Source organism: Telopea speciosissima, chromosome 2, assembly GCF_018873765.1.
Source record: "Telopea speciosissima isolate NSW1024214 ecotype Mountain lineage chromosome 2, Tspe_v1, whole genome shotgun sequence".
Classification (NCBI taxonomy): Eukaryota; Viridiplantae; Streptophyta; class Magnoliopsida; order Proteales; family Proteaceae; genus Telopea; species Telopea speciosissima.
The window spans coordinates 52,191,595-52,257,191 of NC_057917.1; the positions used below are offsets into that span (position 1 = coordinate 52,191,595).

At 39.3% G+C, this 65,597-nt stretch overlaps 3 protein-coding genes across 4 annotated transcripts; all 3 read left to right on the top strand.

Moving 5' to 3' along the window:
* Window positions 1-757: 757 nt before the first annotated feature.
* On the top strand, window positions 758-1,397 carry LOC122652323 (E3 ubiquitin-protein ligase RHA2A-like). Its single transcript, XM_043846034.1, has 2 exons — window positions 758-1,091; window positions 1,132-1,397. The coding sequence occupies exons 1-2, from the start codon at window positions 829-831 to the stop codon at window positions 1,370-1,372; spliced, it is 504 nt and encodes a 167-aa protein (XP_043701969.1). The 5' UTR covers window positions 758-828; the 3' UTR covers window positions 1,373-1,397.
* A 27,412-nt stretch (window positions 1,398-28,809) lies between these two features.
* LOC122649962 lies at window positions 28,810-29,940 on the top strand. Of its 2 annotated transcripts, none has more exons than XM_043843229.1 (2): window positions 28,810-29,019; window positions 29,317-29,940. In XM_043843229.1, the coding sequence occupies exons 1-2, from the start codon at window positions 28,858-28,860 to the stop codon at window positions 29,899-29,901; spliced, it is 747 nt and encodes a 248-aa protein (XP_043699164.1). In that variant the 5' UTR covers window positions 28,810-28,857; the 3' UTR covers window positions 29,902-29,940. The 2 variants fall into 2 exon arrangements, with proteins under 2 accessions (XP_043699164.1, XP_043699165.1); XM_043843230.1 differs by having other exon boundaries at window positions 28,851-29,019; window positions 29,324-29,940.
* A 7,649-nt stretch (window positions 29,941-37,589) lies between these two features.
* On the top strand, window positions 37,590-40,964 carry LOC122649963. The gene is given in 3 exon segments (XM_043843231.1): window positions 37,590-37,821; window positions 40,319-40,702; window positions 40,704-40,964. Coding segments are annotated over 3 exon segments (744 nt in total). The 5' UTR covers window positions 37,590-37,653; the 3' UTR covers window positions 40,896-40,964.
* The last annotated feature ends 24,633 nt before the right edge of the window (window positions 40,965-65,597 follow it).

Here is a 65,597-nt window from a genome sequence, read left to right on the forward strand (position 1 = left end):
AGCCCCTCCACAGTATCATCCTTGGCTTGCCAACGTTTTGGTATTCAATATTAGTGGGCATATCGGTCTCAGTTGACATTGATACTGAAACCAATATAGATCGGTTGTACCAGAAAGATCGTACCATTTTACTTTCTGCAATATTCGTTATCACTGATTCGTATCGATATCGTATCAATCTGATATCCATCGATATCGATATATACCCATACCTAAATCCATGATTGGAGGATCTCTCTCTCTCTCTCTCTTCCCTGAGAAGAAGAAAGAAAGCCCAAGAATCAGTAGTGATAACAGGGTGTCATTCATTTTTCACCAAAAAACCACAGGGTCTCATTCAGAATTTATGATACATCATATTCACATTATCTCACATATACACATACGCACACAAAAGTGTGACCCGGTATTGTCCCCTTCTCCCTCTCCCCCACGTCACGTAATAAAGTTGTGATAGCGATGCATCAGTGACTGTAAGTCTGTAACCCCCTCTTCTTTCCTCACCGCCCTTTCTCCTTTTCCTTCTTCACCGCCTTTTCCTTTTCAGTTTTTGGGCCCCAATCATGGCTGATGCCTGATGGTCCCACCCCACCCTACCTTCCTCTACCTCTTTCAATTTTATTATTTATAATAGTATAACGTCACTCCCCTCTTTCTAGTTTCTTCTATCTATCAATCCCATCTCAAATTTTACCAAAAAATAAATCCCATCTCAAATTCCTTAACAGCGAATCCAATTTCTTCTTCCTCTTTTCCTTCAATCCTTTTTCTTTCAATAGAATTTAAAAGTTAAAAAAAAAAAAGAAAAGGAAAAAGGGTGGAGAGGAAATGGGATTATGTAGCCATTTGAACGATGTCTCCACGGATTCGATTCCGATACTTGTGTTGGTACTCGTTGCAAACTTCTTATCCTATCTGCGATCCTTGGTTATTGGGTTTCTCCAATCGATGGGTTTCTCGAGATTAAACATGGTGGATGAGGTCGTCGACGATGGCCTTTTCGCTCCTGTGGGCTCCGGTTTGGCTGGTCTAATCGTATTGGCCGAGCAGCTTAATGTAAATCGGGTCTTCTCTTACTCTGGAGAGCAAGAAGCCGCCACTGCCGCCTTCCCAGCCGCCGGCCGGCGGCGGCGGCGGCGGATTTGATTTTGTGGATTGCGTGGTGTGCTTATGTAGGTTCACGAATGGGGAGCAGGTGAGGAGGTTGGGTTGCTGTCATCTGTTCCATAAGGAGTGTTTGGATGGTTGGTTCGATCAATTCAACTGGAACTGCCCTCTCTGTCGTTTACCCTTTGTCTCCGAAGACCATGTCGCCGCCACCGAGAGGCGTGTCGCCGGTGACATCGTTAACTGGTTTTCCATGCAACGATGATGATGATCTTATCAGACCAGATACGATTCTGATGATGATGCTCTTGTCGTCAATGATGGCTGATGATGGTCAATTAGTCATGGTGGGTGCGCTTTATCTTTTGATCCCCTTTTTTCTTTTTCTTTTTTTCAGAATCTTTATCTTTTAATCCCTTTTTTTGTTTTTAAGAGAGCTGACGGCGGTTGGTTGCTGGGATTTTCTCCTCGTCCCCTCTCCCAGTTTTTCTTCTTCTCTCTTTCAATTGGTCGTGAGGTTTCACTTGTTTTAGTTATCTACGGCTCTGCAACAGTTTTTTGTTTTTTTTGATGAAAAAGATTAAACTACTTGATTAAACATTATGTCTACAAGAGCTCTGCAACAGTTTTAAATTTCAATAACCGTTGTTAAATTTGTTCATTGTTGAATGCATCAAATGTATGTATGTACATGTCTCTCTAGAGACACATATACATACATATATACTTTGGCGACACGACACTAGTTTCACCTTTCACTTTTGGTTAAAAAGAGCTTATATTAGTATGTATATATAACGAACTTACAACCTATAATAAGTCATACCCGAAGCATCATTCTAAATATGAGTGGAGAGTGCTTAAGGAAGACGAGAAATACTAAAATCAACCTCTTCTACATGGTGTACAATACCTGCTAAGAAATATGCACAACCATTAATTTCTCTAACATGGTGATTAAAGCTACAACTGCAAAAACTATCACGTAAACAAAAACATGAGATGTCGAACTGACGAGCCACAACCCATTGATCTACTGACTTTCTTCTACATACTGGGCTGTTGACTTGATTAAATTTCAGCCATCCACGAAGAGTAGGCTGTCAATCGTGGCCATTGATCCTACAATTGATGTTAGCCACGTAAGATGACCACTATAAGGTAGGAGCATTGAATGCCAAGGTACATGTGGAGCCTAAAAGCCCACCCTACCAGGAGGTCCTGGGTTCAAGCCTCCTCCTATATTAGAAAATAAAATAAAAAAGGGAGAATTAACGTTGCTTGCCCCTGTGTCTGTACGTTCTAAGGGCAGCACACCATACGCACCCACGTAATGTTCTCTTTCCCTAAAAAAACTGAATTGCAAGGGTCATTTTCAGTTTTTTCTTGTTTTTTGGGTGGGGGGCTGTGGCCCTGTGGCTGTGGGGCGAGAATGGATCATCTCCATGAATGTGCAAGGTGAATGTACATTTGAGAAACAACCACATTTCCTTTTTGTTTCAATAAATACTCCTGCTCCCCTTGTAAATGGTAAAAATAGGACAATGTGATTGCCTCACATGTAAGTAAAGAGGAACCGAAATCGCTGTAGAGGCAAGGTTTATAAACTCAAAACAAGATCCTGATTGGTCCCCCAAAATTACTAAATCGGAATATTCCAGGCTTCTAGCATTTTTCGTTCAGGATCTAGGAGAATTGGGATCAATCTTGCCCATTCCAATTTGGATTGACTTGAGCCGGATTGAGGAAAATTGGAATCCACCTCAGTTAATTCTAATTTGGATCAACCCATTTGGATCGGGGAGAATTGGGATTGGCTGGATCAGATCCGATTCTGAAACCTTGGCTGTGGGGGACCTGCTGTAAAAAAAATCTACAATTCTACTGAATTCAACCAAATAAGCCTGTTGGTGGTGGTGGGTTTGAGAAGAGAAGGGGTTGGAGGAAGGGAAGAAAGGCAAAAGCAAATAAGAAAAAAGGATCCAACCGTGGATTTAAAAATTGGAAAGATTGGGTGAATTAGTCTTAATCGAAATGAGCCTGATCCTGATTCTTGCCAGTTCAGAGTGGGTAATCCATATAGGGTTTCTGCGGTTCAAACAGAATTTGGCTGATTCTGACCAATTTTTAGTCGATCTAAAATGAAATCAGACCGGAATCTATTGGAGCCATTTAGGGTATGTATGGCAATCATTCTGTTTCAAAAAATTGATTCTGAGTCAGAATCGATTTTTTTTATATTTGGATTTTTGGAGTATTTCTGTATCAACAAATGTTGTATGGTGAAAAATTGATTCTTCTACTACAAATACACAGAAACATGTATGGTTCATAAACCCTAAATCACATAGCTTTCCCAAAGCCCCTGTGTGGTAATCCATCGTTAATGTCTCGGCTGTTCTTTTCTCTTCATCGTAACAGCTCCGAACCCCTGTCATTGTTCCACACTGTTTTTAGTCACTACTCACTAACACCATTCAAATATAGAAGGATTACCCAATAACCCAATTCCAATTATCTAAACTCCGCAAGTTTGAAGTTTCCCAAGTTTCAATTCAGGTTCGTTCGTTCCCGAAAATCACGAGAATAAACTATGCGTTAACCCCAAAATTTCTGAAACTATTACGACCAGATCCAAGCAAGAAGCTTGGGATCGGAATCAGATGGAAAGAAGGGTTAACCAAAAAAAAAAAAACAGAGCAGTGAGAGTGGTACCAATGGGATAACACCCAACCCTCCTTCAAAATCGAAAGAGTTTCCAGCAAAACCCAAATTAAAAATAAATGGATTTCAATGCAGAGGAAGCAGAGAACGGAAAACCAACAAAACAGAGAACCCCAATGCAATTTGTCAAAGTTCAAAGCTTTATGGGATAGAAAATGTGTGCCCAAGATTAGAACTTGAAGAAAACAACGATTATCAAAAGATAGTTCTTCTTGAGCAGAAGTTGAGAAAGTGAAAGTTCATTCAACACATGATCACTTGAACAAAATATAGAGAAAATCAAACGAAACGAAAAGAACAGAACCCAGATCCCATAGGGAAATACACCTCAGGGATCGATTCATACTTGTTGCCGTATATCGATGGGATGGAAGACGAAGAGGAGGAAGATGGAATCAGTATGAAGATGAGGGTTGCGATGGCGATGGCGATGCCAATGAGAACGAAGACGAGTCTCTGCTCCCGAAGCCGAGGTTCCTTGTGAGATTTTAGGGTGTGGTTTTAAGTTTTGTTATGTTTTGATGGTAAATGCCATCACTGTCCTTGATTCACTTAAGTCCAAGTTTTTTCACCAAAAAATTGGTAGAATCAATTCTAAAATGTGAGAAACAACATTTTGGTGTTTCACAAAAGCTTGCCAGAATCAATTATATCAACCGGCTGTTTCAAAAAATCACAGAAACGGACCGGACAACCCATACATAATTTGTTACAATTCTATCCCCAAGAATTAGAAAAAACACTAGAATCCATTTTTTGGAAGATTACCATACATACTCTTAGATTCCTTGTTTTAAAACATTGGGTCTGTTGCGTCAAAAAATCGTCGAGCGGTCTTGCGAGTGCCGTCACCTGCAAGTGGACCAAGGGGTCAACAGAGAGAACCGGTGTGGTTCTGGCCTAGGACTCTCCGATGCCAAAGTTAGATCTCCTGAACAAACAGATGAATAGTGATTATTCAATATGAGTTTAGTTGTCCCGCAATGGGGTTGTGTACCTTGCCTTTTATAGTAGTGTATGGCGGTGTGGAGAGTCCTAGTTTGATGGCGAGTGTGCCGTTGAGTGGATAGAGGCCCTGGGTAACGGGGCTCTATCCTGATTGGCCATCTACCCGCGGGAGGAAGTATCCTGGTGGTATCAAGATCCTTGGCGGATAGATACCCGTGTGTGGTGATAACGTCATTGGTGCTTGAATCCGTCTGGGTGACGTGACTTCTAAGTGGTGGCCTAGAGTCCTAGTGGTGACATAAGTCTGTAGTGACACGATTGGGTCATAGACGAGTGACTCCGGTGTCCGTGAACATCACGTCTGGGTCCACGAGGCCGCGCCTGGGTGCAGGCCGCACCTGAGTGAGAGGCCACGCTTGGGTGCACGCCGCGCCTGGGTGAGAGGCCGCGCCTGGGTGCAGGCCGTGCCTGGGTGTAGGCCGCGCCTGGGTGAGGCCACGCCTGGGTGCAGGCCGCGCCTGGGTGAGGCCACGCCTGGGTGCCGCGCCTGGGTGAGGCAGCGCCTGGGTGCTGGCCGCGCCCAGGTGGGACCCCCGGTTGGTTCTCCTTGGTTCTGGAGCGGGTCGCTCTGTGACACGTGGCAATCGCTGATTGGTACGATGAATCTTGGATGTATCAGGGTCCAATCTCAACATTGCTTTTACCAAAAAAAAAAACCTCAACATTGCAGTGTCTAAGATATTGTTAATGATTTTTTATTTTGGGCAAGGGTTTTCTAACACCCATATACTAATTCGGGCAAAGTAGGTTTTCCCAACCCGAATCTTCAAGGGGGGATTTTACGCCCCGTATGAAGGTGGTGTGGGATTGTTGGAAAGATGGGACGGATGAGGTTTTGTTGGGTGGAAATGTTGAGGTAAAATTACTTTTCTCATGCACAGTAACTAAAGTTCCACCAGATGGGACTTTGGATGGCAAAAGAGTTGGAATTTGAAGTGACACATCAGCAAACAAAGCAATTAATGCTGTCCCCTATGCTTTTGTAAGTTCACCATTCCAAATTAATCAAACAACGTTTGGGTGGGATTTTAAAGTGTCACATCAATATTTTTCCACCCTAAATCTCCCACCCTACCTAAGTCCCCTCTAAACAAGGATTCAGATCTTCTACGGCCCAGTTGCCCGTAGCAACCTGTGCGACGTGACAGGGCCGCACACGTAATGACCGCCTTACCCCCACTCGGGCAAGGCGCTGGGCAGGGGGTAAGGCGATCATTGCACGCATGGCCCAGTCTGCACCGCATAGGCTGCTACGGGCAGTTGGGCCATAGACGATCTGCATTGCTCTAAACAAACGGGATAAGAGTGTGAGTGGGATTGTTATGGGGCTTTGGGTGTGAATGTGCAAAATATACTTCGTGTGTGGAAGATTTTCCCTTTCTTTTATTTATTTTTTTCTTTCCCCTTGGTCAAGGGATTTGTGTTCAGATAATGTGCAGTGGATATCGGGGAGTAGTCTAAGGGGCATATAATAGACCAGGATCCTCTACAATACCGACGGGGCGGCAGTGCGCATCCGATGGCATAGCAGAGGCCAGGTGGCACACATGGCACATATGGCCTCTGCTGTTCCGTCGGATGTGCACTGCCGCCTCACCGGTATTGCAGAGGATTTTAATCACTAATTCACTTTTTCTCCCAACCATCCAAGGGGCACTGGATGCAATGATGCGATGGAGAGGATCCAGTTCCACATTTATGACCTTAAAATGGGTGTCCTCTTCATAACGAAAATTTTTTCTGTTCTTTTAAGGGGAAAATGATGTTACTTGCCTTGGTCGCATGGCTCCTATACCTTGACACTGGAGCATGTAAAATTACTATTTCACCCTTTGAATTAAAAAACTCTTATATCTTGATGCCCTTGTGCATGTTTTTATTGGCCTCGATATTGGTGGAGGCATTATACGATCAAACAGCCATATCTTGCTGCTTCATTTTTAAAAAATTTTTAACTTATTCATTTGTGGTGGCGATCTTTTGCCTTTGTTTTTTGTATAAACTTTACCATTTTGAAAATGGTTAGTGGGGAACTGGGAACATCACTCCATCGTTGTCTGCTTCAGCTTTCAAATCAAGTCCTCAAAAGTTAAAACAAAGGCTCGATGGGATATACTTTTGGTGCTTTTGCAGGGATTGGGTTGCTTCGGCTAATACGAGGAAGGAAATGATTCCATTTTTAGAGAGTAGTTCTTGATCATCTATTGGAATACGAATATTCTGATGCTTAAAATGAATCCTTTTTAGTCAGCAACCGACACAGTTCCAATAATTTTTTTTTCCCCCACTTCCTACATGATTTTACCCTTATAACCATTGTTGGTCATATAATTTTTTGGGCTGATGTTTTCCGTGTCACGATGCAACCTATGTCCAGACACATCGGCCTGCCATTCAGGGAGCGGGGTAAATATTTTGCCCAACTCCATGTGTGTGGGCACAGTCTGTGTCTCTGGCACGGAGAACATTTGGCCTAATTTTTTTTGTTTTTATTGTAAAATAATTTATCTATCACACAACACTCTAAATGAATGGAACCCTCTATTTCATTGACCATATCTTTTTACTATATCATTATCTAATTTTTTTTTGTCAATATTTGAACCTAGGTACTTAAAATGTTTACTTTGCAATATCTTACTATCAACAATTTTCATGACCTCACTTTCACTTGTAATTACTCTTCCAAGGTCTAAAATACCCTTGGCATTGTTTTGGGAATCTCATTTAACTACTAAAAGTGGTGGATGAATCTCTGCATCGTGAGTGAAGGAAAACTTGATCTATTGTGAAAAACAATTTGGATTTCTTAGTTGAATGTTGAATAGATAAAAAAAAAACAACAATTACGATCTCTCACAAATTTTTAATTATTTTCTCCCCACATTTTCTTTCACCATCCTCTCTTCCCCTATTATACGACCGCCTATCTCATTGCTTGATTCTCCCAAGCGGTCGCTTGGAGATCCCTCCCTCCCCATCAAGAAACAATAAGAATAGGTGGAAAAGGTATTGGGATGGAAGCAGCCAATCTAGGCTCTAAGCAAGCCAAATCCACATTATTTTGGTAAAGGGTTGGGGATCATTGCCATGCTGCATAGCCCCTGAATCAACGTGGCGCTAATGAGAGCATGCACAAATCATCAAGCGTGGGATTTTTGTATTTCACAGGAGGTGGGGTCGTCACTTCACTCCCTCTATGTTGGACTTTTATTTGCTCTATTTCTAGGGCATGTTCATTTCCCCAAGTTCCTCTAATAGAGGTATAGAAATGACCATCCTACCCTTACCCGAACACACTGCCCGGGTGGGATCCACCCCCTCTATTTGAGGAACTTGGGGAAATGATGCGGACAGAAAATGGAGAAGATAAAAATACCTCTACGTTTGGGCATATGCAACATCTAACCTGGTACGGATCTTTTTTCCTAAAGGCTCGGTTTGTTTCAACGTAAAATTTTACCTAAGAAATTTTACTTGAAAATTTTCATTTTAAAAAATTTGACAAGTAAGATTTTACATGTTGAAAAGTGTTCCAAATTTTTTTTTTTGATGTAAAAACTCATTGAAAAAATTTCAATATATAAAATTTACCACAGAAAATTTTACACCGAAACAAACGGAGCTTTTGATAAATTATAGTTGGGTTCAAATCAGCTGTACCAGACCTCTTGTTCTTGGGCAAATCAGTTGTGGCTGAAAGAGGACAAGAAATTCTTCCAAATCATGTATAGAAAAGGAAAAGCATGATGGCGTAGTTGTTGGTATCCTGCCAATAGGTAGCAGTGGTCCCAAGAGGTTATGAGAATGACTTTTATGCCCCACAGGGAAAGGAAATGTGTTTTGGCTTAAAATGCGGTTTTCATGCATCATCGCATTTAGCGGGTGGGGGAGGGGGTGTGACATGTTCATTTCGACCCTTATTGCGAGGGGTACAACTGTGTAAGGGAACAAATAATTTTTGCCTTGAAAAGAAAAAAGAAGAAAAATACTACTGAGTAGTCTAGCCTTTCGAACTCCTCGTTTCCATCAGGAGTTTAGTTTCATTGCGAGGGATGCCAATTATATTGTGCACCTCTTTGTCCAGATGGCCTTGTCAACGAAATGTAAAACAAATTGACTAAACTCTATTCTTTGGTTTCATGAATTATGTGTAAATAAAGTCTCGTGTTTTTTTCATGTCCTTCATCTCAATAAAATCCTGTTTCACTAATTTGGGTTGAATCCGCCAATGCCTAGTTCGCATTGAAGCTGTCAGAATGTTGAAGAGTAGTCGCTTTACTAAGAAAAATTTTGAAACTATGCCTAGACCTGCCTCATTATATTCTTTGATACACCAAAACCCATATTACCCTTGTGGGTTTAGCGAAGTATAGAAAGAACCAAACCTCTCTAAAGTGGAATTATTGGAGATTTGATCCAGGAGAAACAATTTAATATCTGGGCAGCCCTTGGTTGCCTAATTTGCCTTTTTCATCGAGTTTATTATCATGTGGTTGGAAGTTCTTTCTCATCAGGGTTTTAAAGAGCTGAATCAGGGATCTAGATTGATCTTGGTCGATTTCGATATGATTCTAATTTGGGTCGATTGGAATTGATTAGGAATTGGTTGGATTCTGCTCTAACCCTAGATATGCAGTATGGATCGTCCGATTTGGATAAATTGGAATCGGGATCAGCCTCGACCAATTTAGATCCAACTGATCCGACACCAAGTTTTAAAACCTTGTTTCCACAAATTATAGAGTTGATCCTTAATGATTGAACCTAGAATTTGCCTTTCCCTAGGGATGTGATCAGCACAATTCTAAACATCAATCTCACTAGATCCCCCTCACTGGACAAAATCCTGTCTAGGCTCTAAGAATGGTTGTCTTACAATAAAACAAAATAGAACTATTCTAAGATCAAAAGCTGAATTTCATGGCCAGAAAAAGCTTAATCTCATAATTCTTTCTCATGGCCAAAAATATGGAAGTTTCTCATCTCATCAAAGTTTAAGTTTTTCATTCTACTATCTCAAAAGTCGGTTTATCTTTTGACATTGATGTGTGATTTATATGTTTACCCAAAAAAAAAAAAAAATTTTAAGCTTTTCTTATGGAAGTGTATTCATGATGCCATCCAAACCAAGATTTTAGAAATTAAATCAGATTGGCAGATGCTAACCCGTCTGATTTAACTCACAAACATAGGAATGTGCAAAATTACTATCAAATTACCTCTTAAAATAAAACATTCTATCCATATTGATGTCCCTCAGTCCCTGCCCACGCTCTCATTGGCCCATGCATTGGTGTAATCATGGTTTGAGGTATCGGATCGAATCGGCCGATATTGGCCGGATAGGATCGGTATTGGTCAAGGCCGATCCTTATATTTGACGGATACAACAAGGTTTGACTGGATCGTTGATTGGATCGCCCAACTTGGTTGGATCGGCTGATCCGATCCGATCCTTGACCGATTCAATTGAATATTTTTTTTACGTTTTCAAAGTTTTAAGTTTTTTTTTTTTAGTTTTTTTATATTATCTTGACCGATATCGATCGATACTGACCGGTACCAATCGATTTTGACCGATCTGATCCAGATAATATCGGCCGATCCGATTCTGAGATCACAACACCCACCAACTATGGCCGATACATGACCCGATCCATAAAAAAACGATTTTGGGGGATTTTTTGATCGATCATGACCGATTTGGACCGATCCAATCCCAATCCGAAAAGATTTCAGCCATGACCGATCCCGAGTCCGATACCTAGATTTTGAACCTTGGGTGTAATAATCATGTGACACAATGATCTCTTGCCCAATTCTAAATAAATACCTGGAATATACTGATTCTGGCCTATCATATCCCGATTCCAAATTTAAATCCTGATTCCAAACAGGATCAAATCTTCATAGATTTGTTCAAAATATTCCGAGCCTTGGGCAACCGTGCTGACGATCAATATGTCTCGCATGCAAGGCTTCCATGTGAAAATGTTACAATAATCTGGACTGCCTCAATCTTGGGATTTGAGGACAGCACATTTCAGTAGGGTTGTAAACCGATCGGATTTGGTTCGGATAGTGCTGTATATGCATCCGCATCCGATTAGCTATTGGATGGATTCGAATAGTGCTAAATGGATACGGATACGGATACGGATCGAATATTTTATCCGTTTACATGTAAATATAGCTTTTCGGATAGCTATAGCCTATCCGTATCTGTATCCGTTTAGCTTTCGGACAGATTTGGATAGTGCTAAACCGATACGGACACAGATATAGAAACGGATTTTGACTATTCATTTACACCCCTACATTTCGGGCTCATCGGGGAAGGCACTCATCCAATAAGTGTGGCCATTCCCTAGGAAGGAAGGCTCAGTCTTTGGCGTGTAAGACTGTGGCCACTCTCCAGTTTCCACTGCTTGGTTCTCCAAGACTTGTAATGTGGCTGCCTTGCGTTCATGGCTTCATGCCCCCTTTTTCAATAAAATTCCCCTATATCAAAATAAATATATAAACTATAAGAAAAAGTCTTGGATACATTGCACCTCCTCATATGTATTATTATTATAGGAGTGTCAATTCTAGGCCCGGCCCGACAGGTCCGATCAAGCCCGGCTTGATTATTAAAGTGTCGGGCTTCGATTCTGGTGTGGGGTTGTAGCCTGTTGCGCATCCGACCGGACTGATTGATTCCAGGCCCAATCTATCCCATCCGATTATAACCTGATCTAGCCCAACCTATATAAGATTGCTTGAAATTCCCATTTTACCGCAACATATAGTTTTTTTACTGATTAAGTTGATTGGATGAGCAGTTGAGGGCAGAACTAGAAAGATGTTTTGGACATATTAGAGCACTTGATTGATATTTCTAAGCTTTCGGCTGATTGCCTCATACATAAATTCAATTGTCAAATCATTGCTATGCTAGTATGCAACAAGACAAAAGAAAAAGGCATCATAGGGTTTTCCAGTCATTTTACTTTTGATGTTCTTTTTAAAAAAAAATAAAATTATTGGGCCTCCTGTGCTATTTTAAGTGGTGCTCTTTTATTACACCATAAGAAACATTTAGGAAGAAAACCTTGATGATCAAGTTATTCTTCAATTAATGGGTAATGATTGATTAAGATGAATTAATAATGAACGTCATTCTATTAGCCTGGTTAAGGCCTATTTAAAGACTGTTTAGAATTAAACAGGCCCATGGCCTGGTTAAGGCCCGATTCTAGTAGCCCTATTATTACCCGAGACCAATCTCACCTGTCCAGACCCTGCCTGATTACCTAAACTGGCGGTCACAGTGTAGGGCTTGAGATTGGTGCAACCCGGTTAAGCCCGACCATGCTCGATTGATTGACCCCCCTAAATATTATATTATTTTTTTTAAAAAGAAAGAAACAATGATTTGAAAAAACAATGTAAGCAGTTAACTTGCTTGATTAGAAAACCCCATGGTTTTAGTGCACGATATCCGATTGGGTATCTGTCATCTTCAAAATTGACACGGTATCGGCACAGATTGGTTGTATTGGACAAGTTTGCCCTAGTTTTTCTAAAAAAATGGGTTTTTTTTACACTATTTTACCCCTTGTCCGTATTGTTCCACCGATATGGTATCAGTTAGGTATCAGTGTCGGTTACCTTCAAAATTGTGCAGTATCAATTGTATCCGACGATCCAATAGTGATACCTCAAACCATAGAGAATCCCCTCCCTAAAGGGAAATATATAATATGATAACCCTAGAATAGAGTACCCAAATCTCCAAATCTGCCCATATTTAAGAATAAGTGATGGTATTATTGAACTGTTACACAAAATATAACAATTATAAGAATTACATAATAAAATATAATAAATTAAATTAAATTAAATTTGATTTGATGGACAATATCCAACAATTATCACGTTTAAATTACCATAAATATGGTCTATGGACATGATCCCAATTCCCCAAATGTACCCCCTTCTTACTGGTTTTGATGTTGACTGTGCCTTTCCACCAATCCATCTCCATTAATTACCATCAAGTTGCAGATATGCTACGACAGGGATGGCGCAAAACCAGCTGCTAGCCATGTTTCTATGGGATAGACCGTTAGGGTTAGATATGAATATGACCTTTGGTGGGCTGAAGTGAGGGCTGGGCTCATATTTGAAATTTGAAAGAACCCAAGGCCTTATGAGTTATAAATGCCATGCATGTTTTATGGTTAGGTTCGGTTGGGGTTGAATTGGTCGATTTTTGTCGGTCCAATGCTGTAAATTGACACCCCTACTTGAGGGGGAAATAATTTTTCCCCCCTAATTCATTTGAGCTTCCATAATCTCCTTTGGCACAAATTTCATTCTATTAAGTGAATTTTAATTGTTTGGAGCTTTAAGGCTATCTTAAAAATTTTCCTTTCCCAATTTAAATAATCATCATGCTTGCTGTGCATCATTTCTCAAAAATATGATAAGAATTTTAAGTAGGTTACACAATAACAAATACAAAATTTTCCTTTTTAAAAAAAAAAAAAAAAAAAAACCGAATTCACTTCCTTCGCTTCTCTTTTTTTCTACCACACGGAACCTAGACAATTTTCCTTAGAAAATCAAAGTCGCAGGAAATGGTTTGTGTACATGCTTCTCATCCACCAAGGGTTATTTGGATTATAATGGAGTACTTATGGGTTATGGATGTTATTGGTGAAGCCTAATCTCATTCCAAAAAGTATTGTGGTGATTCTTTGGCGAGCAGTTTTGCCTTCGAAATATGTCAGAGTGGCCTAAAAATGCATAGGTTGGGTTCAGGTCTGAACCAGTCCAGGTGGGTCTCTTGGGTTTTTAGGGGCAGTTTTATACTTTATGGGGTTAGGATTTTCTTATAAAATGTTCTTATCACTTTGAGAGGTGAGTGAGATTGAGGGTTTTGTATCTTTGCTTCAGAGAAGAAGTGATAGTGATATCGTTCGATTGTGGATGTAGTCTTCCTATTTGAGGTGAACCACGTAATATCTTGTCTTGTGTGATTGTCTTTTCTTTCTCTTCAATTTTCTTCTGCAAAATTGCCATTTTGGCTGTTGTTTTTCTAACAGTGGACATGTAAACAAACTAACCAGTTATTGAAAAATAAATTTAGTACATCAGAAAACCAGAATCTCATTAAGAATCAACTCATCACAACATTGATCGACATCTTTTGATACAGTATCATTCATACTTCATACAATACATACCTCTATAGAACAATGATTCAAGCTTTAATTTGTTTGGACATTCATAGCATGATAATTAAGCATATATCAACCATCAATTCCACTCTGGAGGAGTCTGGATTGGTAAAATTAAGAACACACCATGCTTTGTCAACATAAATATATTCCACCTGGGTAAGCTAATAAGGTGGTGGTGGGTATGGGCCGGGGCCGGGAGGTGGGGGTGCAAAGGGATCAAAAGGGGGAGGACCGGGTGGTCCTGGGGGAGGAGGCGCAAAGGGATCATAAGGGGGAGGACCGGGTGGTCCTGGGGGTGGAGGGGCATAGTAACCAAGAGGAGGACCGGCTGGCCCTGGCGGTGGTCCGGGAGGTGGTGGAGTATAGGGACCTGGTGGTGGTGGTGGCCCTGGAGGACCAGGAGGCCCTGGTGGCGGTGGTGGGTGAGGACCAGGTGGTGGAGGATGGTGGTACATGATGATCAGGAACTCACTCGGGAAGATGAGATGCTCTAAAATAGCTTTAATTAGAATAGGATGGGTAGTGTGTCGATCAAAAACGAAGAAACAATCAAGTCTTTATATAAGGGTGGAATAGAAGATTGTAGAGATCCAACTCCCATGGAGCATGACCCGTAGGTGAAGACGACTGGTAGTTTTGTTGACCTTCTGTGTTGCGTGTTTAACTAATTCATTTCTTTTTCTTCACTTCAGAAGACTCCAAATTGAGCCCACTTCAAAATTATTGATGTAGATAGAGTTTCAATCCTTCACAACTCCTATCTACGTTGAGATCAAGTTTAGATAGAGTAGAACTCTTTAATTAGTGGTTATTTGCCAAACCCCCATATTATATATATTTGTTGCTATCGTTAATCGAAATATAGATTTCAGATCTGATATTCTGATATGGAGTGACGTTCTACACTTCTGAAGTCTAATAAAACTTCTCACAGATCGTTTCATGTTGATGAATATCTGTGGGAAATGAATGACGAGCTAAAAGGGTTTTTTTTTTTTTTTTAATCTGTGGTCATTGACTACTTAGTTATCTACAGACCGGAGGCCCATAGAATGGGGAGTTGGGGGGACCTGGCTCCTGTCCAGCTGTGGCGGGAGCTGGACGGTCCAACACTCGGAAACCACCCCAAAAATAGGGGGTGGGGGTGTGGTCATTTCACATGTGGGGCTCAGGTAGGACCCACTTGTGAAATGACCATCCCACCCCTGTTTTTGTTGTCGGTTTAGTGGGGCTGGACGCTTTGGACAGAATTCTTTTCCGAGTTGGGGGGATAAGGTGGGAAGGGTAGAGAATCAAACACCAGACCTCATGGGTCTTATCCTACAACCAGACTATAGCTGGCAGCACCCAATTAGCTACAAGCTCATTCCATGTAATCATGGATCTTTATCCCCTCCAGTTTCCTGTCCGGCCTAGTTCCCAGTTCCTCTAACAAGGGAGAGTTGGAATGACCATCCTACCCCTAATCGAACACTCTGCCTAAGTGTGGTCCATCAGCCCCCTATTAGAGGAATTGGGGAACTGATCGGATAGGAAACAGGAGGAGATAATTTTCCAGACTAGACCACAACAAGCCATTAAAAATAAAGGAAAAAGTTTGAAAGTGTACTATTTTTCTCTATATGTTGTTCTTTATTGTTATTTTTTTCATTTACAGCAAATTAGGTCTTTTCTAAAATAAGTTTTGGTCCTTTGTCAGCCCCACTTGACCCCTTGTGAGTCTGTTTCCCTAGCCTCTTTGTGGGTGTGTCCCTAGTGATCCCTAATGAAGTTCAAGTGTTCAACGGTTCACATCAGGGGTTTAGTGCACGGCATTAACACTAGCATTGGTCGCCGTCGATATTGTATCGGATCTGAATTAGTTTTAAAAAAATTAACTTTTTGCTCAATAGTTAATACTTAATACTATTGATATGTATCGGTTAGGGACGTTGGATATAAATAAAAATCATCCCATACGACCAATTTGATATCGATACTTAAAATCGTGTTCCACATTACATGCTCCAACTTGGGATTTTTTTAACCCAAACAAAGTTTATTAAATGACAAAATAGAATTAGAAATTATTGTGATATGAATCAACATACAATTTAAAAGAACAACTAAGAAGATGAATAGATGCATTGATATAAGGGGCATTGTTCTCTATGCCGCAGTGCAACCTGCGCCCAGGTACATGGGGTGGGGTGCAATGACCACCCTACTCTTACACAAGCTGCCCATGTGCTTGGGCGTAGGCTGCACTATAGAACAGAGAACATTCTCCTTATCAAATACAAGGTTATATAATTGTAGGAAAATCTTGTTGTACGTAATCAAGCTTGGTGAAAAAGAATATGTAATTCTATAAGACAATCGTATGACTGGTCATGACGTATGCGGTGAAATGCTGGTAGTCTTAACATCATATAGATTAACGAAATGCAATGGAGATTAGAATGTTAAGATGGATGCAAGACAAAATTAGGTAATATAAAGTTAGGAATGAGCACATTAGAGTGGTTGGGAAGTAGCTCCAATACATGATAAGTTACAATAAAATCTCCTGAGGTGGCATGACCATGTTCAGCGGAGGCCTTGGGATGCTCTAGTACAGAGGACTAGAGAAGTGATTTGGTTCATATAAGAGGAACTAAAAAGCTAGTAGTAGGCCTAAAATAACCCTAGGAGAAGTGGTGAGGAAAGACATGCATAGCTTAGGCCTTGTATTTAGTATGACTTTGAGTAGAGCTAATTGGAGGGCATAGATCATGTAGCCGACCCAATTAGTCAGGATAAGGCTGAGTTTGTTGTTGTTGTAAATATAGTATATTTTTTTAATAAGTGTAAAATCTTCGTTTTTCCCACGCGAATTTGAAAAAACATGCAATGATAATAGTAAAAATCCATTGGGAGAGGGTTTCCTGAAAGGCAGTGTGGCCCATGCGCCAGCGCTGTCCAATGAGAGCTCGCACGGAAGCATCAACAAGGCGGGGTTTCCACCTTTCATGAGGGACATGTCGGTCATTTCATCCCCTTTGTGTCTGGGTTCAAGGCCATGTTACCTTTCACACTTCTTTTTCCCAAATATGTTTTACTCTTGACTTGAACAACTTTTTACAATAAAACATAGGGAAAATTACATGCCCCTTCCCTGTACTATGACTTAATTACACATTCTTCCGCTGAATTTTCCCCAATTATAGTCTGACCCCCTCTATTTGCAAAAAATTACTATTACACCCATGCCGTTAGCATCTGTTCAGTGGTGATGTGGATTTGTGATATTTTTTGTAATTTCCAAACTAACCCTGAGTCCTTATAAGATGACCCTTTTACCCTTTTGATTTAAAACGAAAATGTCTACACTTTCCATAATCGTGGATCAAACAATTTTAGGAGGGCCAACAATGCCTTTGATACATGCTAAGATCAGAATACCAGTTGAAGATGCAATTCTGGTAAGCAAAATAGAGTACCGCTTGCATTATGTGGAGATCTCAAATTTCAGCAACTCTAGGGCTCAGACCAGGTTAAAATTTGGGTCGAAGGACCTCTTCAACCAACTTTATAAAAGCCCCAAACAATTAGCCAAAACCAGATATCAGATCTGGAGTAATTAAAGAAATCGATATTAGCAGAAGTTGCAGGTATTGATCAGCACAAGCAAAGGGAAAATTGCAATTATTCTTTAGCTAGGTTTAGGATCAGCACAATATTTAGATCGACCTTGACCTGTAACTCATTTGAACTCTTGTTGAAACCCTAGTTCTCTCTATTGATATGGCTTCCTTGATGGAATCTTCAGTTACGATTTTTCCTCTTTTGTGTTAATCGGAGTGTAAATTTGGCCAAGGTTGAGCTTTATTTAACTACTTCCTTTGTATGCTAATTTTGTACCATTGAATCTAGCCAATAGCTTATCCATCTCTGCAACTGCAACTCTCCCAGTTTCCTAGACAATTTGCAGCTGTATTTGTGTAGAACCAGGAACACAAAACCTAGTCAGTTGCTCCACAAGCCATTTCAGGTTACCCAAATCAATTATCACACCATTGTTGTTATTTCTGCTATTGAATATATAAGGAAGTATTATAGCTCCATTAATAGTAGATTAGAGACTTCTTCTCTAGTTCCTCTATTGTGAATGATTAATTAGAACCCTTGATAGTGTTAGGGAAACGGTTATTATCCATTTGTAATTCAAAATTTAAAATTCCGTATGACTTGTTCAAAGCCTTATCTAGCTGTTGTAAGCTGAGCCATAACCAACTGTGGTTATCCATTTGTAACAAAACAATTTCAAAATTCAAAAGATATCTATAAGAACAACTGCAACCCATCAGTAAGGGTATGCGTACGTGATTCCAAAAATTTATTCTCTCTATCCTTTATTCTTAACATGGTATCATCCGCCAAGTTCTAATCCTAGGGATTTGAATGTCCACTAGCTCATCATCCTCTTTTGTTTCAGCCACAACATATTCAACGATGGCTTCATCTTCTCCTTCTATTCCTGCCTTCCACCACCACCTCACTCTGAAACTTACAAGCGACAACTTCATGTTGTGGAAAACTCAGTTGTTTCCTCTGTTGCGCAGTCAAGAACTTGTAGGATACATTGATGGCACCCTGCAATGCCCCATCGAAACCACAGTTCCTGAAGGGTCTACAATTGTTGTTCCCAACCCAGCCTACTCTGAATGGATCCGCAAAGACCAGCTTGTTATGAGCTGGATAATATCCAGCCTCTCTGTAGAAACACTACCATATGTTGTTGGTCTCTCCACCGTAGTAGACGTCTGGCAGGCTCTTCAATCTGCGTTTGGAACTCTCTCTCACACAAGTATTTTGCAACTGCATATGCAGTTACAGAATACAACAAAGGGAGAAAAATCTGTGACCACTTACTTACGTGAAGTGAAGATAATCTCAGATCAACTCGCAGTAGCAAACAAGCTGCTTGGTAATGCTGAACTAAATGCCATAGTCTTTAAAAATCTTGGAAGTGATTTTGAAGACATAGTTTCTGCACTGGCTACAAAGAAGGAACCGTTGAATTTTCATAATCTCCATCGTCTTCTTCTAAATCATGAGCTTCGTCTAAAGAGTGCTCAAGTTGCTGCTGAAGCCAATCTCACTCAACTTCCACACAAGTCAGTTGCTATGAATTTACCTCCTTCAACAGTTTAGCAAAATCCAGTGCAACAACCAGCTAATAATGCCTCCAACGCCAATCGTTAGCGAAATCAAAACAACCATCGAAGGGATCGTTGCCAAATTTGCAACAAGTTTAATCACACGGCAAGTCGCTGCTTCTTCTGATAAGCAAATTCATCCAATAATGCTGCTGCTTCATCTTCTCCTTCAGCTAATATGGCTGGTTTATTGCCTACACCACCAAGCCCAACTGCCGATTGGTTTCCAAACATTGCCACTACACACCACGTGACACCAGACCTATCCATCCTGCAAATCTCTAATGCTTACAATGGTAATGATGCTCTCCTTGTAGGTAATGGTGTTGGATTGAATATTAGTAGCATTGGTTCCTCCAATTTATTATCCCCTTCAAATAATTTATTTAAATTTTCTAATATCCTGCATGTCCCAAAAATCACCAAAAATTTGAGGTCCGTTCATCACTTCACCAAAGACAATAACTGCTACTTTGAATTTCATCCGTTTCATTTTATTGTGAAGGACCAGGTGACCAAGCTGCCTATGCTCCAAGGGCATCTTAAGGATGGTTTGTATCAACTGAAGGGACTTCAACCACCATCTACCCCATCTGCTAATAATGTTCAACTAAGCGACCAAGCTACTGCAGACGCCTGACACGCTCGGTTAGGTCATCCTCAACCACGAACAGTCTGCCAATTGCTTCATACACACTCATTGCAATGTTCATCATTCACCTTAGGCAAATGCCCTTCTTGTTTTCTTGGCAAGGCTCACAAAACTTCTTTACCCAGTATTGGTACAATAAGTGAAAGCCCACTTGATTTGATTTTTAGTGATATATGGTGTCCAACACCTCATACTTCAACTACTGGCCATCATTATTTTTTTATATTTATTGATGATTTTTCTAAGTTCACTTGGTTCTATCCACTTTCAAAACGGTCTATGCTTTCTTCCATTTTTGAACAATTCAAAACAATGGTTGAAAAACAATTTTTCCATCCCATTAAATCTTTGCAGTCAGATCGGGGTGGGGAATATCGAAAGTTGAATCAATATCTTCAAAAATGTGGTATTATTCACAGAGTTGCATGTCCTCATACTCATGAACAAAGCGGTGCAACCGAAAGAAAAATTAGACACATTGTGGATACGGGTTTGTCATTACTTGCTCATGCTTCTATTCCATTAACCTATTGGTCCTATGCATTTGAAACAACAGTGTTTTTAATAAATAGGCTCCCAACTATGGTTCTCAATAAATTCTCACCTTTCCAAATGTTGTTCAAAGCCCAACCCAACTACAAATTCCTAAAAGTTTTTGGTTGCATTGTCTTTCCTTTACTACGCCCATATAACTCAAACAAATTTGCATTTCGGTCTACACCTTGTGTCTTCTTGGGATACAGTCCGCTACATCTTGGGTATCGCTGTCTAGACATTTCTACTGGGCGTCTTTATTTTGCTTGCCATGCCAATTTCATTGAGGATCGTTTTCCATTTGCTCACCGAACATCACCATCTCCTACATATGATTTACCCACACCACCATGGTTGACTATATCGTCTCATGATACAACACATCAAGAGCACTTGGGTCCATTGGCACCATCACAGGTACAACACAAAATCCACCTCCCACAACATCCAATGATCCACTTACTATAATCCCTCATACCAATGCTAATATTCTCCCAACCCCATTAACTAACGTTGATGCTTCAAGAATTGTACTTAGTGATGCAGGTACCCATATAGTGGACAACTTATCACCATCACCACCACCATCAACCATTGCCATGGCTGCCCCATCTAACAACCTTTTACCATCCATTATTTGCACCCAAAATGAAGCACCCCAGCATACTCATCCAATGCAGCTTCGATCAAATCCACGGCCCTCAACTAGGTACCCATTACCTTCGGCCCATCTCATTGAGTCTCACTCTGAGAAGGAACCCACATCATTCACTGAAGCAAATAAGTATGGTCATTGGAGAGATGCAATGTTACTGGAGTTCAATGCACTCTTAACTAATGGAACATGGACTTTAGTACCTCCAACCCAGTCCGGAAATGTGGTGGGCAGTAAATGGGTATTCCGAATTAAAAGGAAAGCTGATGGAACAATTGAGCGTTACAAGGCCAGGCTGGTTGCCAAAGGATAGAACCAACAGGAGGGAATTGATTACACAGAAACATTCAGCCCTGTTGTAAAACCAACAACTGTGCGGACAGTTCTATCCTTGGCAACTGCATACAAATGGCAACTAAGGCAACTTGATGTAAGTAATGCCTTCCTGCATGGCACATTGAATAAAGCTGTTTACATGAGCCAACCCCAAGGATTCTTAGATCCAGAGAAGCCGCATCACATATGCAAGCTGCATAAGTCACTGTACGGATTAAAACAAGCTCCACGAGCTTGGTTTCAACGGCTTAGCAATCACCTAATCTCATTAGGTTTTGAGGGTTCTAAAACCGATACAAGCTTGCTCATTCTACGGCAGGGAATACACAAGATCTACATCCTGGTTTATGTAGATGACATTGTCATCACCGGTTCAGACTCCACACTCTTACAGAAGACAATCAGTGCATTACAAAAGGAGTTTGCAATTCGGGATTTAGGAGATCTACATTATTTTTTGGGAATTGAAGTCCTACGACATCCCAAAGGTCTACTTCTATCTCAACAAAAATATATTGTTGATCTCCTCAAAAGAACAGGCATGGATGGGGTTAAACTGGTTCATACACCTATGACATTGTCAACGAAGCTTTCTCTCTCTGTCGACACTCCACTACCTGATGCAACCCTTTATAGAAGTACCGTGGGAGCTCTGCAATATGTCACATTGACACGGCCTGATTTAGCATACTCAGTTAACAAGGTATGTCAATTCCTTAAAATGCCAACTGATGAGCACTGGCAGGCAGTAAAAAGAATACTTAGATATCTCAAAGAAACAATAGATCATGGCCTACTTCTGTCAAGTACACAGCCTCAAAGCCTAGTGGCTTACAGTGATGTAGATTGGGCAGGCTGCCCAGATGACAGGAAGTCAACAGGTAGGTTTGCAATTTTCCTAGGCGATAATCTGATCTCCTGGTCTGCAAGAAAGCAATCCACTATTGCACGCTCCTCCACCGAATCAGAATATCGAGCTATCGCTAATGCTACGGCAGAAATTGTATGGCTCATATCTCTCTTGCAAGAGCTCGGTGTGAATCTCACACATCCACCAGTATTATGGTGTGATAACTTAGGAGCGACATATCTTACGCAGAACCCATTGTTCCACGCTCGCACCAAGCATATCGAAGTAGACTTCCACTTCGTTCGACAATTGGTTGCATAGGGTAAGTTGATAGTGAAGTTTATCCCTGCTCGTGACCAGATCGCCGATATCTTTACTAAACCTCTGTCTAAGCTACGGTTTGGATGCATTAGAAGCAAGTTGAAGATTAGTCCAAGACCATCTTCGACTTGAGGGGAGATGTTAGGGAAACGGTTATTATCCATTTGTAATTTAAAATTTAAAATTCTGTATGACTTGTTCAAAGCCTTATCTAGCTGTTGTAAGCTGAGCCATAACCAACTGTGGTTATCCATTTGTAACAAAACAATTTCAAAATTCCAAAGATATCTATAAGAACAACCGCAACCCATCAGTAAGGGTATGCGTGATTCCAGAAATATATTCTCTGTATCCTTTATTCTTAACAGATAGGAAATACAAAACCAACCATGAAAGCCCAATAATATCTATCTGGTAATCTACCCAGAAAGCCAAAAGGCTACAACTTTACATCCGAGAACAAGGGAGAAATTTCAACCCAACATCTAAGCTTTTGAATCCAATGGAAATAATGGAATAAAAACAAGATCTTTGTGGAGGGAAAGTATTTCTGCTAAGGCATTTATCAAATGTCAGCAGCTAAAAACCCACATATAATACAAAATTAGCAAACGAAGGAAGTAGTTGAAGCTCAACCTTGGCCAGATTTACACTCTAATTAACAAAACAGAGGAAATGTGGGAATCATATCACACTAAGGAGAGGCCGAATTGAACAAAGAATGCAAAACTAACCTTTGCTAGAGATGAAGACTTCGTTTCGGCCGGTGTTTGCAAGAGGACTTGCTTGGAGCTCGCTAGAGATGCTTAGAGGTAGATGGAGATGATTCAATTTGAAGCGCTCTCTTCTGTTATGGTATTTTAGGTTGAAGATGATGTAAAGGGTAGAATTGTAATTCACTTTTTAATGTTTAGTACAATGGATAAAATTGTCTTTTCCAACCAATAACTAACAGTAGGCTAACATCGTCAACCAAAGGGGGTTTGAGTGTAATTACAAAAAAATGCAAGGGAGGAATGTGTAATTAGGTCATAGTACAGGGGAGGGGCATACAATTTTCCCTAAAACATAAGAAAATAAAAAAAAGGTTATAATATTTAAGGGCAAGAGATCATTGTCTAATCATGTAGCGTCTACACCAACTTTTCATGGTAGCGGGGAGGGGTGTAGGGTAGTCCTTTTGCGCAATCCTGTGTCTAGGCGCAAACGTTCTTTTTCATTTTTTAAATTTCATGAATTTAATGATTGGGGAAATATCATCCCCCTCCCCCCTAAGTATCCGTAATATCAATCCGATACCCAAGTTTTGATTGATGATAATGCCTTCCCCTGCTTTTGAAAGATTCTATCAACCATACCCTAAATGGCAAACGGTGTTAAAAAACACAATTTAAAAGACGATATTATCCTTCTTCTTCTTCTGGTTTTCTAACTTCTTTTTTTCTTTTCTTCTACATTCAATACCCATAGATGGAAACCACCATAGCCTAGCAGATCGATATAAAACGGACAGTTTGTAACTCATGAGATCATGAAAGGGAAGAGACATGTTTCAAAATCCAAAAATACCGAAATGAGAAGGAAAGCTTCCCAGCACATTGGACCTAGGGTTTGAAAATCGGAAGGCTCTTGAGTGAATAATTGTAAAACCCAAATATAATAAGTTGACTTCCAACTGATGAAACCAACGACCTTTCCAGCGGCATAAAACTGATCGATCGCCGGGATAAATTACGGCGATTCTCTTTAGTTCCAAGTTAGAAGATCATAACCTATCACCAACACTAAGAACCAAAGAGAAAAACAATACAGTTCAACAATAATCAGTAAATGAAAAGCCCTAATTTCGCTGAAACCAATCCAAATGAATCAAAATCCTAGATTCTGTTTTCAGAATTATTCTCCGAGGCAAACTTCCATTTTGCACCATTTGGGTTTGGTTCGGTGGAGATGAACACTACTATCTCTCTTTAATGTTAATTTCGTTTTTGACTTGCAGCTTATTAGGAGGAAAGGTAAGGAAGTCAAGCATAAAGGAGTGATCTTTCCATTATTGGGATCAAAATTTTGTTTGCAGACATGGCGAATGCTTCTTGGATTACCTCTCTCACCTGTGCAAGTTCTGCTATTCAATCCCCAGCTGAATGGTTAAGATTCATCTTCCTATCTCCATGTCCTCAACGAAAGCTGGTATCCGTCGTTGGTCTTCTCTTTTTGCTCATCCTTTTCGCCTTCGCTGTCCAGAAGCTTTGTTCCAGAGTTCGTTCTCGCAGTCATTCCGACTCTTCCGTTGACATACCCTTCTCGAACGCAAGAGAAATCATCTCAAAACTAATTTCCGGTTCAAGCTATCCCTGATTCTAACGGCAGTGTTAACAATCAATTACACTGTGCTCCGCATTTTCGTCCCCGTTAGAAGCACCAAATCGTCATGGAAGACACCAACAGCTGTTTTTGGCTAATCCAAGCTGCAACGCATCTAACGATTGCGATTTTAATCGCTCACCAGAAGAGATTCAAGGCCACTTCTCATCCAGAAGAAGAAACGCAGGAGCGTTTTTTGGGGAAGAACACGCAAAATGGGTTTTGGGTTAAAGGGGGTAAAATTGGAATAAAATTATATTAAAGATAATATGGGGTTTTAAGAAATTTGTAAATGCCACGTCATCACTTGATGACCTTTTTTTAACGATCAGGGTACAGTTGATAGAATCTTTCAAAAATAGAGGAGGGCATTATCATTATTCAAAATTTGGATACCGGGTTGATACTATTGATACTTTGAAGGGAGGGGGATGATATTTCCCCATGACAATAAGAAATACCTTTTATTGAAAATTATCACGAAATTCGCCATAGGGTTCAAATCTTAACTTGTCTATTTAACTTTGAGAATAATCTATCTTATCTTACAACCATGATTCAAAATCGTAGATGATGTCACTACACGTGAATGGAAAAAAAAACTGTGTCTGGGAGCATGGCCTACACCAACGCTCTCATGTGTCTATCTCTATCTTCTTGGCCCTTGTGAAATGACACCTCAACCCCTTGTTTTTTGAAAGAAAGAGATAGACACAAGACTATTGGTGCACTCTCGAACAAAGAACTATTTCCAATGGGTGCAAGTTTGGCTCTGTGGGCTTGGACCAGCCTTGAACCTAAACAGGGCTTGTGCTAGATTTTTCAACCCCAAGGTTGGGTTACAGTTGAAATTTTCAGGCCTAGGGTTAGGATCGGACCGGGACAGGGTTGAAGCCTCAAGTTGTAATTTGTTAGGTTATAGCCTACAAATTCAACTTTGTTGTGTGTATTGAACCAAAGTATTTAACCCAAAAAGATAAAAAAAAGTGTTTTGAACAAAAGTATGAAACGCTAACCCGTTGTTTCTCTTGCGTGTTTCCCCAATATCCCATTGCGAAACCCTAATCGGCTAACCTCATCTCCTCATCTCCCCAAATCCTCTTTTGATGAAATCTATTGCTAGAGCCTCTCTTATTCTGCATAGAGAACTTCACCTTGAGATCATGATCTGTCTGAACGGAGGAATTGAAAGAGAATTCCTAGCTAATGAAATGTGTTGGAGCTTCTCTTGTTCAGCCTCGTAGGAATTACGAAACTCAAATCTTTATTCCTCAGGCTATTCTGCAGACCTTCCCTTGAATGTGCACATGTCCCGTCTGAGACTCTTTATTGAAGGGAGGTGTTTAAACTCTATTTTTGGTCAAAGATCAAAACATCAATAGGAGAGATGATTTATGGGATCTTTATCACCTCCAGTTTGCTGACCGGCCCAGTTCCCCAGTTCCTCTAACAAAGGGGGGCTGAAATGACCTCTCTACCCATGCCCAAACACCCTGCCCGGGTGGGGTCCACCATCCCCCTATTAGAGGAACTGGGGAACTGGGCCGGTCAGCAAACTGGAGGTGATAATTTTCCTGATTTATGACCGATGAAAAGGACATTCACAATCCCATTTGAACTTGTGTGATCCCATTCAAATGGGATTGTGAGGGACATTGTTTACATTTTATTTTCGATCTATTTCGATCAATAGAGAAAGAAATAGATTGAAATCTATTTTAATCAAAATTGACTTGTTAGTCATTGGCCAAAAAAGATTAGAAAACAGTCAATGACTGAAATCGATTAGTGACTGACAAACGGTCAACAACTGACGGATTGACAATGATCGACGAATGATCAGTAGGGTAGATATAATCAATTCTCAAAGAAGTGGGTAGTTGTAAAACTATCCGGTAACTACAAAAACCACCAAAACTGTCAAGGTCCTCAAGGATGCCTATAAAACGAGAAAATCAAAACAAAGGAAGGCATCCAATAAATCAACACAATAAGTCTTTTATCTTTTATCTTAGGAGTAGTGTAATGTAGATTTCATTCAATAATATGTCTTTTGGCTTGTTTCAAAAGACATCCATTATCAACAAATTGTAAACCTCATCACTTTCGGATTAAGCGAACTGTAATGACTTCAACAAATACGTTCTGCAAAGTAAGCAATTTGATTTCTTTTTCTTCTTCTTGGTATTGTAATTTTTACATTTTTAAAAGTCCTTGGATTACCAAGACACTGGTAGAATCCATCATCGCCTTGAGCAAATCAAAATAATTTCCTTAACCATCTACGGTCTCTAGGTCGAAGAAATTGGGGGAAATAGGATGCAATCCAATTTTTAGTCAAGAATGGAGCATTTCTGCCGGCCGACATCAATGATAGCAGGTTTATTCCCCCTCTCTTTCAATTACTGCCTTGGTCTCAAATGGAACATACGAGGAGATGAAACAACTTTAAGAAGGAAATATCTTTTCTATTGGCGAGGTTTTCGACAGCTCTGAAAGCTAATTTGCTAAAGCATCCAATGCCATCAAACAAAAAGATCCACACTTTGCTTCCATCCATTCTATGGTTTGAGCTATCGGTATCATATCGAATGATACATACCAGTTTTACAATTGACCAATTCTTGATATCGTGTCAATACCGTATCTGTGACACGATATAGACAAAGAGTAAAATTAATAAAAAAAAATCATTTTAAAAGAAAAATCAGGGGCAAATTTGTCCAATATGATTGATTTGTGCTAATACCGATCCAATTCCATATCGATTTCTAAGTTGACCGATACCCATTCCGATACCGTGCACTAAAACCATGATACATCCATCAAAATGCACTTTTTCAACTATATCACAAAATTCTTCATTGTGTGTATGTGCTTTATACTTGTGCTCTGTTGGATTTCTTTGGTCTTTGTTTTTTTTTTTTTTTTTTTTTTTTCTTTGGTCTTTGTGCAGTATACTACATTACTACTATTGCTATTACCTCAGCCCATCTTGGCTAGTGTAAACTTTTGTTTCATTAATCGATAAAAAGAACACTCTTATTATCTGTTTATATAGTTGATTATCTCCCATTGCATAAAGGGGTTAAAATAGGGTCAGGATCAATCAGGACAAAATTGGTCCGACTTGACCCAATTAGGACCAATCAGGACAGGCTTAGGCTGGTCTGAGCCAGACAAAATTGGGCCTGGGTTGAAGATTTTAGGCCCTGACTCAGGGCCAGGGCTGGGCCTAGCTAAATAGATTCAGGATTGGACTGGGGGTTTAAAAAACCTGACCCAACCCAACCCAACCCACCCCTATTGCATCCTAGTACTTCCCATATGAAAATAAGGGTTTAAATTTTAACAGCTCAAATGAGCAACAACATATTTATACCTTTTTTAACCATAAATACCCTTTCCTCCACCTTTTCGGGTATGGAAAAAGCTTCTTTATGGAAGTAGGGGTAATGCTGTAAACATTATGACCCTCCTAGACATCGTAGGGAAAATTCTAGTTCTTTACCCGACCCAGTCCCCCAGTGCCTATAACAAGGGGGATGGACCCCACCCAGGCAAGGTGTTAGGGCAGGGGTAGGGTGATCATTGTGCCCCCTTATTACAGCTACTAGAAAATTGAATCAAAAAAAAAACTGCTAGAGACAAAGATTCGAGGTTACAGTGAATGACAGAAGCCTTGTGCACTGAGTACGCCCGTTACTAAAACAGCTCAAGTGCCGCGTGTGTTTCGTTACCTTTTTTCTAATTATGTCCCAAAAGGATAAGCCACACGCACCGGCGACATACTTTCCATATTTTTCTTGCTTTTGGTAAAACCGGCGTCTTACTTTCCCAGACAATACTCTACAGGTAAACTGATTAATTGTTCGAGATCGAGAGCGAGAGAAATGGAGGAGCAGGAGGTGGATTTGGTGCTGGTACCGATGGGTCTGTTGGTGATGGCGATCTATCACGGGTGGCTTCTCGTCACCATCCGCCGCACCCCAGAACGCACAGTCATAGGCCTCAACGCCGCTAGCAGGCATCAATGGGTTCTCTCTATGATGGCTGTAAGTTCCCTTTCCTATCTTCTCTCCCTTCCGCTTTCTTTTACTTCTCTTTTTTCTTCTTGTAACCTTTGGGGAAGCTAGAGATCATAAAGATCATCTAATCTTCTTTCCCCCTTCTCTCACTCCAACCACAGTTTGGTGGTCTTGGAATGTACACTAATCTTTTGGGTATCTTCGATCCATTCTGATCCAATTTGTAATTATTTGCTAGGTTTGGATTATTTTGGTTGGATAAAGCATTAATTTGATCTAAATCCTATGAAACAGAGTATTGAAATTGACAATTTTGTTCATTAGGATCCAATGAAGAACGGTGTTTTAGCGGTTCAAACCCTACGTAACAATATAATGGCATCTACACTCCTGGCAACCACAGCAATCACCCTGAGTTCGATTATTGGTGTATTCGTGAGCAGTTCTACAAATTCATATACTTCTCCATTGAGATTGGTTTACGGCAATAAGTTTCCTATGGTATCTTCAATCAAGTACTTCTCCATCTTGCTTTGCTTCCTTGTTGCTTTCCTGTGTAATGTTCAGTCTATTAGATACTACGCCCATGTTAGCTTCTTGGTTACATTGCCAACATTGAAAGACAAAAAGGACTCTGTGGCGTATGTTGCTCGGAGTTTGAACCGTGGGAGCTTCTTCTGGTCGCTTGGATTGCGAGCTTTCTACCTATCATTCCCTCTCTTTCTTTGGATTTTTGGGCCTATACCCATGTTTGTTTGTTGCTGCTTGATGTCATTTATTCTGTATTTCTTGGATATAACAACAGGAATGACAAGGAAACTTCATACTTATTCTTTTAGTGATGAGGTTAAAGGTGATGGTGATGGTGATGGTGATGTTGAATCCATCCATAGAGTTGCAATAGTGTAAGATGGTTAAAGAAATTAAGGGTTTAGTTTTGTAAATGTCATTAATTTCAACTTTGTTAGCCCTCTTACAGGATTATTGCATATGATCTGGGCTTAGTTGATTACTTGAATTAGAAATCAGGACAAGCCGGATACCATTTTGCCATTGATACATACCGTTCCACCGATACTTTATCAGTAAGATGCGGCATTTTCGATACCGTCTGGGTTTTGGTTGCTTCTTGGGACAAAGTGGTCGAATTGGATCTTCTACTTTTACGTGCATAAAATATCAAGGAGAAATAATAGAAAGAATAGTTATAGGCTAGGAGTTTTTATAATTATTTTATGTTATCTAAGTGATTATGTTTTATGTGGGTAAAATAGTTGGGAGTCGTGGTTAGTTATGGAGATAGTTCGATAACTATCCAAATCTGTATCCTTGTTTAGAGTTGAAGAATGTAATGGAAAAAGGGACTAAGACTTTGATAATTTGTCTTCCTACAATTTCTATGTTATCTTTATTTCTATGCTCCTTATTTTCTCTCTTTGTATTTTATCTCTCTTCCCACCATGTGTGTATGCAACAATTGATATTCAAAACCAAACAAGGTGGAGCAATTGATGGAGTAATACTTTATCTCGGTTCCTCTCTAAGGAGTTTCTTCATTGACAAGCAATGCTCGACCAATGAATTTCTAAGAAGAAACCAAATGCGAGGTGTTTCATCGATTCAAGCAACTTGGAAGAATTAGAAACCATGAAGATTCAGTTTCCTAATTGGTCTTGAGGATCAAATCCGTATCCTCATTTATCCAATTTTCTATGTTATCTTTATCTCTATGTCCCTATTTTCTCTCTTTGTATTTTATCTCTCTTCCCACCATGTGTGTACACAACATGTTATGTATGTCTCAAAGTCTTTTCTTATACCTGTTTTGAAGAATGACCCACTTCGACGTTTTTTATGGTGATTCAAATGGAACTGTTTTTGAGATCTATTATGGTAGCTGAGGACTTGGTTCGACCCGATCCGATGGAGGAGTATTTATATTCTTTATCCGTCTTATTGTATAGATGATGTAAGACTTTGGAGTTATCGATTTAGGGATCTAGGAGAGTAGTAGTGTCGTTTTTGGGTGTTCTTGAGAGATCTCCACCGTAACTTTCTCCGATTTACATAGTGAAACATCTTCAGCTTCACCCGTGGACGTAGCACACCATATTGGTGTGTGAACCACGTTAAATCTCTGTGTCATCTTGGTCTGTTTTCATTTTTGTTCGTGCATTGTTTGATGTTTGTTCTAACGTCTACCTCTCATCTTAAAATGATTAATTATTCAAAACAATACCATCCCTAATGAAACTAAAAATTTCTCTTCCTCCTAAGAAATTTAGCATCAGAGAAAATTAATGAACTTTAGAGCACAAGGCCAAGGTTGGGAAAGATTGATCGACCCAATTTTGTACGAAGTTTAGTAGTTCGAGTTGCACTTCTGAGAGGAGAAGATAATTATACTTTTAGGTCCTCTTTGGTTTGATTTCTATTTCTTAATATATGGACCATTAAAAATATTAATTGAAGAAGGAACTAAGTGCCCGTTTGATAATCTTATGAGTGTTTCTGTTCTGGTTATGTGCTGAGAAACAGTAAAACAATTTTTTCATTTTCTGTGCTGAGAAACCGTTTTTGACCCGTTTGGTAAACTTGTTCTTGGAAACAAGCAAAACCTTTTTTTAAAAAAAAATAAAAAATTAACAAGAGGATATGTTTGGCACACTTTTCCAATTTTACAAAAGAGCATAGTGAACCAATATAGGAGTTTTTATCGGGCACATTTTTCCAATTTTCAGCTAAGAAACGACAGTCAAAAGTTTTTCAGGGAGCATAAATTTTGATTTATGTTTCTAAAAACAGTCACAAAAAACACTTCGTTATCAAGCGGGCTCTAAAATAACTCGTCTTTTATACTTACTACAAAAGTATAAGAAATCTTGTTGGTATTTTTAATTCCTGTGTGGGAAAAAAATCTCTACTGTATTTAGTAAGTCTTTAAGCTAGTTACAGAATGATATATAGATATGATCAAAGAATTTTGTTTTTGTTCAAACTTTTCCCTTCAACATTCTCCATCCATAAAGTACTATAAGTGCATTCTTCTAACCAATAGATAAAGCTGCCAAACAAAAGAAAAAAAAATGAAACAGATTAAAGCTAGTATTGTCAAATATACAATAATCGATAAATGTAAGAACAAAATTTTGTTGCTATGTTCCTACTACAAGGCTGACAGCCAAGGAATGGGATTTTAAAGGGTATTTAAAAAAATTCTAAAACATAGGAGGGTATTTATTAAACCAAAGGGGAAGTGAATTATTCTATTTCCTTGGCTGCTAGCCTTGTAGCAAGTAGCAGGAACATTCCTACTACAAGTGTACCAGCAAAATGTTTTCCTAAATGTAGTATTTAGGGCATAGCTATACCTCCATCAGAATAGTGGAAGCTCTGGTGAAAGATGATTGGCGCAGTTCGCCCTACGGTTTTTGGTGAGGCAGCGGCTGCTGATAATGAAGATGAAGGTGAGGGGATCAGGGATGGTGGCAAGGAGGGAGCAGATGTGGCTCTGCAGATTGGAATCTCGGATCCTAATCCAAGTAGTGATTTTTTAGATGTTCCTCTTTCGATTTCTGGTCATGCGACCGCTGGTAAGTCCTTTGTAGTGGTAGTGGCTGGTAGTGTTCTTCTGAATGTGGATAACCTTCAGATCCGATACATGAATGCCAATGACGAGGGTCATCATACCACAAAAGTAGAACAGATCTTTAAGTTCAGATTTGCTCTTATTGGTAGATTAAATCTGCTCTTGGTATCCATGGAGGATTTGAGGAGTTCTATTAAGGAGTCTTTTGGGGGCTTAAAGAGAAGGTGGAGATCATTCCTATCGGCAAAGGTTTCATTATCTTTAGGTTTTCTTTTGGGATCTAGATCCTCTACTTCCGAACTGCCGCTACTTCCGTGCGCCCCATACACAGCAAGGTGGAAAAGACCACCTTACCCCCTCTCGGGCAGGGGTAAGGCGGTCTTTTCGCCACCTTGCTGTGTCTGGGGCACAAACGGCGGTATGGGCAGCTCGGCAGTAGAGGAGCCCGGCGGTTTCTTTTGAGAGTGATATAACGATGAACTGGAAGAGAAGTCCGATCAAAGTGCTTGGCCAATTGATGAAATTTCAGAGATGGGAACCTGATTTCAATATTAATGTTAACTATCTATCCATGAATCTCATCTGGGTGAGATTCTCCGATCTGCCATTCGAGTACTGGCATACATATATACTTCTTTCCTTTGCTAAGGCAATTGGTAGGCTGGTGGCTTTAGATCAGTAGATAAGGGCTTTCTTGGTGGGGCACCTTGTGAGGGTGTTGGTGGACATTGAAATCAGAGGAGATTGGGTTGAAAGGCATCGTGTGGGATTGTCGGATCCAATCTCTTTCATACAAATTAATGGTTGTGTATGAGGATGGAATGGAGCATTGTGGCTTCTGCAAAAGGGTGGGTCATTCGATTATTCATTGTAAGGAGAAGAAGGGGACGGATTTGAGAAACCATTCTACCTTTGTGAATGGTGATTAGAACTCTTAGTATGATAATGAGGAGGATAAGGTGGGGGCCGGAGACAATAATAGAGGTTATCAGATCTACAGATCCAAGTCCTGCGAGGCAAGCTTCTCAGTCTAGCTAGGTTCGTCAAGGTTCCTAATGCATATCAAATAGTGATGATTCTCTACCAAACTCAGAGAGATCTATATCTTCTGCTGGGTCTGATAATGAGAAGGTGCAAGAGTCGGATCTAGATTGCACTTCGTAGGACGTGAGGAGATCAATTTAGTCTGAGATACATGTTCCTGATTTAATGCAGCGACAGCTTGATCAGGCCATTGCCATAGGAGGTGGCTGTGTGTAGACACCAAGGTTCAGAAACTCGTCTCGACTCAGTGTCTTGATTAGGTCGAGACAACCGAGATCTCAATGAGGCAGTGTAATATTTTTTTTTCATTTCGGTGGACAAATGACCATAGTTGGCTCCAAAACTTTAAGGGAAGTTTGTTTGAGGCTTAATAAAAATATTCAAATCTTCAAATTGTGAAAAAAAAAAACACCCAATTTGGTGTTGGATTTGCACCATTGGTTGGCAATAAACGTCGAATTCTTAATGTAATATTCTCTATTTTACACATTGTTTGAGTGGTATGAGACATAATTGAAAAGTAAAACAAATAAATTATGCAATAATGGATGAAGACACATAATATTGAATAATTATTTAAGAAATACTTAAAGACTTAAAGTTTCTACTACAAAGTATAGTGAAGTGAATAATGCATATTATTGATTATATAGACACCCAACAAATATAGTGAACAATACATAAGTCATAGACACCCTAGTCTTCCACGTCCCAACAATACAATACTATGAGTATATGACTGTATACCGACATGAACTATGACGTGCTAGGTCGAGTCCACTCATGGTCCGATGGTCCATGAGGGATGATGTGGCAAAAAAAAAAAAAAAAAAAAAAAAAAAAAATCAAGTTCCAAGCTTTTTCCCCCTTCTCCAGGTCCAAACCCACGAAACTATCGAGTTTTCTTCGAAATTTCGAAGAATGGATCAGACCTTGCCTATATATAAGGTGATTTGTACCATTTTGGCGACACGTTACAAAGTGTATTGAAATCTCGCTGAAATTTCGGCTGAGTTTACTGAAGCAATGCAGAATTTAGATCTCATAAGAGATCTTGTCTCAACCATGTCGAGATTCTCGAGTTTTCTAAGATCTCGCCAAGATCTTGGCAAGTTTTAGAACTATGGTAGACACGCCATTTTGTCTCCCCTAAGTGACCCTAAACGATGTTGAGCTCTGAATCTATTTCAAAGTGGAGAGTTTTGTGTTTTTATTTTAGTAAACAAAAGAGTTCACCATTGAGTCGACTTAAGGGATTTGGCTCCTCTCCTTGAAGGGCATCGCCCAATGAGTGTTCAATGAGGCATCCAACGGTTGGACTGTACCGCACACATCTCGGTGTGCGCCCAATCAGCCATCGGGATGTGTGCGGTATAACCCAACCTTTGGATGCCTCATTGGGCGATGCCTTCAAGGAGAGGAGCCCAATCCGGACTTAAGACGCAAGTTTGTTGTGTCAGGTCTTTCTGTTTCCAGGAATTTTTTTTTCATGCGCTCCCCAAGATCCTTCTTCACTCATCTAAACAACCCAGTAATAACCCAACCTAGTTTCAGGTGTGATAGCTCACTCAATATGGCACCATTCCAACTGAAATTTGAGGATTAAGCTCCTAACCCTCAGCCCTTATGAATAAATTCAATAATGGGCTAAATAATCAGATGCAATAATAGTAGGAAATCCCTGAAAGTAACAAGGGCAGTAGTTACAGGTTCAACTCTGGTTACTAAACCCAAAGTGGACAGGATAGGTTGCCAACAATAAAGGTATCGATGCACAGATCTATCTCAGGAACACTGCTGTATGTATTCCACCGTTATAATTGCTGGCCGAACGGAGATGGTGAAGAAGAGGAGGAAAGTCTCAAATGTATCGTTTTTAGGGTTCAAAGCTTAAAAAACCTAACCTGTAAAGGACAGGGTTGGCCGGGACTGAACCCAAATGCTGGCCCAGCCTGACCTTGACCCTGACCCTGACCCTGGCCTGAAAATTTCAGCCCTAACTGAAAACACCGAAATCATGGATTCCATAACACTATATCCTTGTACGGTATTTCTTCAAACTAGTTCAGGGCATAGTTCAATATATATATTCGAAACAAACAAACAAACAGAACAGAACAGAATGTGTCTTCTTGATAGTTCGATATATATATTGCTGTTGTATGGAGGGCTAGGAATGAGGTATCGGTATTAATATCAGGCTGATACAAATCCAGATAGGCTGGTATTGGTCTAAATCGGTCAATTTTACGCATATTTTTTAATAAAAATTGAATTTTTGATGATTTTACCTTTGATCCGATAGTGATACTCAATCCGATACCGATACCTCAATCCATGGTGAAGGGTTTTAGAATAAAAAATTTCAAGAATGAAGAATCTATCCGTGGCTTCATGCATGTAAAAATCTATTCATAGTGAAACTCTTGTTTTCTCTTTCCGAGGATGTAGGGGGTTTTGCTGAAACAGATAGATTGTGTGTCATATTCTTTACTATACACACAACACAACAGCATGTGTTGTGTGGAGGGTTTCAAAATAAGAAGGTAGAGAATCTATCCCTGACTTCATGCTTGTAAAAATCCATTCATAGTGGAACTCTTGTTTTCCGTGGATTTAGGGGTTTTTGCTGAACCAGGTTTATTGTGTGTCTTTTTCTTCACTAAAGTATGTTTTTTCTCTCTATTTGCTTGCTTGTCATTGATTTTTGCAGCAAGGTTGTTATTCTTATAGTTTGGTTGTACTGAAAAACAACATTTATAGATATTGGATTCACCTCTGCCGAGCGAGAATCTTGGAGAGCTCGTAGTGGGAAGGGTAGAGTAGCAAAGAAAAGGAATCTTCTAGAACTGATGAAGTTGGGCAGAAAGAACAAACATTTGGCATCTACGAGCTTTTGCTTTAGAATCCTGGAACTGAAATTGTAGGGTTGTGGACTAGTTCAGTTATCCTCCTTGGCTCCTTGCGGTACCAAGTTCTCTTTGTATCCTCAGTGGATTCCCCTGCTAGTTTGATTTGTAACAATGATTTTGCTAGACACTCTATTTATCCATTGATTTCAATATTAGTTATCTTCTCCTTGCAATTCATTCCTTTTGTTCTGGTTACAACATGAACATATCAAATCAATTTCCCTATTCTTGATTGTTTATTTGTTTGACTTGAGAAGATGATTTAAAGTATTTTTAACCTAAGCTTTCTTCAATATAGGCTATGAATGTAAGATTTTATTATAGCTTAAATTAAAAAACAAACCGATCTAAACCGATAATAGCCCAATACTAAAAAAATTTGAAATAAACCGAAACCGTATCGAACTAAAATCAAAACTGACCGAAAACCAAAGTTCCTTAAGAGTTTGGTTTTGGTCTCACTCAGTCCCAAACCGAACCCGATTCAGCCGGACCGAAACCAGACTTAACCGATTGTTTGACACCCCTAATTAAAACGATTTCAATTTGCAATTCACAACCTTACCGAAAAGCTTACGAGTTATGGAATATGAGGAATAGCATAATCCTTGGATAATAGCATGTCTCAACTCTGAACTTATGAACAAGAGCATAATCCCTTTGTGAGCGGGGAATCTTCACGTACGTGAGCGTACGTGAATGACTCACAATCGCTCAGATGGGTCTGTAAGAATATTCTATCTGAATGGCTGTGAGTCGTTCAGAGCGTACGTGAAGAGTCACCGGACTCGATCCCTTATCAAGAAGGGAAACAGAGAGAATAACGCAAGCGAACTATAAAAGGAATGGTAATCTCTTTTTGGCTATTCGCATATCATCTTTGCGGAAAAAGGAATTTCTTTTTACTGAATCAACCAACCGTTCGATGAATTGCGTAAACCAAATTTGGCTGAAAAATAAAAGGGTATTCTTTTAACTGAATCAAAACCGAACCTACTTACACCCTTACCTAGTACTAACTATTAGTGGGGTGTTCCTTACTTCGTCTGCTTAAGGATAAGGTACTTGCTATACAGAGAGACTGATCCATTGATCAATCCAGAGAGAGAGAGCAAGATGGTGTTGGAGGAGGAGGACGTAGATTTGGTGCTGGTACCAATGGGTCTGTTGGTGATGGCGATCTATCACGGCTGGCTTCTCATCACCATCCGCCACACCCCAGAACGCACTGTCATAGGCCTCAACGCCGCTGGTAGGCATCAGTGGGTCATCTCTATGATGGCTGTAAGTTTCCTTTCCCCCCTTCTTTCACTTCTCTTTTTTTTCCTTCTTCAGTAACCTTTGGCAGAACATAGAGATAAAGAGAGACCATGAAGATCATCTGATCCCCTCTCTCTCACTTGAATCAATAATCTGTGATTGGTTTGTGGCTCCCCAGTCAGGAATTGGGTGCTTTCAACTTTAAGAATAGTCTATAAGATTAAAAAAATAAATAAATAAAAGGACCTCCACTTGCTGAGGGAGGTGGTCCCTTACTAACTGAATTCCGGCCCTTGGAGTTTATAGATATTGTTGGTTTAGAATTATCTCAATTATAACATTAGCAAGTCAGAGAGATATTTTACAAAGAGAAAATTGAAAAATGAAGTATCTGGTTTGATCTTCTACGGCCGGGCAGCATAGCGGCTATTGTCCGGCCACACACAGGCAGGGGCCACACACTACCAAAGGGGAAAGAGAGGGGGAAATGGTGTCTTTTCAATGACACAAATGTCAGTTGAAGAGTCGAACTCCAACCAACCGAGCTAGCGGCTGTTCATGCATACATAATTGTTGAGGCGACACAAATGGTGGCTAAGTGTCTAGCAGCCTAGGTTCCCTAGCCATGGATGCTATAATAAGATTTATAATTATTTGATGTAATACAATTAATTTAATGTACAAATATCAATGCAAATGATATATAATTATGTTGTTGGTGGTTTAATTTAAGAAAATCAACAAATGATAAAAAAAAGTATAAGATATAATATAAGCATATTCATAAAAAGATTTGTCTACATGGTATCTCGTTAGGTGTATTTAGAATGTGACACCTTCATTTAATTTTCCCTTGTTTTATTCTCAAAAGTTCTTTATGTTAAAGATATAAAAAGGATTTTAAAAATAATTTTAAAGTGATTTGTCATTATGTCATTATCGAAAGTTGTCATTGTCACACATTTTTTAATAGACATGTGAAATGACAGTATTTGCCTTTGATGTAAAAATTTGTGTAAAAGTAAGGTTACAAATTCTTGGAGACCCCTCACCCTACCGTGCTTATATTTCCAACCCTCTCTGCAATCCCCATCTTCTCCCAGCCCGCACTCCACCCTACATCTCCCTCCCCTGTCCTTCAACACCATTGTCACATTGTTTTTTTTAAATCATAATTTCTCTGTTTAAAAAAATTAATAATAATTCATGTGAAAGCGCAGTGTAAGCCTACCTCAAAGGACTTGGCTCCATAGTTGTCACGGCGTCATGGCGATCCAAGTTGGTGGAGGGGTGTCTGATCGATATATCGACACGTCGCCTGCCATGGCGATCATGTTGACCATGGAAAAATTTTAATTAAATCCAAAGTTGAATGGCAAACTAGTAGATAAATCAAGATTTATAAGAGCAATGGTAGGATTTTAACTAAATCCAAAGTTGAATTGCAAACTAGTAGATAAATCAAGATTTATAAGAGCAATGGTAGAATTGTAATTAATCTGAAATTGTAAAGGAGTGGCAGAATTATAATTTAATGAGGTTAAAGAGAAAACTGAATGGGTTAAACAGACTAGCAATAGAGAATATAAGGGGTTTTATATAAATAATATAAGTTGTCCTTACTTGCAATTTTAAAGATTTAATGTCTGCTTCAACCTTGCAATAACACGACAGAAAGGGAGGTAGAGAGGCAGTAAACTGGAGTGGTTCCAGTAGAGGAAACTCCTTATGAAGACGATTCTCCCTGCAATTTCTGGAACACAATCGCAGCACCAAGGTCTGCCGATCCCAACGAGAAATAGCCCCAGAATTCTACTGGCAACCGAATGGTGAGATCTGAAATCAGATCTGACGAATGTCTTAGTTGCAGGTTACTAAACCAAGGCTAATATAGGAGATTTTGGGAAGCAGGGAGTGGGTCTAAAGTTGGAGAAGAAACAAAAAATTAAAGAAAAAATCGAAGAGGGAAAGAGAGACAGAACGCCATGGTGTAGGTCGATATGTACAGACCTCCAACGCCAGGACGTCATGGCGGCACCATGGCGATGCCATGACAACTATGCTTGGCTCAGGTTCACGTACAAGAAGATTCTCATACACTTGCAAGCCATCCAAGTGGAATCCACTCCTCTGGATTCCATCTGAATGGCTTGCAGATGTTTTCGTACGTGAACCTGAGCCGGCCTCTACTTAGCTTAGAGAGCTTTTTCGCAAAAAAATTAATAACAATTTCACCCTAGGTTGCTAGGCGGCTAGATCTTGGATTGGGTCTATCATGGACAAATAAGTCTCTGAAACCGCCCCCCCCCCCCCCTAAGACTTAAGGAGGACCAGGTACTTTTAGAGCCCATGCTGACATATATTTGGTGAATTTCTTAGCACTAGTGTGACCGGGCCTGGGCATCAGTAATGACTGTGAACTCAATTGTTTTAAGTATAAACTAAGTATCAATTATCATTGAAACCCAATTTTTTTCTTAATTAATTAAATTAGTTTGCTAATTACAATTTTGTTTATTAGGATCCAATGAAGAACGGAATTTTAGCAGTTCAAACAATTCGCAACAACATAATGGCATCTACACTCCTAGCAACCACAGCAATTACTATCAGTTCAATAATTGGTATATTCGTGATGAGCAGCTCTAACAACTCCAAGATCTCTCCATCCAGATTGGTTTACGGCAACAAGTTGTCCATAGTATCTTCGATGAAGTACTTCTCCATCATGATTTGCTTCCTTGTTGCTTCTCTTTGTAACGTCCAGTCTATCAGATACTACGCCCAAGTTAGTATCTTGATTACCTTGCCTACTTTGAAAGACAAAAGGGAATTGGTGACTTACGTTGCTCTGAGTTTGAAACGTGGGATCTTCTTTTGGTCACTTGGATTGTGAGCTTTCTACCTTATCGTTCCCTCTCTTTCTTTGGATTTTCAGGCCCATACCGATGTTTCTGTGTTGCTGTTTGATGTCGTTTATGCTATATTTCTTGGATACAACCACAGGGAGTACAAGGAAACTTCATATTCGTTCTTTCAGAGATGAGAAAGAAGGTGGTGATGATATTGAATTGATTCATCATCAAACTGCAGCTTAAAGAAAGTGGTGAAAGCTGATAACGGAACACCCGATCACCATATTAAATTGCAGCAATAAGAAGTGTTTGATATATGTGGTTTAAAACAAAAAGGAAAATAGAAAGTTCATGTAGCCAAGCTTTGGCTAGCTAACATATTTCTGGGAAAAATTGTCAGTTTTCTTAAAGATTCGTCAATAAGGTGTGAAAGTTCAATAGGCATGTATTGTTTGGTTTAAATCCAATGTCTTTAGGCAATCTATTACTACATTGGGTTGCTTAGCTGAAGCTTTTCATACAGCTGATCAACTTTTTAAGAGAGCAATTGAGGTTCCTCGAGCAATTGCTTTTGTTGGGCAGGTTTGGAAAGTGGAGATCATATTTTTTTTAAAGTGCTCATTCTTTCTTGTTGCTAGAAGATCATCTTTATTAAGAGAAAGAAAAGTGAAAAAAGAAAGTACAAGCAAAATGAAGCTACCCCTACCTTTGGGCAAGGTCATCAGCAGGGGGAGGAATCATCTACCCCTAGACAACAAACTAAAAAAAGCGAAATCTTGGTCTATGCAGAGCATCGACCTGCAGCTCTTCTTGAATCAGAGGGGGGAAGCCTTGGAGAGAGGGTAGATGCATTTTGCTAGAAAATGTGCTATGGGATTTGCTTCCCTATAGCAGTGAGTAATTTTCCAATGAATATCAACAAGGTAAGGCTGCAGAAACAGCCATTTTTGCAAAACAAACCAAAGAATCTTACCACTGTAAATTGCAAACGTCACAGCTATCAAATCCGATTCAATCCAAAGATTTTGGATTCCTAGATGCCTTGCAGTCAGAATACCTTTGATCAAACCCTGGAATTCCGGTTCATAGTTTGTTTTTATACCCAAATAGACAGATTTGGAAAGATATCTAGGTTGATTGCTAACCAAATAGACTTTCGCTGAGAACTGTCAAAGGCTGTTTGGGTAGCAAAGGCTTTTAGAAAAAGACAACATCGGAGATATTGGAAAATGGCTTTCTGCTCAACCATATCTCATATATGGACCGAGCCGAGCGAAATTTCAGAACAAAACAAGACCTCGTCCCCTCATTGTTAGAGATATCCAGCTTAATGGTATGTTTTAGCGGTTTATATTCAAACACCATGGAAAGTGGTGTTACGGTGGGACTTATGGCCACAGAAATAGCCTCCCTCTAATTCTGCCTAGAACATGCAAGTGGATCTAAAGTCAGATGAACCGAAACCATCATGTGGATGTCCATCCATTTCAGAAACTGGGCAGAATTAATGTCCTCTACATAAATGGTCATATCTTCCTCGTCTGAACTTCGGTTAATTAGATTCTTTTTTCTATGTGTAACAGATAATTCAAATTCAAATTTGAATTCAAACATGATCAATTCAAATACAACGTTGATCAAGTTAGAGTCCGATAGAGACACTCCAACTCCTCAAGCCAAACTCACTCCTACAAGATAGAAAGAGATGAGAAGGGATTCTTATCCACTGTAACTGAGATAGCTGTTGTAAATATTTGAAATACACTTATAAATACCTCACTTTATCACAAGAAACGATAAGGGGAGAATTCATTCCAAAGTCCATCTCTTATACTATGTAAAGAAGACTCGAAAAGATACATCTTTCATTTTTTGAGCTACTCTAGAATCTGCCATTAGGACATCTGAAAATGCGCTTAAAGTGACATTTTGTGTAAAATATGAATTCTAGAAACATCTATGGGACATACATTCGAAATGATTTCTCCTTCGTCTGAACTCAGATTGAGGTGAAACTTAAAGCAATTGAATCTCCATTCAATGGATTAGAGTATTTTAGTTTTGAGCTTCAAATAATTCAACCTCTAACATAACTCAAAAATTGCATGAAAGTTCTGCTCCCCACCAAAATGATAGTCCAGCCCATTAGCATACTCCCAACAAAACACATTACACTTCGCCTTGATGCTTTATATTCAATGCATCAAACATAAACCAAACACCACCAATACACTATCACACATGTCTAGAAGCTTCAGGAACTCGCCCGACTGGACAATATAGTCATTTTCTGTGATTGTACATCACCAGACTAGCAGACCTTCACTATACAAATCTGTACTGCCTCTAATACAATGCATTGACAACTGCCTCACTGTGTTGACTCATGCCACACCGTGCTGACTCTGACTACTGTTTCCATGTCACCATACTTACTACCGCACTGGCTGACATGGCATCATTGCACGCAAACACTGTACTGTCTGTACCATCACCTCTGTCACCCTCATTGACACTTTGTACTTGTCTCTATATCATCACAAGTGCGCTGCCATTATGCTCTATACGTGTGTCCATCTACTGTGCCACAGCAGTCTTGTACATGTGTCCACAACAGTCTACCATTGTATCGCCACATCACATATGTCCATTGTACGGCATGGACTTCAAGTGGATTTTTTTTTCTGAATGCCACTAAGCTATGCCACTAAGCTAGTGTAACCTTGCTTGACTACACGGGCTGTGTGACACGGGCTACACAGCCCGTCTCACACAGCCCGTGTAGTTCAAGCTCATCTACGTACAGGCCCTGCTTATTTCAAAAAAGGAAATATGGCATCTGGAAAGGATGGTATTGGTTTCAGGAAGTTTTGGAGTTCATGGACTCCCTGAAACCGATGATCTCATTCACATTCTGTGAAGGTAAAAGGGCTGCGGACTACCTAGCAAAGCTGGCTTGTGAGTCGGCATCTGATGCACTTTTTCAGGGTGCTGCTGAGTTACCTCAGGAGCTTCGGCAGATTTCTCGTGAGGATGCTTGGGGTTTGCCTGTGTTAAGAATGTAGCCTTTTCTCTGTTTGGGGTAGGGAGGAAGATATTGCTTTGAGTGTTCGAGTGGTTAGGTTTATGAATCTTGGTTTTAGTTGGGCATGGGGTTAGGCGGGAATGTCCCCCCCCCCCCTTGTATTCTTCTATATTTTGGATAATTTTAATAAAATCTCAGGGGCTGACCCGGGTCCCAGATAAGATTCAGGGTAAAAAAAAAAAAAAAAAATGTACAGGCCCAGCAACTTGAAGTTTAATAATCATATTTCGTGGTGTGGCCCAAGTTCAGAGAAAGCCCACGACATTTATTGGGCCACTTAATGATTTAGCCCAAAATTTACAAGATGGGCTGAACCTACCTCAGCCTGTCATGTTAGCATCCTAGTTAGGTAAAATGGCATCACTTTCCTGCTGTGTTTGCCACCACTTGCGCCTGATGCTTGCAAGCTGCAATGCTCATCTACTTGTAGACTATAGTAACAAGTCTAATCAGATTTGATATTGAGAACCTTTATGTTACAGAAAGAAGTTCTTCTCTTGGTGGATCGTCAGTTAACTTGATTGAACCTTTATGTTTATTTTCTCTTGTAAGCCTTCTTATAATCAACAACTTACGGGAAAAAAGTGTCTTTTAAAGTCAATAGTATTTTGGTGGCCGGGATCTGGCCTACAGGCTACAGCCGTGGCGGGAGCAGGAGGGTCCAACCTAGCAAAAACACACAAAACCCCCCGGGGGGTTATGGTAATTTCATAGGGGTCCACTTGGATCCCACCTGTGAAATGACCATAACCCCCCAAGTCTTTAAGTGTTTTTGTTGGGCAGGACCCTCCAGCTACTGCCACGGCTGGAGGAGAGCCAAATTGATTTTGGTGAACCAAATTACCTTTTCAGTTCGTAATAATTACCAATAGCTTTATATTTCTCTAAAAAAAATTAAAATGTAGGGAAAAAGAACACTAGGTTAGCATGTGGTTCCTATGCCTAGACACAGGACCATGCAAAATTACTGTTCAGCCCCAGTGAACTAAAAATCCCTTTCATTTAAATGGTCTTGCACACATTTTTATTGTTCCCCGTACTGGTGCAGGCGCTACACAACCGGTTAGTGTTCTCTTGCCCTTAAATATAATTCCAATTTCCATCATGGCAGCTATTAGCCATAAGAGGTTTCTACCATAGTAAGTTTTCTACCCAACAGATTTATGAAAAGATACTGTAGGATTTAGAGCTTACATTGGCGAAGTAATTTATGACATGTAGGAGCTGAACTGATCATATGATATATTCAAATTGTTCAAACAATGGAGACTCTATAGTTTAGCAGCCAGTGCGTGGTGCAAAAGACCCTCTTGTTATTGGTGAAGCCTGATCTCAGTTTATTGCAGGAAGTACTACTGATTCTTCCTCAACATCGACAGTCCCGATCATTAGAGAGTGGGCCAGGCCAATTATTTTTGGAGTCATTTATAATGGGGGGTTATTTTGTACTTTTGAGGATTAGGGTTTCTCTATATTGTAATGGGTCAAAACACTATATATTGGGGCCGAGGTTATCTCGTAAGGAGGTGAGTGTTAGGATTTTCTAATTTTTTCATCAAAATAGTGGAAAACTCTAGTATATTGCTTGCCCATAGCCCATTCTGGGTGAATCACGTAAATCTTTGTGTCTGTGTGTATGTGATTCTCTTCGTTTTTTTTTTTTGTCCATCATTGTTCTATTGCATTGTTAATTCCTAACACTTGTCGTTTTTTACCTCTTAGGCTTCATTTGTCTTCGAGCGCCGATAACGGCTAGTTTCCTTGAAAGTCACCTCCTTTGGAAGGGTGCTTCCAAGGGGTTCCTCTTCTGTATAATAAAGGCCGTCCTTGACCTTTAAAGGACATTCTCAAGTGAGTTTTTCTGGCTTAAACTCTCTCTAATTGTCTTGGTTTCTTTCATACAACTACTCATTCGTTCCCTTAATTCAATACCTCTTTTTTCTTGTTTTTTTCTTTGTAAGTTTGAACATGACTCTGTAGAACTCGAATGGGTTTGTGGTAAGAGAGTGCACTACTACTGCCGGAAGTCATCTGAATGTTGTATCTTGGAGGCCAATTCACATATACCTGGTTGCACCAATAGGGGCATCTATGGTTTTAAGTAAGTGCTCATTGGTACGTCTAGTCCATTGTTAGATTTTTCCCCAATGACAATTTATGGGCTTGTTTAATTATCGGGTCGATCATTGATGGGAACCAAGAAATACATGGGTTGACGTGGTTTGCTACTTATTCTTGAGATGGACCAAACTGGCCCATTGTGGAAGTGGGTTAAGGGTTGGGGAGTATTATAAATACAACTGATGAGGGTCCCAGCAGTCACTATTATCTTTTCTTTTTTCTCCACAAGAAAGAGAGCTTTGTGGGAGTCTAGGAGACTGTAGAAGATCTCCATCATGGTTGTCCAAGTTTTTATGCGGACTCACATTGTTCTTCATGTTCTTCATCAACACACAAAAGGGGTTTCTTATTTATTCTTCGTCAACATACGTGGTAAAAGGTACATATCGATTCTTTTCTCCTTTTATTACATTGTCTTCTAGGGTTTTGTATGAGATTCAATTAGGGTTTCATAAGAAATCCAAAGTTTATTCTAACAGCCTAGTGCCAAAAACTTCTGATGTTCATAACATAGAACCCCTAGCATCCACAGGAGGGCCGTATGTAGATTGTAGATCCCATCCATAAATCACCAACTTTAATTTTCTTTTTTATTTTTTGAGGGGTGGTGGTGGTGGTATAATATGTTGAAACAAAAGTTGGCTTAAATCTTCAAGGCGCGTTACAGAGTCGCTCTCCTTAAGACAAAATTCGTCCCAACTTCTAGATGCAAATAGGTTGCAGACGAATTGTCTCCAAGGATACAATGAAGCCCAAACTTGTTGATTATCTTGGCTGCGTATTGCATAAACGAAGCCAAGATCAATGCCTGAAAGTCTTTTGAGAAGAACAGAAAAACCAGTAGCAGAGAAATCTGTTTCTTGCAGTAAAATAGATTCCCTGCAAAATCATCTTTGAGAATGAGGGAGGAGAAGAACGTTTTTTGGATCTCCAAGTTTGAAATAACTTTGGATATTAATAAGCCACTTGGCACCTGTTCCCAATAGATGGATTCTTCCATCTTTGAATCTTGTTCATTAGATTGTAACTGTACGATCTAAACAGTCCAAAAGAATAACAGTCATAACTGTATACATTGATCTTATCCAGATTCAAATTGGACCACTGGATCAAAAAGGAACGGTCCAGATCAGATCTCGCTCGAAGCATGATAACTGCTAAGTGCTAAGTGCTAAGTGCGTCACTAATGATTCTACTGCCCACGCCACGCGTGCACTTGCACACTTGGACGAATGTCCTCGCACATACACCATAACATTCATCGTATTTGTTAATTTAAACAATAAATAATAATTTGTTAAATATACCCAAGAAATTATGTTTATATTTCTGATGCCAGACTATTCCCAATGCCATTATGTTGAAAAAACCTCCAACATAATATACAGTGCAACAAGGATGGAATATTAATAACCTTGTGGAAGATCTTCAGGTTAGAATCTTTTGAACCCATTACGTGTATGTCGCGCGTATGAGATATCTAAACTATAAAGCCTCTTCTACCAAAAAAAAAAAAAAAAAACTATAAAGCCTCACTCCACTTGTCAGCTCAGTCAAATAAAGAATATTACTAGCACACCAATTAAGAAACAACAATAAAAGGCATTGCAAGCTAGTGGAGGTGGTGTTATTTTGATTATTTGATCGTTTTAACCCATCAAATGATCATCCGGGTCATGCTGGTATCAAGCGAAGAATATGCTTGGGCTAAAATGTCGAATGTGCCTATGTAGCATTCTCATAAGCGTATTTGACAGCATTTCTGGCTGGCTAAGAGGCGTTGTCCATCAAGCCGATCGGCCGATCAAGTATGGCTTTAGATTCTGTATAATTATTTTTATTTGCTATAATCCCATGGAGGTATCCAATCCAGAGTAATGGTGAAAAAAGGAGAGTTCTAAAATCCATCAAGGCGTTCGGGCAAGATTAAGGCGGTCATTGTGCGTCTCATCGTGTCTTGGTAGCACAGTCTTGTCGGACAACTCGGTAATAGAGGATCCAAATTGTCAATGATCTATACCCAATATGCTTAAGCCCATGTTGACCTAATCGATCTATCTGGCCCATGTACATAGCTTGTAGCTTGACGTAGTAGGAATTATGAGGGATAGATTTTGTTCCAAAACTCACGACCCTCGAATCCTCAAGGTAATGAAAACCCTAATTTCAATGAGGAAAAAGAACAAACAAAGCAATTAAGTTATAAACTTCAAAATGATATTATTTAATCCAAAACAACCCTTATATGAGAAGGTCGGATTACAAAGGGAAACAAAACCTAAATAAAACATGAAACAAAATAATATAGAAAAATATAATAGAAAACTAATATTCTTGAATTGCATATAAAACTTTGGATGCTGCGTACACCTCTTAAATGTGCGAATTTGACTCTAAAACCTTATTACATTCATTGGACGGCCTGTAGAACAATGACTGCCGTTTCCGAGAAGGTATTATGACTTCGGTAACTCCATCCTAGTGAAAAACTATGATCCTTGAAAGATGAGCTGAAAAATTAATATCTTCAACCTGATCGGGTGAACTTCTACTGATCCAGCTGATTCATGAATTCTTTGGAAATTTTCTCTACTTCAGCTTCAGTGATAGCTCTTCAATGGTCTCTAGGCATATTGACGACATGCAACTCAAAAGCCCGATCTTCAGGGTGGAGAGGCCCTTCGCACACCCACTGCATCAGATATCATGGGGTTAGTCTAGGGTAATGCTGAATCCTCCACGCCATTGAAAACCCAAGGGTGAAGGCCCACTGAATCTCCACCCTGCTTTGAATGATAGGTTCCGGTTTTGAGCATTGAACTGAACCAGAAAAAGACCTAGCTATTCTGGTCGAACCAGGTTCATGTATAAACAGTAGAAGATTCTGATCGATGTGTTGCCTGTGTTGCCCAAGTAGGAACATGTTTGTGGACAGTATTAAACCGGGCCGTTTCTGCTTAATTCCATGTTCCACCAATCACATTATTATTGAGTTGCTATGGTTGTTCGTTCTACATTCTACGTTTGAGTGATTCTCAATAGGAAAAAAAATAAGTTAACGTTTCTAATTAGGAAAAGAGGGCGGTGGATGATATGGAATATTAAGTTCTAACCTTCTTTGAAGACGGTTATAAGGAGGGATTGTTGCCGGTCATGTGATAAGAATGCTTGTACACCCCCCTTTCTTTTGTGATTTCTTTCTATAAATAGGACATTGTGGGAAGGGAAACCATCAACCAAGTCATTTCCAAGTACTTCAAGAACAGTTATCTCTCTCTCTCTCTCCTTCCTGTAGTACTGAGGATAAATAGGGCACTAGTAAGAGGTAGAGGAGGCACTGGTGATGCTGCTGACAGAAGATAGAGAGCACAGATGATGAAATGTATGGAGTCTACATCTCACTCCTTTGTGCTCTCTATGCTTCTGTCATCACCTTCAGCCCCTCACCCTACATCTCTAGTACCACCTCCACCTCTCTCTCTCTCTCTCTCTGTCTCTCTTCATTTGCTATAATTTGGACCTTCCATACTTGGCTATACCCTCTCTCTGTGCTTGTTATGGAGGATTAAATCACTGATTAGCATTTAAATCAAGTACTACTAGTAAGGGACAGAGGTGGCATGGTGGATGATGCTGTTGACAGAAGATAGAGAGCACAGATGATGAAATGCATGGAGTCTGCATCTCACTCCTTTGTGCTCTCTATGCTTCTGTCTTCACCTTTCAACCCCTCACTCCACTTTCTGTTGACACAGAAGATAGAGAGCACAGATGATGAAATTTCTGTGCTCTCTATCTTCCGTCATCCTTCAGCCACTCATCCTATTTCTCTAGTTACCAGTACCACCACCACCTCCAAACCCACCATTTACATATACTTTTCTCTCATTCTCTCTCCCCCCCACCCACTAACAGAGCCTTCTTTCGCCACAATTGGACCTCCCATTCATGGCTATATACCTTCTCTCTCTGCCTCTTATTGAGGATTAATTAACTGTTGATATTTGTATCAAGTACTACTAGTAAGAGACATAGGTACTGGCACTGGTGGGTGATACTGTTGACAGAAGATAGAGAGCACAGATGTTGAAATGCATAGAGTCTGCATCTCACTCCTCTGTGCTCTCTATGCTTCTGTCATCCCACTTATACTAAAAATTAATGCTTCTGAACTTCTCTTCTTTTTTTTTTTTTTTTTTTGCATTTTACTGATCATTCTGTGAATTATTGTTACAACTTTACACTAATCCCTTCAGATCTTTCAGTGATTTGTTTTTTTCATGTTTTATCTTTTTCCATTTTTACAGGCTGAATTACTTTCTGGTTAACTGTGAAATTAGTCATGAAGCCAATTCACACTTTCTGGGGTGAAGTCAGAGCCAGGAACTGGTTTCTGACATCTCATGATTTCTGGGTTGCAACCTTATTAGAAGATGAACATCTCATCTCCAATTCAACCAGGCATTAATTGCATGGGGGATTTACTGAATGAGTTTGTTCATACATGCTTCAATCATTTATGCGGTTCATATCATTGGAGGTAAGGAGGCCAGCCTGTAATAACCTGTGAACTTGGATTTAACTATTTGATTTCTCAATGTGTACTTACAGCATATTTTTTTTTCATTTTTGTTTGGTTGAGAAATAAAATTGCAAGGAAGGAAGTGTATGTCTCTTATCTCATGCAAACCAGCAACTTCCTTTACACAGCATGATATGCTCCTATATTTTATGACTGCTAAACCTTTCAGTTGTTCAAATTAGTCTCTCACATTTTGAAGGTAATTCGGTCTGTGATGCCGTTGGTAGGATTGCCTTCAGTGCCACGATTTTCTATATTTGGTGGGAGAGGAATTTGAGAAGATTGTCCAACTCTTACTGCTCCTATCTGCAGATTTTGGACTCCATTAGCTTTGTGGTAAGGCAGAAAGCCCACTCTATCAGTTCCGGAACAGGTTTCTGGCTTCTTCTTGGGACATCCCCTTTTATATACTCATTGTCTAACCTCCCTTCTCAGCTGCTCCCCTCTTCCCCCTCTCTCCCCTCCTCTTGTCCTCTAATTCCTTTTTCCTTTGACTCTGGTTGGCTGTTGGGTTATGATCTTGGGCTTCTTGGCGTTTTTTTGGGCCTGCGTTTGCTTTGGTCTGATGAGGTTTCCTTAGCCTTTGTTGTGTGTTTCCTTTGGACCTAGAAGAGTTCTCCCTTGGAACCTTTAAGAAGTTACATTCCATCTTAAAAGAGTTGGAATTTTCTACTTCACTTCCATCCTAGAAGAGTTGCAAGATCTCGTTGGAGCTGCAATCATCCTATAAGTGTTGAATTTCAGCTTCATATCTATCCATATCTATTTTCCTTTTATTTTTAGAATTCTATCTTTGTTCGTGAACCAACTTCATGAGCTATTTCGAGTACCGTACAATATATTTTCGAGAATACATTCTTCATTAAAGTTGTAGGTCTATGAGTCCTTGTACATTAGGGTTTGGAATAAAGTCATTCTGACTTATATTGAGCAATATATTTTCATTTTTTTTGAGGTTGCACATTTTTTAAAATTCTTGTATCTGAATTGTACTTTCTTTAAAGCTTGTTTTATTTTCTTCTTATCCGAGTTTGGCAATCTTCTTTGGGGGTTTGCATCATTTGGTATTAGATCCAGGAGGAAAGAATAGTCTTTATGGCCCCCAAAAATGGTGGAGGAGACAACCCCTAGAGAAACCATGACCATAAAAGAGAAATACAACATCTCCAACGAAGTGTTCTTGTTTGGCATGAATAATACTATTTTTCTTGCCAACGGCTGGAAATGGAGCACTAAAAATTTCTTCACTGAAGGATTACTAGGGTAAATACGCAAATCGTGCAATTGAAGCTTGAGAGGAAACTTGAGACTGTTTGCATTCCTTGAGGAAGGCCACAATTTCTATTACCATCCTTGATGTTGAAGATCTTCGAGTAGCACCACCAATAGCTGCTTTGTTGAGAACCAACAACTATTGTTTGATGGTGAGGTATCCTTTGTATTCAAGAAAGACCTCTTCTTTGTCTTCCAAGGAAGAAGAGTTGATAGTTGATAGTGTTGATGACCAAGTTAAAGCTATTGACAAAGAATACGTTGATTGGAGCCAAAGTCCAATCTATGCCGACCATCAAGTTAAGAAAACTGACAAACTAAAATTTGATTCAGAAGAGTAAAATGGCATTTGATCATTTTGTGAAGTACCAGTAACACTAGAGCTAGAGGATTGTCTTCCCCATACGCCCCTATGACATCTGTTGATCCATGTGCACCATCGGTGTTCGATGAATATTTGGAAAAAGAACCCCATGAAATGGTGACTTCAACTTACTTGAATCAACTATTGATTTGACAAATGGGGTAAGTCACGAGGTTAGTGGTGATATTCCTCAAGACACACTAGGAGGGGACCCTGTTCTCCACCTCCTACCCTCATCACCTAAAGTTGCAAGACATGTTTCCCTACCACCATCTCCGGCTGTATTCATCTTTAGGAGAAGAACATTAAATTTCTCAAATTTGTTTATGCATGGAACAAAGATTACCCACATCATGGGTATGACACCTATGATGCGTTTATTGGTCTGTTCTTGACAATGCTTTCACTATCATCTCATCATACACTTGCCCAGGCCATTAATCATCTCATCATACACTTGCCCAAGCCATTAGAGGCTGAACAGTGGGCACCAATATTGTTGCATTCTACAACTCATGCCCAACCCATCAAGGCCTGAAATGGCGTATCACCATTCCTAGCAAAGAATTGCTATTTTTCTCAAATTTGTTTGTGTATGGCATGAAGACTACCCACATCATGAGTATGACTCATATGATGTGTAAATTGATCCGTTTTTAACAATGCTTTCACTATCATCTCGTCATATACTTGCCCAAGCCATTAGAGACTCAACGGTTGGCACCAACATTGTTGCATTCTACAACTCATGCTAACCCATCAAGGGCTGAAATGGCGAGTCACCATTCCCAACAAAAAAACTACTTTTATTGCAACATTCCCCTTTTTGCAAGTCACCTCATGCTTGATGAAAGTCCTAAACTTCCATTTGTTCCTAGCAAAACTTAGTACTTTTGGATGTTATAAGAATTTGAGGATGAATTCTATTGAAAAAGGGGAGAATGATGCAGGCCATACCCGCACTCATGTGGCCGATCTTGACCAGCTCTTTGCTCCAATGGACCAAAGCCATGCTTTTAGAAAATCAGCCCGAATCTAAGCTCAACAGACTCAAGCTCAGCCCAAAGTACAAGACCACCAGACCAAAAGGGAACCAACCTATGATCAACAAGAGCCTTGCTAGTGGAGAATTTCTACAATGCCTCTTGATCTTCCTTAGTGGATGATGATGTGGTAGGCCTTCTCCCAAAGATTCCATTGGTCCATGCTCCTCCAACTACAGTTTCTTAGTCAATTCAATTATTCTCTTAGATGCTAGACTCAATGCACTGATGCAAGAATCAAGACCTTGAAGCACTACCTGAGATAGAAGCAAGATTCAAGACCTTGGAAGACTCCTTTTGTGGTCTCGTAGGTAGAAGGATACTTTAGTAATTTTATTTTCTTTCTTTGTTAAAAAATTTCAGCCCTTGGATTAGGATGACATATTTGTCTTTTCTTAAGTTATTTTATGTCTATAAAGACCATCAAAGTTATCTTGTAAAGAAGTGAATAGTGAATTTTGATCAATCAAATTGTGGTTCTCTAATTGTGAGTTTCCTTTGGACCTAGAAGAGTTCTCCCTTGAAACCTTGAAGAAGTTTCATTCCATCCTATAAGAGTTGAAATTTTCTACTTTACTTGCATCATAGAAGAGTTGCAAGACCTTGTTGGAGCTGCAATCATCCTATAAGAGTTGCATTTCAGCCTCATATCTATCCATAGCTATTCCTTTTTATTTTTAGAATTCTGTATTTGCTAGTGCACCAACTTTATGAGCCATTTCGAGCACCGTACATCGCTTTTTCAAGAAAACATTTATCATCAAAGTTGTAAGCATGTGAGTCTTTGTTCATTAAGCTTTGGAATTATGTCATTCTGACCTATATTGAGCAAGATATACTGATTTTTTTTCTTCGAAAGTTACGTATTTCTGATAATTTCTGTATCCGAATTGTGCTTTCTTTAAAGCTTGTTTTATCTTCCCCCGAACCGAGTTAGGTAATCTCCTTTGGGGGTTTGCATCACAGATAAAATGAGGAATCCTTCTCTTCCACTTCAAGAGGAAATTGTTTTTGTAAATAGTTTTTCTCTTTCCTTTTCCAATAAATTTGATATTACTTGTAAAAAAATTCCAAAATTTCTGCAATTCACAAAAATAATCAAAACAAAAATTCATTATGAATACTCAAAGTAGGTAAAAACCGAGTGGAATAATATATTCAACTGAATCAGCTCACTACACCAAACACATAAGGATCAAAATGATGAAAAGAAGGAACAGAGTTTTACACCAGAACATGCACCCCTAATAATTGATTTCCACATGAATAAATTAACCCAGTTGTGAATGCATTTGATTTTCTAAATCTTTTTCTCAACACCCTATAACCTTATCTTCAAAAAATATTATTAGCTGATTTAACAGGTTTCAAATCAAATTTTAATCCAAATCTCTACTCCAATCTTAAGATGAAGGCTTCCTCAATCTCCTCAATTTCACATTTTTTGTCCCAACATTGACATCTTTTCCATTATCCACAATCCCATCTCCAATCTTTACATTAAATGTGTCATAAGGCTTATCAAGATGTTCTAATCCCAAAGTACGATTGCTACTAAGTAGATGGTTGAGATCAATCAATCAATAGGGTTTTTCTTTTAATTAATATCTTTGGGTTTTTGGAGGCATTGTTTTTATTTCACTTCAAGTCCAAAATGAAAGATTTGTATTTTTTTTATTGGAGACATCATTTTTTTTTTTTAAATTTGACAAAGGAGTGAAGTTTGCCTCTCATGCCTTTGTGTAAAGAAATAAGAAAGAGATAAGATGAGAAGAAGAAAGACAACAATCTTAACGTGGTTCGGTTTGTGATAAACCTAGCTACGTCCACGGCCAAGGATTTCTCACTTCTTCATTTCTCTTAAGAGTGATATAGTATTTATGGATGAATGTGATTAAGCTAATTGAAGAGAATCTTTTCTATATATGGAATGAGAATATTTATGCTTATCACAATTGTTGTCATTCTTATCACGTTTTCTTTGAGTCAATCTTACCAAGTGTGCTATTCTCTTGGATAGAGTTTCTTTTGCTTGGTGTCTAATGGTTCAATTTGAATTCCTTCTATACTTTGAAACTCGGAAGAGTTTCTTTCAAGTCTTGAAGAGTTGGATCACAAACTTTGTAAGCTTGTCAACATGCTAGAAAAGCACAAACTTTTAGGCCAACACACTTAATAGGACTCAGCTCCTGTCCAGCACCCTGCCCAGGCTGCACGTGCAGCACCGGACACAGTGAGGCGGTCTTTTCACGTCTCACCAAGTCCGACGATGCACATGCAGCCCGAGCAGGGGTGTTGAATAGAATCCTTAATATGACACCCATAAGTAAACAAACTCAACCAAATAAATTAATTTGGCATGGAAAATGTTTTTGTATCGTTGGTTTGTTTGTTTTTTGTTTTTCTTCACACATGTTGAAAATAAATGAAAGATAATTCAAAGAGATCAATTTTGTATGAGAAAACTAGTCAATTTCCACCCATAATAATATCTTATTTATAAACGCAATGATCGCCTTATTCCATTTGGGCAAGGTGTTTGGGCAGAGATAAGACGGACATTACGTGCAACACAGTCCTACCAAACAGCTCGACAATAGAAGATCCAAATTGATAAAATCATTCCCTATTATCCTTTCAAGTAAGCTGCCAAAAATCGTATCTATCGAATCTTTATCCTCAATTTTTTTCTTCGTAGTATATCAGATAATTACACAGATCTTATATGGTCCCATAAAAGGTAGGTAGTGAGTAATATGATAAGGATAGCAAAGGATCGGATGTGGTCATAGCATCTCTCTTACGCGATGAGATCCTGTTTATTATATATTAAGTTCTCCACCCTCCACATGGTCTATATATAGAGAGTGTCTGTCATACGTTCAGAACAAGAAAAAGAATCCGAAAAATCAAGTAGGCTGGTAGTGATGAGCTCATCCAAGAAAGCAAGAAGGTAAAGGCCACATCAAGATATCCACAACCTCTATTCCCATTAGGAGATTTTTTTGAAGATGATGGAAGGAGACTAACTTAAGTTCTTCGATTAATTTTAAAAGTTCCTAAATTGGCTAAACCTAGCTCTATTCTTTGATTCTTAATTAAGATCTATATCATTAGGCCAATTTTGATTGGATCTTTAGTTATTGATTTAAAAGTAAAGAAGCCTTCTCACTCCTGCTTCCATGTATATCACTTTATCATGACCTAAAGATATATGATATATGTGGTCAGGGAAAGGTCCCCTTTGTCAAAAGCTGCTGCACATGAGGGTCCATAACTACTTTTTGTCCCAAAAGACAAAGGAGAAATTATAGCAATTGTGTGAGCATTATCTAATGGGCGACCTCATCATTGATAAGATAATATAGACCCTATTCGGTTCTTCATTGTACTTGATTCACTATTTTAAGAGGTCAAAATAGCCTAAGTTTCAAGATCAACAAAATTTTCATTTGTCAAAATTAAGGCTGCGTTTGGTATGCATTTTTAAAATACATTCTAGATTGATTTTGCATCTTGAAATGATAATAAGAACAATGTGAATGAGATAGAACATTTTTAAAATTAATTTTCTTTCGATATATAGATAAATGTTTTAAGATTGAGTTTTCCTTAAGCAGTTTCAGATGTGTGCGGAAAAGTATCAAGAGAGTATTTTGGGGAACATACTATTAAAACCTATTAATTGAACCTGGGTACATAACTGGTTCAAGTTTAATTGGTGCCCACCCATGGGGCAATCGATTGGACCAGTTAGGTCGGCCACTAAAGGAGGTGGCCCTTACCCTTTTAGGTCTCTTCTCTCTCTGTGATTCTTATTTAGAGTGAGACACTGTGAGGAGGTGGAGACTAATTATATATAAATATAAACAAGTCACTCCAAAACCTAATTGCATTCTTACAGCATTGAGTTCTCTCTCTCACTCTCAATCTTGTTCACCGAATTACTAGCTAATGTGTGCTTCGCGGAAGTCCATCTATTTCCAAGTATTTATGGCGTGGAGTTCTCTGTGGAGAAGCCTTTCAAGAGATTGTGGAAGATTGTTCGAAGTCGTAAAATTTATAACCAAATCTATATGAGATTTTACCACTACGTTCTCATCTCTGCTCATATAATATCCTAATGGGTGGTGATTTGTTTATAAAATCTTATTGGATTTGGTTAGTCCTTGGAAGGTATACTGAACACCGTGTGGTGAAGGAAAACTTTCTCTATCGTTTTATTTCTAAATAATGTAAAATTATGTGGTCTAGACAAGCCCCTAAGAGCCTATCCACTTCTGATAGCTCAGAATCATAAAAGCTACATACGATATTGGGACCCAACCTCAACATGCAATTTGTTAAGGTAAAATTCGTGAGTAGGCCCATGAAGATAGTTTTGTCTGAGCATTAAAAAAGTTATGGAGGGGGGTGTGTGGAAATTGGAATCTCCCTTTTCCTCCGACCAAGAAGATGAGGTTCATGTATTTGGTCTTTGAAGGTCCCGAGTGTTCCAACTGCCAACTGCTGTGTAAGTATGTAAAAGCTTAGATCTTTTTGATCTAACAGGAAAGTTCCAACCACCAACTTTAAGTTAAATTATTTACCCAAAAAAAAAAAAACTTTAAGTTAAATTAACCATAGTATTAAGAAGTAGCTTAGCAAGTGATTATGAGAAACTTTTTTTGGTGACATTTTAAAACCCCCTCTTCTTTTTCCATCTTGAGAGAGAATTTTCTTATTAAAGGGGTTAAGGAGAAGAAAGGGAGCAAATCCCAAAGAGTTTTAATAACCTTACAAAAGATGTAGGTGGGAATTTCAGATTTTGTTTCTTTTTTTTTATATTTATTTTGTTGGTTCTCTGTTTCTTATCTTCAGGGTGTATATTCCATTTTAATCTTTTCTTAATACAAAGGATCTTTCAGCCAAAAAAAGATGCTGCTCATGTTTTCAATGTAAATACATCATCTAGGATGTGTTTGGCATCAAGAACGAAGAACCCCTTTCACAAATTTGTTAGCATTTGGGAATCACTAACTATAGATAAGAGTAGTAATAGGATTTTCCACCAAACAAAATAAACTAACACATGAAAAAGTTGAACAAGACTATCTCCAAACTAAGACTTCTCAATTATTGTATAATGATCAACCAAAAATCTCTAATAGAAGTTTGTATATCTCACCCCGAGTTCCCTGATAGGTTGACGTTTTGGTACGTTAATGACAGTTCCCTCTGATGCCCCTTGGTTGCATCCTGGGCACTGGGCTCCCTGAAAACGATCTTGATCCGATTTTCACAGTTTTTTTTTTGGGGGGGGGGGGGGTAATACTGATTCAGTTCTTATCAGTTATCACTTCAAATAGTAAACCTGCTTTTTATACGATACTCAAATCTTGTTTCAACAAGCATCTTACCTTTATATATATTTAATCATTTTTATGTTCTAATGTTCTAATTTTTAGTATTTTTGAATATTCTTGGAGGAAATATTATTCATTTTACCTAGCATATCCAAATTATGAAAGCACAGGAGAAGGAGAGAGAGAGAGAGAGGAAATTGAGCCCTATATGTAGTAGTGGAAGCATATTTTTTATGTAGGTATCCCATTACAAGATAATTTCATCACATGGTGCATTCACTCGTCCTTCATATGCATACTCTTGCCAAATACATAATCTAACCCTTCTTGTCAATTGTTGCTTGGCATCATTTGAAGAATCCGGATTTCCCATGGACGCAGGATATGAAAGCTCTTTACTTTTCAAGAGTTGATTTCTTTCACTATGTTGGGATGGCAGCCATCATGGGCATGGCAAAGTATAAAATGTTCTATTGTAATATGGTTATAAGGGTAAATCTGTCCATAGGGGCATTATAGTACTTGTACCTGTATGTCACTTATTATAAATAAAGTAGGGTTATCGCATTGGCAGTCTAATCATTCCCCTCAATCAAACATGGTATCAGAGCTGAGATCCACATTGGGATCTCAGCTCTAGCTGTAGACTCTCTCTCTCTCTCTCTCTCTCTCTCTCACACACACACACACACACAAAAATACTCTCAATGGGTCTCTCCTAGGCCACTGAGGGTCATCTCCTTTCTCTTTGGGCTCTTAGATTTGTCTTTCATAATAATCTGAGAAACGCTCTATGTCTAAATCGACTTCACCAGGGTTTTGAACTTGAATCAATTTTCGTTAGATTATTCAGGGTTTTGAACCCTCTATCGGTTTTTGTCTGATGATCATCAGTCCCTTCAACGCTTCATCTCTCCTTAGACTTTTCTAAGCTCTCTGCATCAACCTGAGTGGTAACTATATTGGCCGACTCTACTGCATCAATTGGAATTGAAGGGTCGAGTTATGGGACTCATAACGATTTCCCCTTCATTCCCTATTAGCTCTGTTCGATTGAATGGGAGCAATTATATGATGTAGTCGTGATCCTGTTACCTCTCCATTGATTCACGTGGCTATGTGGGTTATTTGATGGGTGAAATTGCTAAGCCTACGACTTATTGATGCTTCATAGAAGAAGTGGAGTTCTGATAACTCCTTGCTAATGGCTTTTCTTATCAACTCTACAACCCCGGATTGCTCAAGGTTATCTCTTATTGGATACTACAAACAAGATTTGGAAAGCAACTCAGGACACATACTCTTAGGTTGTGAAAAGATAGTTTTTCTCACTTTCATTTTGTCGAGTTCGATTTCAAGTATACATTTCATCATTGTCACTTCATATTTAGCACAATGTAGACCATTAAAACAACGTGTTTTAGTGTAAATAGTTGCAGCTATAGAGATAATATGTAGTTCTCTTGTAATGTAGTTGATGCATGATAATCAATCATATGTTAGCCTTGCATATTGGTATAGGATATGTTATTTAGGGAGAATGTTCGAACAGTAGCATTAAGTAGAAAGACTGGTTTAACCAGGCAAGATAGGTGCATAACACCTTCCCACTTTTGTAACCTGACTCTAACCAGTCTAAATGGAATCGTGCATAGCCCACTCACTATTGATGGGGCTACCCCCGCCTTTTTTGGATCCTAGGCCCCAATCCTAGGTGGCTACTCCTTTTTATTTTATCATGCTTATTATGCTCATCCCAAACCCCCCCCGGTTACTAAGAGACCCCAAAACGGACCCGTTCGCAAGGTAAAAAAGAGAACCCTGCTCCGAGGTTGTGGTACCCACAACAACAAATGCCCTTGCAAAGAAGGGAGCAACTCTTCGAGATTCAAATTACTAGAAAGACCATCCTTCATTTATGTCCCATGAAATTTATTGGGACAATAGATGATCATCCTAGCTATCATTTTGTCCTTTGAGCAACAATTTTCCTTGTTGATGGCATTGCTGAAGATGGAGCCTTAAAGTAATTTTTTTTTTTTTTTTTTAGTCTTTGGATTTTGCTGATGGCAATGCCGAAGGTGAATCTAAAGAATTTATCCTGTAATTTTATTAGTCTGGGAATACCTGGACTTTAATCATGTAACTTCCTTTTTACATTAATACACTTTTGCTGACTTCTAGCGAAAAAAATATCCTTGGTATGTGTTACCTGGGTATAAAATCGTTTGAGCTTGTGTGTCTTGGATTCTCAGTTCGTGGTTGAGTATATAAATGTCCTGATTCTTGCATGAGAAAAGAATAGGATAGTGGAGAAATCTTTGGTCAATGATCAAGGTAGTGGACATAGGACACGTTGGTCAAAACCATTCTAAATTGCTTGTGTCTTCCATTTGTCTCTCTTTCTCTCTCCTTTCCCTTTCACTTGTAATTGTTGAGTTTGTATGTTAAGTGAAAGAAAAAGTCATCACTCAATACAGTTCCCTCTTGGGTGAAACCATCGATCCTACAAGGTGTACTAGAGAGAGTCGATAAAGCTATTACATAATGACTTGCAATCTGGTAAAGTCTTGAAGCGCCAAAGATGTCCGACATTGCCAAAGATTAAAAGTTTTTTATGGTGTGCATGTGCAGATGGGATAGCAACCGGAGCGGGTTTAGCGCAGCATCATATACCAGTTGATCCAATATATCAATATTGTGGGGAGGGAGTAGAGAATCCAGCTCATGTTCTATTCATTTTCTCCTTTGAAAAAGCGGTTTGGTTTGATAGCTTGTTGTCTCATTGAGTACATTCGACGGGGTTACAACAATCTAATCTTGGATTCAATGTTGAAACTTTATCAGCCATTAGGGGAAGAATCGGAGTAGAGGGTGTTCAAGCCTATGTAGTTTTATTGCATGGTATTTGTGGAGAGCAAGGAATGACTTGATTTTCTCTCAAAGAAAGTGGACGCCTTCTGAGGTGATCATGGCGGCATAGAAAGCTCAAGCTCAAGTGTCGGGTAATGTTCCTTCCATTGTCCCTAGTCCACCTTCTAATCATAAAAGGTGGACAGCTCCTCCCCCCACCCCCACCCCCCACCCCCCCAAAAAAAAATTCAAATTGAACACTGATGCGGCATGGAAGGAAGATGAGGAGCGAGTTAGGGGTATTGGTCTTCTTATTAGAGATCATCTGAGTCGTGCTAATGTAGCAATATCTGAACCCTTGTGCATCAGTTCTAGTTTATTGGATGAAGCTTTGGCCATTCATAGTAGCATGTTAGAAGCGGTCTCTGAATGCTTTGACCGCCTGGTTGTGGAGATGGATTGGCATGATCTCGGTTCTTACATAACTGTTGGGAACACAGCCGTTCCATTACTTGTTCAACCCGTGTTTGAAGACATTTCCCATAGATCTTCATATTTTTCAGAATGTAATTTCCATTTTATCTCTAAGGAGATCAACATTGTAGCCAACTCCTTAGCTAGGAAGGCCATGTCTATTCCGAGTAGGTCGGTTTGACCTAATTCCACTCCATGGTTGATGGAACCTTGTAGTCCAGCATCTACGAGCTTTGCTTGCTTTCATGAATAAAAGTTTGTTTACCCCCTCCCCCCCCCAAAAAAAAAAAATTTTAAGGAAGAAATTACGATGCCAAGATGAAAAATACAAGTAGATCATGGAGATATAAAATTGCTCCTATCATTTCTAGGATGAGAGAGTATTGGTTCTCTATAAAACTTATTAGTGGACATATGCTGCTTGTCGTGGATCCCACAACTGATGGAGAATGAGGGAACAAGCATTCCCCAAAGAGGCCATTTTCTCAATGATCCCCCAATTCCCACCCAATTAATCATCTCATGTAAACTACCAATGAAAATAACTGGAATCTACATTATGCAATTCATCTTTTGGAGTGAGGACTAGGACCACAACATTTACTGCTTTGAAAGGAATGTGACCGGCCATCAGTTTCTGGTTTGGGGATTCTTTTGTACATATTGGGCTAGAATGTAGCTTGCTGCCATCCCTTACTAGGTTTCCTCTTCTAGATATGTCCTGGCTATACAGTTCAAAATTTTCAGAAATGGTAACAAGCCATAAGAATGTATATGGTATAAACACACCTTAGAAGCACTATCAGACAGCATGGAGTAGATTATTGTGGAAACAGCCTACAAAGAGCTCTTGTCATACGTCTCAAGAACATCTAATACAGTTCCTGTTTTAGTGCAACCTCTGATAGATAAATCTTATATAGTTCCTGTTTTAGTGAACAAAATTGCCGATTCCCTAGCCAGGAAGACCTTGTCAGTAACATGTACAATAATTAGCCCAATTTCAACAGGATAATGTAATAAATAATATAAATCTTCAACAATGAGCTCTTAATCATCTGCAAGTGGTTAATTACTTGTTTTAAATCTTTGGTAGAATACATTCATAAGATCCACTCTTGAATCAACAACCTGAATTAAACTGAAAACTTTATAGATCTTGATAATGGGGCAACCTAATATAGGTATAGTTTACGCTGTAGAGGAAGTTATTCGTTGCACGAAATCATATTAGGATATGGCTAAAATCTTTTGAAGAAATTTAATTCTCAATCAAAATTGAGGGAGTAAGAGAAGATTTTAAGGTCAATGTTAAAAAGTGCAATAGTTCAATTCACATCCAAATGATTGTTACAATTCTCATTCTTTCTTGGATGCAATTCCTACAATGATAGAAGAAGAAAGATGCTAGAGACCAAGATCCCTAGGCAAACAAATTCCTTAAGAACCTCAACTCTTAGCGGCTGTAAACCCATAGTTCTCTTAGCGAGCGCGAAAGCCAATTCTGCCCCGTTATTTCAACCCGAAAAGTGAGAATTGGGTCTAAGATTTCAAAGCTGGTTGAAAAATAAAGCTGAAACCAGAACTGAAAGTGTACATATCCAATCAAATCTCTCAATTCAACCTGCAAAAATGAAAAGAAAAGAAACAAAAAAATAAAAAAACAAGAAACAGATCAAACTAAGCATTTGAAGGGATTAAAATAAAAAATTCATATGTAATTTACTTAATGAACTGTGGATATGCAAAGAAACAGGTTCAGCAGTTGGAAGTTATTGATATTTAGTACTGGTAACAGAAAGAATTAGGGTGAGGGGCTGAAGGTGATGACAGAAGCATAGAGAGCACAAAGGAGTGAGATGCAGACTCCTTGCATTTCATCATCTGTGCTCTCTATCTTCTGTCAACAGCATCACCAGTGCCTCCTCCATCCCTTCCTTGAACCCTATAAGCAAAGAGAGAGAGAGAGAGAGAGAGAGAGAGAGAGAGAGAGAGAAGGTATGGCTAATGGAGGACCAATTTGAGGAGGGAGGGGGGAGAGATAGATAGTTGTTTTGAAGGGCTTTGTGTGACTTGGTTAAGTTCTTCCAGTACTAGCTGGTCTATTTATAGAAAGAAATAATAAAAGAAGAGGCAATATTGTGAAAGTGGACAACCGCAGTTGTTACATGTAACTACCTTCTTCTAACCGTCTTCTCTGAAGACAGAAAATAGGACAGAAAGGAGCAACCTAGCTAGAACTTCCTACCTAATTCCCACTTTAATTCCTTTTTTTTAATTTCCCTTTCTGTTTTTCACCGCAAAATTTACTTGCTTTTCCTACTGAGGAATCTCTCTCATGTACTGGTAGAACATTGATGAAGTAGAACTTTAATGCCGACCACAAACATCTTTCCAATTTGGGCAACTTGGGAGCATTCACCAGTTTCAAGTTGTATTCCTCTAGCTCTGCACAGTTACCAGAAGGAGACATAATCTGGTTACCTGGGTTTCAATTTGCACTTTTGCTGCTATTTAATTTACCCCATGGGATCTTAGAGATATTTCAACTATTCAAAGGTTAGTACTACACCTGTACTATTTACTATACCCAAAAATCTACTTGTTGGGTCGATGGGTCAACCGTTCTGGATAAGGTCAATCTGGGTCTCACACTCTCACACATATTGGCTCTCTTATACTTTTTTTTTTTTATAGATAATATCAATTAATTATTGCCAACAAAAGAGGGTGGGAAAAGGAATACCCGGAGACAGCAAACAAGGGGATCCGAAATCAAAGCCCCTGAAGCCAAGAAACTTGGAATCCCCGGCCACTTCTCTCAATTAGGTATAAATTCCTACCAGATTCCATCTTAATATCTCTCACAATCATGGGTTTAGGTCTTGTTTTTGCAAAAGCTTAAAATTTCTCTCCTCCCATAGATGAGACAGGTTGGTTTAATAAAAAATAAAAAGTTCTTGATGATGGGTTTTCAGTGCTTCACTACTAATATTTTCTCCTCTCTAGCTTGGATTCAGTTACTCTTTTTCGACGATTTCTATCCTCTCAAGTGCAATCCACTACCCAGTCCAGTGCACCTATGTGACGTGTGCACCACACAAGCTGAGTAATGAATTTGTACCTTCTCAATCAAAAGTTGTGCACCGCCCAATGCACCAATGTGTGCACCGCACTTGAGAGGATAAAGATCCCCTTTTATATCCATTTAGTTTGGACTTTGAATTACAGGTTCTCTCATTCCAAATGGTGTACATATGATAACCCTATGGTGTGGTGGCAACCGTGCTCTAGTGATCCACATGGTATAATGCCAATAGTGCCAACTTGTCATAAAGAGGGTCGAGAGATAGAGAGAGAGAGAGAGAGAGAGAGAGTTTGCATCAGAGGTAAAGAAGGCATCCAAAGAGCAAGTTGCCATGAAGGTTGGAGAAGGAAGAGAGAGGTGTGGCTGGGGTTGTGGAGTGGTGGAGACGGAGCATTCCCCAACACACAATCCTTATCCTATTCCCTCCTCTCAAGTCAAATCTGTCTGCTTTGCCCAACGTGTGTGTGTGCCCACTGTGACATGGCCGGTTGCTTTGATATATTATATTATTATTCTTTTCTCATTTTGGGAAGTCATCAAGAGGAGAGAAGCTGATCATGAAGGATGAAGGTAGCAAATAAAGATTGGGCGGTGGTTGCTACTGCAAAGTCTGCATCTACTCAACACACTTGTCACCACCCTACACAGTTCCTGTCTGGATCAAATAACAAAGAATGGGCTCCACAACGCACCAAAGAGAGAGAGAGAGAGAGGATAC

Bases quoted from the DNA above. Each gene is read 5' to 3' on its own strand.
- LOC122649962 (XM_043843229.1), top strand. From the start codon at position 28,858: ATGGAGGAGCAGGAGGTGGATTTGGTGCTGGTACCGATGGGTCTGTTG. The intron at 29,020-29,316 runs GTAAGTTCCCTT...TTTGTTCATTAG, and splicing joins GGGTTCTCTCTATGATGGCT to GATCCAATGAAGAACGGTGT.
- LOC122652323 (XM_043846034.1), top strand. From the start codon at position 829: ATGGGATTATGTAGCCATTTGAACGATGTCTCCACGGATTCGATTCCG. The intron at 1,092-1,131 runs AGCCGCCACTGC...GGCCGGCGGCGG, and splicing joins TCTTACTCTGGAGAGCAAGA to CGGCGGCGGATTTGATTTTG.